At 33.0% G+C, this 72,089-nt stretch overlaps 2 protein-coding genes across 2 annotated transcripts; both read left to right on the plus strand.

Annotated features, from left to right (window-relative positions):
• The first annotated feature begins 16,922 nt into the window (after nt 1-16,922).
• Nucleotides 16,923-32,018, plus strand: LOC139854297 (hypothetical protein At1g04090-like). The gene is made up of 4 exons (XM_071843609.1): nt 16,923-16,950; nt 17,103-17,422; nt 30,804-31,155; nt 31,228-32,018. The coding sequence occupies exons 1-4, from the start codon at nt 16,923-16,925 to the stop codon at nt 32,016-32,018; spliced, it is 1,491 nt and encodes a 496-aa protein (XP_071699710.1).
• Nucleotides 32,019-41,815: 9,797 nt separating this feature from the next.
• LOC139851952 (UTP--glucose-1-phosphate uridylyltransferase) lies at nt 41,816-48,052 on the plus strand. The gene is made up of 17 exons (XM_071841148.1): nt 41,816-42,416; nt 43,127-43,309; nt 43,412-43,506; nt 43,599-43,689; nt 43,785-43,845; nt 43,944-44,021; nt 44,100-44,144; nt 44,228-44,326; nt 44,413-44,470; nt 44,559-44,640; nt 44,722-44,764; nt 44,852-44,935; nt 45,325-45,423; nt 45,505-45,609; nt 46,857-46,928; nt 47,046-47,152; nt 47,638-48,052. Exons 1-16 carry the CDS (start codon nt 41,962-41,964, stop codon nt 47,148-47,150), a joined length of 1,755 nt encoding a protein of 584 aa, XP_071697249.1. The 5' UTR covers nt 41,816-41,961; the 3' UTR covers nt 47,151-47,152; nt 47,638-48,052.
• The last annotated feature ends 24,037 nt before the right edge of the window (nt 48,053-72,089 follow it).

The raw sequence follows: 72,089 nt of genomic DNA on the forward strand, positions 1-72,089 counted from the left end.
GGCCTTGGAGGTAGTTTTTCTATACCAAAATTTATTATTTTTATTATTATCATTATTATTATTAAACATAAATTTTATAATTATTAACATTGTATGTATTATTTATAGTATGCATATTACTAATAAGTATTATTATTGCTACTAGTATTGTTATTATTATTATTATTTCTAATACTATGAGTATTATTAGAAATATTACTACTATTATCACAATCACAAGTATTTTAATCGTTATTATTAGTGCGAAATATAATACAAGTTATCATTTTTCTCATTAATATTAGTACTTGTATCACTTTTGTAACTATTAGTATTATTATTATTATTATTATTATTATTATTATTATTATTATTATTATTATTATTATTATTAAACAAAGGTATTTTTATTAACAATATCTTTATTAATATAATCATTTTTAACAAAGTTATTATTATTATTATTATTATTATTATTATTATTTTCATTAGTAAATCATTAATATCATAACTACCAAAAATAGTAAAATTAATATTTCTACAAGTACTATTATTAATATAATTGTTATTATCACGAACAAGGTTATTAGTGATATATGTATATTATTAATATTATTATCATTATTTATTTTTACTAATATTAACTTAGCATAATAGAACTACTGTTTTGATAAACAAATTAAATACATACATAAATACATAAATACATATATATATATATATATATATATATATATATATATATATATATATATATATATATATATATATATATATATATATATAACACACATAACATAACAAAATTTAATATTTTTATATACAAAATGAACATATAAAATATATATATATTATTAACATAAAAATGATATAACTAATACATTTATATATATATGTACGTGTTCAATTAAAATTATGAATATTAATAAAAATACAAATGATATAGGTTCGTGAATCCGAGGCCAACCTTGCATTGTTCAATATAGTCCTATGTATTTTTACTACAAAATACATTTGGTGAGTTCATTTGCTCCCTTTTACTCTTTACATTTTTTGGGACTGAGAATACATGCGTTGTTTTTTACAACTGCTTTATTAATTGCTTTTGAAATATATTTTGAACTGCGAATACATGAAATACTTTTATAAATGTTTGACGAGATAGACACAAACAAAACATTCCTCGAATGAATTATTATGCAAACAGAAGTTCTGCAGATTATTATTGAATTATGTGGACATGATAATTGCCACCATTGAATTATGTGGACATAATAATTGCCACCATTGAATTATGTGGACATGATAATTGCCACCAATTGAAAAGTGAATGTTATGTATCGAGAGAATGATTTTATACACAGGTTATGTGTATGTTATTTTTGTGCACAAGATATGTGTACGGTTACTAAGATTTATGAAAAAGGATTTCGTACACGAGAAAGGTGTACTGTATTTAAAAGATATCGCATGTAAATTACAGGTGGGTATAGGATTCGGGCCCATTTGTACCATGCAATATTTAAATCTTGTGGTCTATCAAAATGATGAATTTTATTGTTTTATGATAAACCTATGAACTCACCAACCTTTTAGTTGACACTTGAAAGCATGTTTATTCTCAGGTATGAAAGAAACCTTCCGCTGTGCATTTGCTCATATTACATGGAGTCATTCATAGCATATAGAGGTCAGAACCTCGCAATGGGACCAGCTGTTGAAGACTTCGTCCAGATGGATTAGGACGGGTCACTATAGTTGGTATCAGAGCGGTGGTCTTAGCGAACCAGGTCTTGCATTATTGTGTCTAACTGATAGTTAATTAGATACATTAGTGAGTCTGGACTTCGACCTTGTCTGCATGTCAAAAGTTTTGCTTATCATTTTGTGTCAAAAATTACCTGCTTATCATTCCTAGTCTAGACACGTCTTGCTGCATTGATTGCATGAATAGTGTATAGACAAAATTCATATCTTAGCGTATCTGCTAAGTCATATCTTATCGTATTTATTACTGTAAACTTTACCTGACGTATCCTATAAATTCCTCCGTAATCTACGAAACTTTTATTCTATATATATGGATATTCTATGTAATTAGAATACCATCCGATAGCCGAAAATCTTTTCATATCAAAAATCCTTTATCCAATCGTACGAAATGGAATTCGTCACCAGTTCAAGTCACTCTGATTCCGAAATGGAATCCCACTCAAGCTCCGAAAGTAGTGTCACCGGAATGGATCAACCAATCAGTCATCATCTATTCTGGATGAATTGGGGATGGGTTCGTAGCCTCCTCAATCACTGGAGACAAGAAGAAGGCAATCCTTTCCAACCACCACATTGCCCTCTTGGCAAAGAACCTGAAGCACTTACCGGCGAACCTGTCCGAAACACAATTTTCTCTCTCATTTCCAGAGTATCTCGTCACGATTATATACTATACCAAATTCTAGATTATATTTATCCGCTCGTCTAAACCGACAATCACCCCGGTGTAATAGGAGAAGTCAACGAACTTCGTGCTTGGGTAACGGCTTTAGAGAATATGGTGCGAAGGTTACAAACACCAGCAGCCGCACCAGCAGCATAAATGGTACCACCATCAGCAACACCAACAGTACCATCACCACCACCATCAACATCCGCATCCCACACCTCAACATCACAATCTTTATCTCGAACATCAATATCATACGCACCATAGATACCAAGGAGTACCAACAACAATTAACAATGAAGTATTGATCCATAACTTCATTAATATTCTGCGAAGAATATGTGGTTCCTGACAACTTTAGAGATTACTTATTCTAGCTCAAACCGAAAAGCAAATGAGATTAATATCATATTAACTCATTAAATCCATAATTACATCTGAAGAAAATATATATGAATATATGCTTTCATAAAGATTGTAATTAAAAATTCTTTTTGTACAAACTGTTAATGGTGAAAATATTTTAACGGGTAGGTAATACCCGAGGAATATTCAGATTTCACATTAATAAATTACACCGTACATTCTCCAAATCTGATTTAATAGTCATCTACTATCCTACTTACGTCCACAGAAATACGAATCAGTTCACCACAGAATAACCATTTTATTTCAATTTCATATTTGGATTTTGACTTCTCAGAATCCGACAAGTGGCATAATGAAGAAAACATTGGACAAAATAAAATTTGTTAGAAAAAAACAAATTAATTATGAGATATTTTGTTAAGAATCCACGCTAACTATTCCTAGCTAACTGTTCCTAGCTAACTGTTAATTCCTTATTACATTTTAATTATCGCAATTTATTTTATCGCAATTTAATTCTCGCAATTTTATTCATTGTCATTTAATTTCTGTTATTTACTTTATGCACTTTATTTATCATCATTTAATTCCTGCTATTTATTTTAAGCACTTTAAATATCGGGACATGTATACAAGGTTTTGACATATCATATCGACGCATTTATATATATTATTTGGAATAACCATAGACACTCTATACGCTGTAATGTTCGAGTTCGCATATACAGGGTTGAGGTTGATTCTACAATAATATATATAGTTTGAGTTGTGATCGAGTCTGAGACATTTACACGGGTCACGATACGTATTAATTAATTTGAATATTATATATTAAACTATATATGAATTATTGGACTGTTAATTGTGGACTAATAACATTGGACGATTAAAATAAATTAAAATATTAATTATAACATATGAAACTAAACAATTCTTCAAGTCTGCCACTTGAGTTCATCTTAAACCTCATTTGTATCCTGACGATTACAATCTGCGTTCAAACCTTTCATGATTCTTGAAAATACCTCAATCGAGAGGATGAACCAACCGCATTTCATCTACGGAAGAAAAGATTGATGCATATAGTTATACACACTCAGAACCTGAGTAAACGTTTAACATGTATCTATACTAGCTCCTTTGGCATTGTTATTACCATAAATAACAATGCAATTCTTTTCCAAATTAGCCAATTTTGTCACAGCTCCAGCAAGTCAACTTCGACTTTTCAATCGTACTAGTCTTATTATAACCTTAATATATATGCGTGCTCATTTATTGTTACCAGAGAACCTTTTATATCCCACCATATTACTATCAGCGTTTAATCATCTAAAAACACAATTCTCTTGAAACCACCTCGAAATGATAATCGACGATTCAGATATGGCTGCATTAAATGCAGAGGAAACAGTAAAATTGTAGATGGTCTAAATGGTCAAAAGTTTGATAATAAAGAATGGAAGGTTGGGAACGCTCGATAGAGAATTTGGCACTGAAAAATGGATTGAGCTAACCGTAAAGGAGACCAAGGACAAATACAAGGACCAAACCCTATATTCAAAGAATTCAGGTAATTCTGGATCCGATGAAATCTTTAGAGAATATATTGCTCCGAAGTCATGTTAAAATCTTGCAGGAAATATTTCTTCATTAACCTTCGAACTTAGAAATTCCAAAATATCATCATAAATATCTTCGATATTTCTGAGGATATTTTCATAAATATTCTTGTCCGAAATTATCTACTTCTTCTTGTCTTTTTTCTGTATTCCATTATATTGGAAACTTCTGTAAAATCTAAGTATAAATTATGAATGAATTGTGGAAAAGTGTTGGGAATTGAAGCATGGGTTAGTATAATATAATGACGCTTGGCCAACGTGATTATATTACAGTAAGTCATGCTGAGTTTCTAATGAAACGTGATGATGGTTCACAGTAGATCATACCATCATCATGTGCCATGTTGCATAACTCTTTCATTATAATTAACCTATGAACATATCAAGAAAATATATTCTTGATAGTTCCATCCTCAGGGATTTTGATAAATTTGAAAAATCAAATCGTGCTATCACGTTCCTTCCTGCTTAGAACATTATAATCATTCGAAACACTATATCTACGAATTCTGGACCATTATTCGCTTGACTTAAAGTCGGAAAGAGAAAACAAAAGTATGAAACTTCAAAATATAAGGGGGAATATAAAGCCCGATAACAACACATAAATTACAAACCGTGTATATCAATGTGTATCGCAACATAAAGACACGGGAGTATTAAAAAAACTATAACCCCAAGGGCGAAGTAGAAGAAAACAGATTCCTCTGGTGGAAGTTGGAAAAGGAGAATGATTATTGCGATAGTAAGGATGAGGACAAGGATCAGAACTGGATTAAGCATTTTCACAATCGTTTGGATGAATGAACTAAGAAAGAAAGTATAAGAATGATGAGAATAATGGAACGAAATAATGGAAATATCAGACAGAGCAATCGAGGTAGATCATCACATTTAATTAAAGAGATCCTAATTTCCTCATTTACCGATGAATCAGATCTTATAGATTTCATAGATTTTCTCTAAATCCCTTGAATTCCGAAATTCAAACCAGACTACGTCAAAAGTTAAGACGCACCTTATTTTCTAAATTCAATCATGACTACGTCAAAAGTTAAATCTCTATCTCAATCTTTTGTGATAGTTTCATTCGTACTCTTCGCGTAATCGAATTGTTTTATCCATATTACTTAATGATGATAAAACTCTATTTATCAACTCATATTCGTCATGAAAACATTTTTATTGTTAGCCATGACCACCTCACTTAAATTTCAGGACAAAATTTCTTTAACGGGTAGGTACTGTGACGACCCGGAAATTTTTGACCAAATTTAAACTTAATCTTTATATGTTTCCGACACGATAAGCAGAGTCTGTAATGTTGAAATCTTAAAAACTTTGAATTATGTTTAATATATTCATTTGACCTTCGACTGCTCCCGACGATTCACGAGCAATTACGTATACATAATAATGTAAATAAATATATTTATACAATTATAAATATAAGTATATATATAATATTTTTTTAATAAATAAAAATACACATTAATTGTAAAATAATAAATAAAATAATTAAGTAATATTAACATGAATATGGATAAATATATATATATATATATATATATATATATATATATATATATATATATATATATATATATGTGTGTGTGTGTGTGTGTGATATTAATCTATATATGTATATATGATTCACAATGATTATTATTATATGGTAATATATAAAGGATATAAAAATTTCCTGATATAATAAATAGTCATATTACTTAATCTATAATAATGTAATACAAGTATATAAATGTTATTATATTGTTATTACTTTTAATATCAATACTTGTGTTATTATTAATAATATATTAAGAATATAATATATATATATATATATATATATATATATATATATATATATATATATATATATATATATATGAAACCTGGTATGAATAAATTAACATATATAAATGGATATATTATACTTATTAATATCATTGTTATTCTTGATAATATTAGTATTGTTGTTATTAGCAATATTATTGATAGGCATTTATGGGAACTGTTATCATTATCGCTAGTAATATTATTAATGCTATACTATTATTATAAATTTGTATTATTATTATTATTATTATTATTATTATTATAAGTATTATTATTATAGTTATATTCATTAATAATAGTAATCATAATCTATAAAAAGAAAATATATATATATATAAATGTAAGAGATATACAAATATAGGGATATATTTACAGATGTATGTAATATGTATATATATATATATATATATATATATATATATATATATATATATATATATATATATATATATATAGTTATAAAAAGTTAATTACATTAGGAAATCAGTATTATTTTAGTTAGAATATTATAATTAATATAATTATTTTTATTTTTATTAAAAATTTATAAAATCCTTTTTATTAATATCTATTTGTGATTAATCCACTAAATCAGGAAACTGAATCTGTTTAAATCACTATCTATACTATTAAATCTGTCTGTTAATCGAATCCTATATCAATAATCAATCCAAAGTTTGTTACAAGTCGACATCTTCTTTAGTTATTTTATTTATATTCGTACGTTCCTTCTTCTGCTTTATTCTATATGACAACTAAGATATCACAAGAAAACAATGCTCAATCTAATCATGTTGCTGTCCAATTAATCGACTAACATCCCTAAATACCACCATCCCTTACTGCATTGGAAGAAATAAAATTAAAAACACAGAAAATTAGCTCGAACCTCTGTACCTGCAACTTTTTGTTAAAAACTCGAATTTAAATCGTTCAACAAAATGTATTAATGCAAGTAGGAAGGAAATCAGGCTTTAAAACTATCTGCAACATTTGAAGTTTCAATTTCCTACATTGAATTTCAATTTTCAAAGTCAAACTAAATTTTTCAAAGTCAACCGAAGGTGTTCATGTCAAAATTTGGATTCGTTTTTATGTTTCATGTTAAATTGAAGGTTCATAGAGTTTCTAAAAAAGAATTCCAATCTATTTCGTGTTGGAAGATTTAATTAAAACGAGCTAGAATTCGAAAATTGAATTGGAGTTCATCATTGTTATCAGCATGCTGTTACAGTATTTTTATTTTTTTTAAATCAATTTCAAACACAATCAAATGATTTCTGTTTCGATTTAGTAATTTAAAAACGTCACTTAAATTGCTTGTATGATTAATTCGATCACTGGTCTACTGGATAACCAAGGAAGAAGGAGAAATAGGGATAAAAATTAATACGGGATATATATTAAGGATTCAGTAACATTTCGGAAATAAGGCTATAGCCTAACTGGTTTAATGAGATGATGGGTATATGGGAGGTCGTGGGTTCAAGTCTCGGGGACGGCATAATTTTTTTTAAAGGCCTTGGAGGTAGTTTTTCTATACCAAAATTTATTATTTTTATTATTATCATTATTATTATTAAACATAAATTTTATAATTATTAACATTGTATGTATTATTTATAGTATGCATATTACTAATAAGTATTATTATTGCTACTAGTATTGTTATTATTATTATTATTTTCTAATACTATGAGTGTTATTAGAAATATTACTACTATTATCACAATCACAAGTATTTTAATCGTTATTATTAGTGCGAAATATAATACAAGTTATCATTTTTCTCATTAATATTAGTACTTGTATCACTTTTGTAACTATTAGTATTATTATTATTATTATTATTATTATTATTATTATTATTATTATTATTATTATTATTATTATTATTATTATTATTATTATTATTATTATTATTAAACAACGGTATTTTTATTAACAATATCTTTATTAATATAATCATTTTTAACAAAGTTATTATTATTATTATTTTCATTAGTAAATCATTAATATCATAACTACCAAAAACAGTAAAATTAATATTTCTACAAGTACTATTATTAATATAATTTTTATTATCACGAACAAGGTTATTAGTGATATATGTATATTATTGATATTATTATCATTATTTATTTTTACTAATATTAACTTAGCATAATAGAACTACTATTTTGATAAACAAATTAAATACATACATAAATATATATATATAACACACATAACATAACAAAATTTAATATTTTTATATACAAAATGAACATATAAAACATATATATATTATTAACATAAAAATGATATAACTAATACATTTATATATATATATATATATATATATATATATGTACGTGTTCAATTAAAATTATGAATATTAATAAAAATACAAATGATATAGGTTCGTGAATCCGAGGCCAACCTTGCATTGTTTAATATAGTCCTATGTATTTTTACTACAAAATACATTTGGTGAGTTCATTTGCTCCCTTTTACTCTTTACATTTTTGGGACTGAGAATACATGCGCTGTTTTTTACAACTGCTTTATTAATTGCTTTTGAAATATATTTTGAACTGCGAATACATGAAATACTTTTATAAATGTTTGACGAGATAGACACAAGCAAAACATTCCTCGAATGAATTATTATGCAGACAGAAGTTCTGCGGATTATTATTGAATTATGTGGACATGATAATTGCCACCATTGAATTATGTGGACATGATAATTGCCACCATTGAATTATGTGGACATGATAATTGCCACCAATTGAAAAGTGAATGTTATGTATCGAGAGAATGATTTTATAAACAGGTTATGTGTATGTTATTTTTGTGCACAAGATATATGTACGGTTACTAAGATTTATGAAAAAGGATTTCGTACACGAGAAAGGTGTATTGTATTTAAAAGATATCGCATGTACATTACAGGTGGGTATAGGATTCGGGCCCATTTGTACCATGCAGCATTTAAATCTTATGGTCTATCAAAATGATGAATTTTATTGTTTTATGATAAACCTATGAACTCACTAACCTTTTGGTTGACACTTGAAAGCATGTTTATTCTCAGGTATGAAAGAAACCTTCCGCTGTGCATTTGCTCATATTACATGGAGTCATTCATAGCATATAGAGGTCAGAACCTCGCAATGGGACCAGCTGTTGAAGACTTCGTCCAGATGGATTAGGACGGGTCACTGCATTACCTGTTTCGACTTGTTACACAAACCGACTCTACCTGAACCGTTTGTGCCCGTTTAAAAATTTTACCCGTTTGACCCATGACCCATTTCAACCCAAATCTTTTTGACCCATTACCCAAACCGACCCAACCTGACCCGTTTGTCAGGTATATTCATTTGTAATGAATCTACAAAGTACATCAGCTCAAAAATACTATGACAGAAACAACTATACTAACCTTAAAAAAGTTGTAACAAATGAATCTAAAAACTACTGCAAGGTAAATGTACTATCCAATTTAAGACCTTAAAAAGTGTATGAATGTTATCATTCCCCATGTCATATTATTCTAATAAACACAGAGTTATTGCAATGACTAAAATAGAACTAAATTTCCAATTAAGAGGCATATAGTGAGATAGCTTACAAAGTACCATGAACCTTGCATATGGGGCGATGTGGATCACGGAGATTGACAAATTATAACTTTTCAGATCAAAGTGTACAATGTTTTTTCCATGAAGGTATTCCATACCAAAGGCAATACATAGCAATCAACAAACATTTCCTCTAAGATTCTTGATTATAATCGTCCAAATAACAACGTTCAACACAATGATTACCTTTTACAGCATCGTTTCTTCATAGTCAATATTTTTACACAATAATTAAATTGAATAAAAGTAGCTCAATATATGTTACCTCTAATTTTTTTTTTCTTTTCAAAACAGTTCTTAATGAGCCATTTACCATGTACTCTGTTACATTAGCAACTAAGCCACCAGGACCATCAAGTACAACCCCATAAAAAGCCACAACATTTGGATGATGAAGATCTGCAAGCTTGAATGCTTCATTACAAAAGTCCTCCCCTCTTTAAGAACAACAAAGTTAGTGTGGTATGCGTTGAACCAAACAAACACAATGCATAAGACATAAGAAAATGTGGACATGAACACGAATCATGTGTTCTTGTTCTGAAGCTTTCCCTGCAAAACATCTATCCTTTATCTGTTTGATTTCAACATCAGATCCTCTCCACTTCCCATGGTAAACAGTTCTAAATGTATCAGAACCTCATTCTGATTCCTTAATCCTGCTTTTGCTAGCTCTTCAACAGTCTCGGTATGAGTAGCCGAAAAGGGACCGGTTCTACGTAACTTCGGTAAACGTGAGATTATAGAGTTAATATGCCTTTTAAATCCCATATCCAGTAGTCTATCAGCTTCATCCAAAAACAAAATCTGCAAAAGCCATAAAATCTTAACATTATTTAAACCCCCTTTTCTTATGAGTAGCTTTGGTCAAAGCAAAAAAGACAACTTAAGATGATAACCTCAAAGTTACGATTATCTAAGATATCCATTCGAAATCAATATAAGGTTAAGATTATTAAAAGACGTCTACAAGAGCATACGGTTGATGTCATTCCTAAAGCAAGTATCAAACGTTAGTTTCAAACCTTTAGACGAAAATTCTGTTATGGTGAGGACTCGAGGTATCCTATTGGGCGGGTCATAGGTAGCCCACCCGCCAAGCATGTCAACTTGAACCATAAATCATGTAAATACACGAGCTACTAATGGTGCAAACGTCATTAACTCACCAATCAACTCCCCATCAGTTAACTCACCCTCGTTGAAATCAAAGCATATCAGTAGCAGTAGCACAATTCTTTCTGTGATGATGATTTTTTTAATAACATAACAGACACATCAACGAAAGCCAAGCATGGCAATAGCAGCAGCATGATTCTAATAAAGAAAAGTGCATTTTTGTAATGTGGGCTTAAATTCTCCATTATCCACATCTCTTAGAACCTCCAGCAACAAAAATTGGAAAGTCACAGACATTTTCAGGGGTTGAACTGTATATATGAAATTTAGCATTTAAAATATTATAGAATAAACAACTTTTTTCTACCTTGTATAAAGTAAGCACACCAGCTAAAGCATCTTAATATGAGGATTGATCGAAATGCCGAGGAGATCGTATCAGTCTCCACTCGAACTGAATCAAGACAGAGTTCCAACCTCTATATAGTTCTTCACTCACGTATAGTAACACATTAATTCAATGTACCCTCCCATTTGATCACCTCCAATATTAAAGAAAAAAACAACTAAACTCACCATCGTTTATTGGGTTGTTTCTTTGTTCGCAATAACGTTAAATACAACTGAGGCTATGGGTTGTACAGGAACAAAACACGTAATAAGATTCAAAATAGCAAAAGAATAATCATACAGTTGCATCAAAGTCTTTTCTTTTAACCATACCTAAATAAAAATAGTGTAGTAACACATAGGCTTACATGTGCATCTATTAGTAACACAATAGGTAATACAATCAACTTTATATAATCTAAAATGAATATATATCATATAACAATAAAATTGAAATATAGTAAAATAAACATGTATCTAAAATACTTTAACATGTTAACAAATAATAAAGAAATAAAAATAACACATAGGCTCACATGTGCATCTAGTAGTATCATCTCCATTGACATTGCTAAATTTGGGTTTGAAATAGGTTTTCTTCCATGTTACAAAGATCTTAACCCTAACAACAGCATCGTTCAGATCCCTTGTTAATTGGTTCAAGGGAGTATGTTCAACAACGTCTGCCATCAGGGATATTCTTGTTTAGTAATCAGATGCTACAAGAGAAAAGAGTTTTGGATGCCCATTTTGTTTACCATGGTATTTATACTAAACGATAGAGCTCATTGGAGAGAAATGTCATCATTAATTTGTATTTAAGAAAGATATTATCAATTAAAGAGATTGAATCAAAATAATTCAAACTTAGCTGAATTATGGGAGTAGTTTACAAATGATCAATATTTCAACTGTATATTTTAGTGGATGTTTATGTAAAGTATTTTGTTGAAATTTTTTTAGATAATTACCTAAAAAACTCCAAAATAACAGGGCAAACAGCTGTTATGATCAAATCTGTTCAATATAGGATCATTTTGAAATTTTTTTGACCAAACCTGCTATTGAAATCAAAATTAACAATAATTAGACGATTTTGATATAAAAAACAATTTTTAAAAAAAATCAATAAACAGAGCTTATCAATAAACACATATTGATCTAACACTTTAGCTTTTTATGTTTTAATTTTCATAAATTAAACGCAATGAATTTCGTATAGCAGCAGAACATGAAAATGTTTTTTATAATTATATCTGTAATACCGCAAAGTGTATTAATTGAATCAAAAAAAATGAATATCACATATTGATACCCGAATAACTTAATTGCGGGATGACAAATCTTCAATCATGACATTTTTTTCCCGCCATTTAATAGAGACTTAGGAAGACCTTCTACAATAGACTGAATCTGTGAAAATTCCTTCCTTATCTGCAAGCGTGTAATCGTATTAGGATCATGATCGATTTGAATATGATTGAATTTTGAGATTAGGGTTAACATGTTTGAATTTAGGCCTTTTGGAGTAGGCGATTAAACATGTTAAATTGAGCTAGTATTTGTAGTTTATGAATTTCATTAACAAATGATCATTTGATTGTTAATTCAATCTACATACCGATCGTTTAATTACTGTAGTTTGAACGATCGAAAGAGAATAATGAAGGTTTAGGTATTAGCTAGCGTGTGTCTAGAGTTTGATAAACACGTTATTTTAATTCAATTGTAGCTGTTGTAGATTTTAATTTAATAAGAGGGTATTTTAGTCTTTTTAATGAATGATTAGCTAATCTAGTTTTTTTTGTTAGCTAACAGGTAAAATGGACGATTGTGATTAAAAGTTAGTAATAATCCTATGGTCATTAAGGGGTTAGATACTTTAATTAAGAGAGGTAATGCTCCTCTTATAATGTTTAAAAGAGATTTAGACAAAAGCAATCCATCGCTGTAACAAAAGATAAACACAAAAGGGTATAGAACATCATACAATACTAAATTTTACATATTAAACATAAATAGTAAATTTGTAAGGGCATTTGCTATACTTTGAAATGAACTTAAACATGAAATGAACCTTAACTAAAATTTTAATTATAAATTTTAATGAAATAACTAAAATACGTGTTATTTAAATAATTATCCTTAAAACATACAATACTTTATTAGGCTACTAGTAAGTAATTAGAAGCAAACAATAGCAAAACATACATCAATTACATTGGCTTTACAAGCCAGTCATTCCAAGAAATACTATCTTTGCATCTACTAGATAACCAAGAAAATGAAAACATTCTAATATAATCATAAATATTCTTTTTAACCCGCTTCATCGAAAACTGCAAATTGTTTTGAAATTTCCATAAATTCCAAAGAACATCAACCCCAATTACTTGGATCCAATTTTTTCCTGGGCCTGAACATTCCACTGATTAACACAAAATCAGCTCAACCATTCAACCCAGTTATTACAAATAGGAAAATTGACAGCAGTAAAAATAGCATTCAGTTTAAACAGTAAAAATAGCATCCTGAGCCAATCAGAATGAAGATACCATTACGTAAATTAGAGAGATGGATTCGAGTCGGGTTAAATCGTTTGCTTAATCATTCGGTTTAAACAGTAAAAATAGCATCCTGAGCGAATCAGAATGAAAATGCCATTACGTAAATTAGAGAGATGGAAAATTTCATATGTTATACATGAACAATAAAATTGTAAAGACATTTTCTATACTTTAAAGTGAACGAGATAGGAAGATCGCACGTTATGACGGGATAATATATTTTTTGTATGTACCAAATTAGTTATCATAAATTATATACAAATTATTGTTCAATGAAATAGTAAAATAATAGTAGTTAATATATAACATGCATCTAAAATCGATTTGAAAAGCCACCTTATTTTTTTATTTTTTTTATATTATTAACTAAACGTCTTGCTAAATTCGATTAGCTGACGTTATGTTGACGTTATGCTAACATTATCATCCATTAATTTTTTTTTAAATATTTTTTTTGCTTTCTGCTTTTTATTAATTATTTTTTTTACCACCGCCATAACGCGTCGAGTTTCTTTAGTCATTACAACTAAAAACCTTATTTGAGGTCGAAACATAATAAAGGTTTTACAACTAAAAATAAGTTGTGAATAAGCCAAATACAATAAGTTAATTTTTTTTATGAAGAAACAAATAACTTGTTGACATTCTTTTTTTTTTTTTTTTTTTTTTTTGAAATACAAGCTATAAAATGCATTTGCATAATTTCATGTAAAAGATTCATGTAACGTACTAATAAACATACATAAATCTATAATCATATTTATACCGTAAATATATATATTTTATTTGAAAGATCAACAAACTTTTATTGAATGTAAAAAAGAGTACACGAGAAGGCCTGAGGCCCGAGATATACCTACATAAATGATTACAGACTCGAATAACATTTACATGTATAATCAACCCTATGCTAATTGGAAGGAATAACTCGGGAAAAAAAATTTGTCACAGCGAAAAACCCTTATCACCCAACTTTACTCCCAATATTGCCTCACTTGAATCAAGCTGAGGGGATTATGATTGCAGTGCTAAATATATTTCCATATTCATACTCTTTTATTTCTAACATTAAAATAACAGATAGATTAATTCTTAAAAATATTCATGTTACATATCATGATCTATGTATCAATGTATCATGTCTATGGTAGAAAAGGGTCAACAAAAGTCAATAACTATTTTTTTTTAATCTTTTAATTCCAAAATGTTATATCAATGAAAGATTATATAACAGTCAAACGATAACAAACAATTACTCTCCTTGATATCGTTGTTATAAGCAAATCACAAAAGATAAGATTGAAATTAAATACACAAATATAAGAATCTAAGATACGATATGCACACCAAGTACTATATGTCATTTTTACATTACTTAATGTTTATTTACATTTGTTTATATAATATTGTTTTTCTTTTTAACAAACAAAATGACGTTACATAATTGTGCTAAAACGTTGGATTTTATTAGAAAATGTTGAAAAAAACATTAAGTATAACTTAATATTTTTTTTATCAATTACATATACTTAAAAAGATGCAAATTTCTAATCTAACATATTAAATGATACTGTAAATAATAATAATAAAAATAATAATAATAAATAAATAATAATAATAGTAATAATAATAATAATAATGATGATGATGATGATGATGATGATGATGATGATAATAATAATAATAATAATAATAATAATAATAATAATAATAATAATAATAATAATAATAATAATAATAATAATATTAATAATAATAATAATAATAATAATAATAATAATATATGTTTATTAACTGAGTTGGTCTGAAAAAATTACATATATTTATAACAGTATTACCTCCTAACTTGTAGTAACATTATTTGGGAGCGAATAAAAACGGTAGAGTAAATAAATAAAATTTGTATACAATACAAAAGACCAAAATAGAAAATCATTTCCATAAAAAATGATTTTTCTATGTATAAATCAATGGAATTTTTATCACTCACTCATTCAGAGTATTGGTAAATCACTCAATATCTGTTTGTTAATTGTAAGAGTAATTAAAAATGCATTCTTCACTAATCATCACTTTGATCTTGTTTCTTTTGATGAGCTACTTCAGTTATGGATCAACAATTGTTAATTCACATAATAACATTCATACCATGATTCAACTTCCCTCTTCTTTTCTGACTTCGGCTCAAGGTATCTCTCTTTCACTAAGTTTAATTTTCGCGTCAAATCTATTTGTTGCTCAAAGCTTTTTAACACAATGTCATGTTTAAAGGTGATTTCATTTGTACATAACCTTCTAAGATGTACCCATAAAATATAAAGTTGTCATAGCTATTGAGTTTTTATTAGTATTATTATTACATTTAGCTATACCACACATTTTTATAAGTAAATCAGTGCTGACGTGTTGAAATCTAGGATTGTTAGGTGGTAGTTTACGAATCGATTGTGTCCTTATATGTATATTACATCTAATTATGTATTATGTAATGTAATACTCTGTATGTAATTATGTATATTGATAATGATAATTGATAAATTGATAATGAAAATGAGAATGAGGAATAGTTAATCAGAAAAAATAAAATTTAAGACAACGAGTATAGACACGTGAAAAGTAGGAAATATGGAGATTGCTAAAAAATTGTATACAAATGGATGATTATAAGAAGATTATCATTTGAAAGCTCTATATAATTATTGTAGTTATAGTTATAATTATTTATTATTTATTATTTTATTATTAGTATTATTTAATTATTTATTATATATTATATTATATTTATTTATGTTGGCTATGTATGGGATTTAATTCATTTCTTTTTTTTTAATGAGTGACTAAGTATTAGACGTTTAAATAACTTAATTGATTTATACGCACTATGGAGTACAGTATAATTTTATTTGTCAAATGATCGAGTTTTAAGTATTAGAAATTTTTTTTCATTATTTTTTAAGAACACATGTCAAGCTTAAAGAAGCTTATACGGAGTATATGTATTGTCAAGTCTAGCATATGATTTTCTAATTAAGCAAATGATATTAAGATTAATTAGTACGGAGTATAATGTTTTGAGTATTCTGTTTCCTGTTTCATATAAAAATTGATCATATCATAATCATATTTATTTGTATATTTGTAGGTGGACAATTTGCAAGCGGAACAACAGATTTGGAAGGTTTACTAGTGACTCATGCCACATCATTCAAGAAAATATGGTCAACACATGAAGGTGGACCCGATAATCTCGGGACAACATTTTATGATCCTGTTGCAATCCCACATGGTTATTCAAGTTTAGGATCTTATGCACAACCAAACAACATCCCACTTTTTGGTCATATTCTTGTTGCAAAAGATGTTTCAAACAACCCTTTAAAACCCATTCTCAAATTGCCCATTGATTATGTTCTTAAATGGACTAGTCACTTTTTAAATCTGACGAAAGACGGCGAAGGTCATGTCTGGCTCCCAGTCGCGCCACATGGCTACAAGTGTAGTGACCCGAACTTTTCCATGTTTATATATATTAATTGAGATTGATATTTACATGATTAAATGTTTCCAACATGTTAAGCAATCAAACTTGTTAAGACTAGATTAATTGAAATATGTTTCATATAGACAATTGACCACCCAAGTTGACCGGCGATTCACGAACATTAAAACTTGTAAAAACGACATGACGATATATATATGGATATACATATGGTTAACATGAGATTATGATAAGTAAGTATCTCCATAAGTATATTAACAATGAGTTATATACATATAAACAAGACTACTAACTTAAGGATTTCGAAACGAGACATATATGTAACGATTATCGTTGTAACGACATTTAAATGTATATATATCATATTAAGATATATTAATATATCATAATATCATGATAATATAATAATTTAACATCTCATTAGATATAATAAACAATGGGTTAATAACATTAATTGAGATCGTTAACTTAAAGGTTTCAAAACAACACTTACATGTAACGACTAACGATGACTTAACGACTCAGTTAAAATGTATATACATGTAGTGTATTTAGATGTATTAAAATACTTTTGGAAGACTTCAAGACATATATCAAAACACTCATACTTAACGAAAATGGTTACAGTTACTTTCCCATTCTTTTCTTTCATCAAGAATTCTAGTCGTATTCTTACCCGTATTATACACAGCTTCAAAACGTACTTACTATGGGTATATACCAATAGGAACTAGCATGGGATTCTACTATTGATTATGTCATGTATGACTAATCAATTTTAACTTCTACCATGAGCTAGTCAACTAACTAGAACTCCTTTTAACCCCACTCACCACTCACCAATTACCACTCATCATTCACTCCATTTCACTTCCAATTCTCTTTCTAATTCTCTCTCAACACACACACACACTATTATGAACGTATTTTTCCAGTAGTTAATCATCATCTTCATCAAAAATCACTTCAAGAATCAAGCTATAATCATCATAGGAAGAACACTTCAAGAACACTTCAAAAATCCCTTCAAGTTTACTAATTTACTTCCAAGCCTTCTAATCCATTCCAAGTAATCATCTAAGATCAAGAAACCTTTGTTATATACAGTAGGTTATCTTTCTTATTCAAGGTAATATTCATATTCAAACTTTGATTCAATTTCTATAACTATAAACTATCTTAATTCGAGTAAAAATCTTACTTGAACTTGTTTTTGTGTCATGATCCTACTTCAAGAACTTTCAAGCCATCCAAGATCCTTTGAAGCTAGATCATTTCTTGTCACTTCCAGTAGGTTTACCTACTAAACTTGAGGTAGTAATGATGTTCATAACATCATTCGATTCATATATATAAAACTATCTTATTCGAAGGTTTAAACTCGTAATCACTAGAACATAGTTTAGTTAATTCTAAACTTGTTCGCAAACAAAAGTTAATCCTTCTAACTTGACTTTTAAAAATAACTAAACACATGTTCTATATCTATATGATATGCTAACTTAATGATTTAAAACATGGAAACACGAAAAACACCGTAAAACCGGATTTACGCCGTCGTAGTAACACCGCGGGCTGTTTTGGGTTAGTTAATTAAAAACTATGATAAACTTTGATTTAAAAGTTGTTATTCTGAGAAAATGATTTTTATTATGAACATGAAACTATATCCAAAAATTATGGTTAAACTCAAAGTGGAAGTATGTTTTCTAAAATGGTCATCTAGACGTCGTTCTTTCGACTGAAATGACTACCTTTACAAAAACGACTTGTAACTTATTTTTCCGACTATAAACCTATACTTTTTCTATTTAGATTCATAAAATAGAGTTCAATATGAAACCATAGCAATTTGATTCACTCAAAACGGATTTAAAATGAAGAAGTTATGGGTAAAACAAGATTGGATAATTTTTCTCATTTTAGCTACGTGAAAATTGGTAACAAATCTATTCCAACCATAACTTAATCAACTTGTATTGTATATTATGTAATCTTGAGATACCATAGACACGTATACAATGTTTCGACCTATCATGTCGACACATCTATATATATTTCGGAACAACCATAGACACTCTATATGTGAATGTTGGAGTTAGCTATACAGGGTTGAGGTTGATTCCAAAATATATATAGTTTGAGTTGTGATCAATACTGAGATACGTATACACTGGGTCGTGGATTGATTCAAGATAATATTTATCGATTTATTTCTGTACATCTAACTGTGGACAACTAGTTGTAGGTTACTAACGAGGACAGCTGACTTAATAAACTTAAAACATCAAAATATATTAAAAGTGTTGTAAATATATTTTGAACATACTTTAATATATATGTATATATTGTTATAGGTTCGTGAATCAACAGTGGCCAAGTCTTACTTAAGTAAAAATCTGTGAAAGTGAGTTATAGTCCCACTTTTAAAATCTAATATTTTTGGGATGAGAATACATGCAGGTTTTATAAATGATTTACAAAATAGACACAAGTACGTGAAACTACATTCTATGGTTGAATTATCGAAATCGAATATGCCCCTTTTTATTAAGTCTGGTAATCTAAGAATTAGGGAACAGACACCCTAATTGACACGAATCCTAAAGATAGATCTATTGGGCCTAACAAACCCTATCCAAAGTACTGGATGCTTTAGTACTTCGAAATTTATATCATATCTGAAGGGTGTCCCGGAATGATGGGGATATTCTTATATATGCATCTTATTAATGTCGGTTACCAGGTGTTCACCATATGAATGATTTTTATCTCTATGTATGGGATGTATATTGAAATATGAAATCTTGTGGTCTATTGTTACAATTTGATATATATAGGTTAAACCTATAACTCACCAACATTTTTGTTGATGTTTAAAGCATGTTTATTCTCAGGTGAATACTAAGAGCTTCCGCTGTTGCATACTAAAATAAGGACAAGATTTGGAGTCCATGTTTGTATGATACTGTGTAAAAACTGCATTCAAGAAACTGATTTCGATGTAACATATTTGTATTGTAAACCATTATGTAATGGTCGTGTGTAAACAGGATATTTTAGATTATCATTATTTGATAATCTACGTAAAGCTTTTTAAACCTTTATTTATGAAATAAAGGTTATGGTTTGTTTTAAAAATGAATGCAGTCTTTGAAAAACGTCTCATATAGAGGTCAAAACCTCGCAACGAAATCAATTAATATGGAATGTTTTTAATCAATAAGAACGGGACATTTCAGTTTGTATCAGAGCTGGTATAACGCCGTCCATGTGTGGCGGGTTAGTCGTAAAGGAGGTTCTCACAGTGTTACCTGTGACGAAGCATTGACTCTTACTCCTTGCGATCCCTTACGAGGGTTGGCAGTAGCCGAGAGGCAGGCCCTAAAATCAGTATCTGAGGTACACTCAGTGGTCACCAGGCGGTTAGCTGGGAAGGCACTGGGTGGGACAGTGGTTGTCCCCACTGTATATTTCAGTTGGTATCCGAGCGTTGGTCTTAGAGAACCAGAATTTTGCATTAGTGTGTCTTATCGAGTTTGTTAGGATGCATTAGTGAGTCTGGACTTCGACCGTGTTTACTTGAAAAATGATTGCTTAACAAATTTTGTTGGAAACTATATATTTTTAACATGTGAATATTATGTGATATATTAATCTCTTAACGCGTTTGATATTATGTGATAGATGTCTACCTCTAGAACAAGTCCCATTGACTCACCTAATAATAATGAAGAGTCAAATATAAATTGGAATGATTCGTGGACTGATTCACAAGTTCCCGAAGAGGAACCGGAAGAAGAGTCGGAACCGAAAGAAGAATCGGAACCGGAAGAAGAATCGGAACCGGATGAAGAAATAGAACCGGTGGGGGAAATAATAAAACGGTTAAGTAAAAGAAAATTCTCAACCAACCGACCAAGGTTAATTATGGTCAATGGTGTTTCCGCCAAGGAAGCAAAATATTGGGAGGATTACCAATTCTCCGATGAATCGGATTCCGACGAGAATTCCGATGATGTTATAGAAATTACCCCAACTGAATTTAAAAAGGCAAAAGAAAATAATAAGAGAAAGGGCATAAAAATAGAGAAATCTAATTCCAACCCCGATGAACTTTATATGTATCGTCAACCCCCGAAGTCCTCAAGTTGTAATAATGACCCGGGAACCTCTAAACCACCAGGTTTTTCTAAACCAATGTGGATAACGACGGCTCGTATTAGGGGAACATCATATATCCCTAGAAACTTGGCAAAACGAACCAAAACCGAAGAAGAAGAAACAAGCGAGTCGGAATAAGATAGTTGTATTCGTGTGGTGTAATATATGTAATATAGTGTGCTTATGCTTTATGATATATGTAAAAATTGCTTGTATTAATAAGTATTTTTTTTGTGAATCTAACTCTTGTCTATTTTACAGTATAAAAACACAAAATGGATAGACAACCCAATATTTTAAGAGACCTACCCGGAGACATGATTGATGAAATCTTGTCTAGAGTCGGTCAGAATTCTTCGGCACAACTATTTAAGGCGAGATCAGTTTGTAAGACATTCGAAGAACGTTCCAAGAATGCCTTGGTTTATAAAAGGCTTTCGTCCGAAAGATGGGGGATATCACATTGGGAAATCCATAAGTTACGATGTGTTTACTTTGACGCATATATTGCGGGGAACCCAAATGCTATTTTACGCAATGGGTTAAGAAATTATTTTGACTCAATATATCCGAATATTGGACTTCGTGATTTAGAAAAAGCGGCTAACATGCAACATAAAGAAGCATGTTATGCTTATGGATTAGTAATGTTCGCTTCACCAAAGTGAGAACAAGAACATCGGCCTACAACTATTAAACAAAACGTTCCCACAAGTGACGGAGTCGGTAATTGGGGTAAGAAATGAGGTTTTTAGATTGTTACGAGACTGTTGGACATTACGTAACCCTCGTCCCTTTGACGACGTTACAACACGCTGTCTTATCAACGACCATAACGGTTATGTTCCACAAGACCAAGGATGGGAAGTAGTCCTAGTAAAACCAGAATGCATGACTTGTTTCTGGACGTATGAATTACGTGTCTTTATTGCCTTTGCTGAACGACTTGTGTACTAGCTAGAATTATCTTCACAACTATCTTGTATCAAAGTTATTATGTGCTATATTTCATGCTTTATGTAAAACAAGCGGTATTGTAAGTTTGTAAAATATTGTATAAAAGTTTGAACGCGAAATATTATTATAATCAGTTTTTCATATAGAATTGTAGTAGTTGAATTGTATATTAGCTACTAAGTATGAACTTAACGGGTAGGTACTACCCGAATTTAAACTTATAAAACGCTAATATGAAGAAAAAGCTTTTATAAATGAGTTCATATTATGCTACGAAATACTATTAACTACTCTTAATATTCTGTATGATTAACTTGTTCCATTTGACTATTTTGAAGGAAATGGCACCGACTACTCGACACACCGTGAATATGAATGAAGAGGAATTCCGTACTTTTCTAGCTTCAAACATAGCCGCAGTACAGGCTGCGCTACATACCAACAATAACCTTGGATCTAGCAGTACAGGAAATCGTGTAGGATGCACCTACAAAGAATTCACTGCCTGCAAACCTTTGGAATTCGATGGAACCGAAGGACCGATCTGATTGAAACGGTGGACCGAGAAGGTCGAATCGGTGTTTGCCATAAGTAAGTGTACTGAAGAGGACAAAGTGAAGTACGCTACGCATACCTTCACAGGTTCTGCGTTAACATGGTGGAATACCTATCTAGAGCAAGTGGGACAAGACGATGCGTACGCACTACCGTGGTCAGTATTCAAGCACTTGATGAACGAGAAGTACCGTCCCAGAACCGAGGTCAATAAGCTCAAGACAGAACTTAGAGGGTTACGAACCCAAGGATTTGATATTACCACGTACGAAACACGATTCACAGAATTGTGCCTATTGTGTCCGGGAGCATTCGAAGATGAGGAAGAGAAGATCGACGCGTTTGTGAAAGGATTACCGAAAAGAATCCAAGAAGATATAAGTTCACACGAGCCCGCCTCCATACAACAGGCATGTAGAATGGCTCACAAACTAGTGAACCAGATTGAAGAAAGAATTAAAGAACAGACTGCTGAAGAGGCCAATGTGAAGCAAGTCAAAAGAAAGTGGGAGGAAAACGGTGATAAGAATCACCAATACAACAACAACAGCAATTACAACAATAATCGCAACAATTATCCCAACAATCGCAACATCAATCGCAACTATAACAAACGGCCCAACAACAACAACAACAACAACAACAACAACAGCAACTACAACAATTATCCCAACAACAATAATAACCGCAACAACACCAACAATCAGAAGCAGATATGCCAAAGGTGTGAAAAGTATCACTCGGGGTTCTGCACCAAATTTTGCAACAAGTGTAAAAGAAATGGTCATAGCGCGGTGAAGTGTGAGGTCTACGGACCAGGGGTTAATAGAACGAAAGGAACAAATGGTGTCGGAACGAGTAATGGCGGAGCAAGTAGTGTCGGAGCAAGTTATGCCAATGTAGTTTGTTATAAATGTGGAAAACCGGGCCACATTATTAGAAATTGCCCAAACCAGGAGAACACGAATGGACAAGGCCGCGGAAGAGTTTTCAATATTAATGCGGCAGAGGCACAGGAAGACCCGGAGCTTGTTACGGGTACGTTTCTTATTGACAATAAATCTGCTTACGTTTTATTTGATTTGGGTGCGGATAGAAGCTATATGAGTAGAGATTTTTGTGCTAAATTAAGTTGTCCATTGACGCCTTTGGATAGTAAATTTTTACTCGAATTAGCAAATGGTAAATTAATTTCAGCAGATAATATATGTCGGAATCGAGAAATTAAACTGGTTAGCGAAACATTTAAGATTGATTTGATACCAGTAGAGTTAGGGAGTTTTGATGTGATAATCGGTATGGACTGGTTGAAAGAAGTGAAAGCAGAGATCGTTTGTTACAAAAATGCAATTCGCATTATACGAGAAAAAGGAAAACCCTTAATGGTGTACGGAGAAAAGGGCAACACGAAGCTACATCTTATTAGTAATTTGAAGGCACAAAAACTAATAAGAAAAGGTTGCTATGCTGTTCTAGCACACGTCGAAAAGTACAAACTGAAGAAAAGAGCATCAATGATGTTCCCATTGCAAAAGAATTTCCCGATGTATTTCCGAAAGAATTACCGGGATTACCCCCACATCGATCCGTTGAATTTCAAATAGATCTTGTACCAGAAGCTGCACCAATAGCTCGTGCTCCTTACAGACTCGCACCCAGCGAGATGAAAGAACTGCAAAGCTAATTACAAGAACTTTTAGAGCGTGATTTCATTCGACCAAGCACATCACCGTGGGGAGCTCCTGTTTTGTTTGTCAAGAAGAAAGATGGTACATTCAGGTTGTGTATCGACTACCGAGAGTTGAACAAACTTACCATCAAGAACCGCTACCCACTACCGAGAATCGACGACTTATTTGATCAACTACAAGGCTCGTCTGTTTATTCAAAGATTGACTTACGTTCCGGGTATCAACAAATGCGGGTGAAAGAAGATGATATTCCAAAGACTGCTTTCAGAACACGTTACGGTCATTACGAGTTTATGGTCATGCCATTTGGTTTAACTTATGCACCAGCTGTGTTCATGGACCTTATGAACCGAGTGTGTGGACCATACCTTGACAAGTTTGTCATTGTTTTCATTGATGACATACTTATTTACTCAAATAATGACCAAGAACACGGTGAACATTTGAGAAAGGTGTTAGAAGTATTGAGGAAGGAAGAATTGTACGCTAAATTTTCAAAGTGTGCATTTTGGTTGGAAGAAGTTCAATTCCTCGGTCACATAGTGAACAAAAAAGGTATTAAGGTGGATCCGGCAAAGATAGAAACTGTTGAAAAGTGGGAAACCCCGAAAACTCCGAAACACATACGCCAGTTTTTAGGAATAGCTGGTTACTACAGAAGGTTCATCCAAGACTTTTCCAGAATAGCAAAACCCTTGACTGCATTAACGCATAAAGGGAAGAAATTTGAATGGAATGATGAACAAGAGAAAGCGTTTCAGTTATTGAAGAAAAAGCTAACTACGGCACCTATATTGTCATTGCCTGAAGGGAATGATGATTTTGTGATTTATTGTGACGCATCAAAGCAAGGTCTCGGTTGTGTATTAATGCAACGAACGAAGGTGATTGCTTATGCATCTAGACAATTGAAGATTCACGAACAAAATTATACGATGCATGATTTGGAATTAGGCGCGGTTGTTTTAACATTAAAGACTTGGAGGCACTACTTATATGGGGTCAAAAGTATTATATATACCGACCACAAAAGTCTTCAACACATATTTAATCAGAAACAACTGAATATGAGGCAGCGTAGGTGGATTGAATTGTTGAATGATTATGACTTTGAGATTCGTTACCACCCGGGGAAGGCAAATGTGGTAGCCGATGCCTTGAGCAGGAAGGACAGAGAACCCATTCGAGTAAAATCTATGAATATAATGATTCATAATAACCTTACTACTCAAATAAAGGAGGCGCAACAAGGAGTTTTAAAAGAAGGAAATTTAAAGGATGAAATACCCAAAGGATCGGAGCAGCATCTTAATATTCGGGAAGACGGAACCCGGTATAGGGCTGAAAGGATTTGGGTACCAAAATTTGGAGATATGAGAGAAATGGTACTTAGAGAAGCTCATAAAACCAGATACTCAATACATCCTGGAACGGGGAAGATGTACAAGAATCTCAAGAAACATTTTTGGTGGCCGGGTATGAAAGCCGATGTTGCTAAATACGTAGGAGAATGTTTGACGTGTTCTAAGGTCAAAGCTGAGCATCAGAAACCATCAGGTCTACTTCAACAACCCGAAATCCCGAAATGGAAATGGGAAAACATTACCATGGATTTCATCACTAAATTGCCAAGGACTGCAAGTGGTTTTGATACTATTTGGGTAATAGTTGATCGTCTCACCAAATCAACACACTTCCTGCCAATAAGAGAAGATGACAAGATGGAGAAGTTAGCACGACTGTATTTGAAGGAAGTCGTCTCCAGACATGGAATACCAATCTCTATTATCTCTGATAGGGATGGCAGATTTATTTCAAGATTCTGGCAAACATTACAGCAAGCATTAGGAACTCATCTAGACATGAGTACTGCCTATCATCCACAAACTGATGGGCAGAGCGAAAGGACGATACAAACGCTTGAAGACATGCTACGAGCATGTGTTATTGATTTCGGAAACAGTTGGGATCGACATCTACCGTTAGCAGAATTTTCCTACAACAACAGCTACCATTCAAGCATTGAGATGGCGCCGTTTGAAGCACTTTATGGTAGAAAGTGCAGGTCTCCGATTTGTTGGAGTGAAGCGGAGGATAGACAGATTACGGGTCAAGAGATTATACAAGAAACTACCGAGAAGATCATCCAAATTCAACAACGGTTGAAAACCGCCCAACGTCGACAAAAGAGCTACGCTGACATTAAAAGAAAAGATATAGAATTTGAAATTGGAGAGATGGTCATGCTTAAAGTTGCACCTTGGAAAGGCGTTGTTCGATTTGGTAAACGAGGGAAATTAAATCCAAGGTATATTGGACCATTCAAGATTATTGATCGTGTCGGACCAGTAGCTTACCGACTTGAGTTACCTCAACAACTCGCGGCTGTACATAACACTTTCCACGTCTCGAATTTGAAGAAATGTTTTGCTAAAGAAGATCTCACTATTCCGTTAGATGAAATCCAAATCAACGAAAAACTCCAATTCATCGAAGAACCCGTCGAAATAATGGATCGTGAGGTTAAAAGACTTAAGCAAAACAAGATACCAATTGTTAAGGTTCGATGGAATACTCGTAGAGGACCCGAGTTCACCTGGGAGCGTGAAGATCAGATGAAGAAGAAATACCCGCATCTATTTCCAGAAGATTCGTCAACACCTTCAACAGCTTAAAATTTCGGGACGAAATTTATTTAACGGGTAGGTACTGTAGTGACCCGAACTTTTCCATGTTTATATATATTAATTGAGATTGATATTTACATGATTAAATGTTTCCAACATGTTAAGTAATCAAACTTGTTAAGACTTGATTAATTGAAATATGTTTCATATAGACAATTGACCACCCAAGTTGACCGGCGATTCACGAACGTTAAAACTTGTAAAAATGACATGACGATATATATATGGATATACATATGGTTAACATGAGATTATGATAAGTAAGTATCTCCATAAGTATATTAACAATGAGTTATATACATATAAACAAGACTACTAACTTAAGGATTTCGAAACGAGACATATATGCAACGATTATCGTTGTAACGACATTTAAATGTATATATATCATATTAAGATATATTAATATATCATAATATCATGATAATATAATAATTTAACATCTCATTAGATATAATAAACAATGGGTTAACAACATTAATTGAGATCGTTAACTTAAAGGTTTCAAAACAACACTTACATGTAACGACTAACGATGACTTAACGACTCAGTTAAAATGTATATACATGTAGTGTATTTAGATGTATTAAAATACTTTTGGAAGACTTCAAGACATATATCAAAACACTCATACTTAACGAAAATGGTTACAGTTACTTTCCCATTCTTTTCTTTCATCAAGAATTCTAGTCGTATTCTTACCCGTATTATACACAGCTTCAAAACGTACTTACTATGGGTATATACCAATAGGAACTAGCATGGGATTCCACTCTTGATTATGTCATGTATGACTAATCAATTTTAACTTCTACCATGAGCTAGTCAACTAACTAGACTCCTTTTAACCCCACTCACCACTCACCAATTACCACTCATCATTCACTCCATTTCACTTCCAATTCTCTTTCTAATTCTCTCTCAACACACACACACACACACACACACACTATTATGAACGTATTTTTCCAGTAGTTAATCATCATCTTCATCAAAAATCACTTCAAGAATCAAGCTATAATCATCATAGGAAGAACACTTCAAGAACACTTGAAAAATCCCTTCAAGTTTACTAATTTACTTCCAAGCCTTCTAATCCATTCCAAGTAATCATCTAAGATCAAGAAACCTTTGTTATATACAGTAGGTTATCTTTCTTATTCAAGGTAATATTCATATTCAAACTTTGATTCAATTTCTATAACTATAAACTATCTTAATTCGAGTAAAAATCTTACTTAAACTTGTTTTTGTGTCATGATCCTACTTCAAGAACTTTCAAGCCATCCAAGATCCTTTGAAGCTAGATCATTTCTTGTCACTTCCAGTAGGTTTACCTACTAAACTTGAGGTAGTAATGATGTTCATAACATCATTCGATTCATATATATAAAACTATCTTATTCGAAGGTTTAAACTCGTAATAACTAGAACATAGTTTAGATAATTCTAAACTTGTTCGCAAACAAAAGTTAATCCTTCTAACTTGACTTTTAAAAATAACTAAACACATATTCTATATCTATATGATATGCTAACTTAATGATTTAAAACCTGGAAACACGAAAAACACCGTAAAACCAGATTTACGCCGTCGTAGTAACATCGCGGGCTGTTTTGGGTTAGTTAATTAAAAACTATGATAAAATTTGATTTAAAAGTTGTTATTCTGAGAAAATGATTTTTTTATGAACATGAAACTATATCCAAAAATTATGGTTAAACTCAAAGTAGAAGTATGTTTTCTAAAATGGTCATCTAGACGTCGTTCTTTCGACTGAAATGACTACCTTTACAAAAATGACTTGTAACTTATTTTTCCGACTATAAACCTATACATTTTCTGTTTAGATTCATAAAATAGAGTTCAATATGAAACCATAGCAATTTGATTCACTCAAAACGGATTTAAAATGAAGAAGTTATGGGTAAAACAAGATTGGATAATTTTTCTCATTTTAGCTACGTAAAAATTGGTAACAAATCTATTCCAACCATAACTTAATCAACTTGTATTGTATATTATGTAATCTTGAGATACCATAGACACGTATACAATGTTTCGACCTATCATGTCGACACATCTATATATATTTCGGAACAACCATAGACACTCTATATGTGAATGTTGGAGTTAGCTATACAGGGTTGAGGTTGATTCCAAAATATGTATAGTTTGAGTTGTGATCAATACTGAGATACGTATACACTGGGTCGTGGATTGATTCAAGATAATATTTATCGATTTATTTCTGTATATCTAACTGTGGACAACTAGTTGTAGGTTACTAACGAGGACAGCTGACTTAATAAACTTAAAACATCAAAATATATTAAAAGTGTTGTAAATATATTTTGAACATACTTTAATATATATGTATATATTGTTATAGGTTCGTGAATCAACAGTGGCCAAGTCTTACTTCTCGACGAAGTAAAAATCTGTGAAAGTGAGTTATAGTCCCACTTTTAAAATCTAATATTTTTGGGATGAGAATACATGCAGGTTTTATAAATGATTTACAAAATAGACACAAGTACGTGAAACTTCATTCTATGGTTGAATTATCGAAATCGAATATGCCCCTTTTTATTAAGTCTGGTAATCTAAGAATTAGGGAACAGACACCCTAATTGACGCGAATCCTAAAGATAGATCTATTGGGCCTAACAAACCCCATCCAAAGTACCGGATGCTTTAGTACTTCGAAATTTATATCATATCCGAAGGGTGTCCCGGAATGATGAGGATATTCTTATATATGCATCTTGTTAATGTCGGTTACCAGGTGTTCACCATATGAATGATTTTTATCTCTATGTATGGGATGTATATTGAAATATGAAATCTTGTGGTCTATTGTTACAATTTGATATATATAGGTTAAACCTATAACTCACCAACATTTTTGTTGACGTTTAAAGCATGTTTATTCTCAGGTGAATACTAAGAGCTTCCGCTGTTGCATACTAAAATAAGGACAAGATTTGGAGTCCATGTTTGTATGATACTGTGTAAAAACTGCATTCAAGAAACTGATTTCGATGTAACATATTTGTATTGTAAACCATTATGTAATGGTCGTGTGTAAACAGAATATTTTAGATTATCATTATTTGATAATCTACGTAAAGCTTTTTAAACCTTTATTTATGAAATAAAGGTTATGGTTTGTTTTAAAAATGAATGCAGTCTTTGAAAAACGTCTCATATAGAGGTCAAAACCTCGCAATGAAATCAATTAATATGGAACGTTTTTAATCAATAAGAACGGGACATTTCAACAAGGCGGTTGGGTACGAGATCACTAATGAATTTAAGAAGCCACCACTTGATAAAGTCAGTTGTGTCCATGTCAACTTTGTTGATGACACAACAAAAAAATCGAGCCTGAATGTTGCAACGAAAGTCGCTTTTGAGAGCCAAAATTTTGTTGATCTTAATGGGTTGAATGTTCATGGTTCCATGGGTGGTTTTAAACTCGAAAACGAATGTTTAGGAAATCTTCAAGGTAATGCAATGAATTCGATGCCAAATATGACCCAAATTAACGTACTGATTAAGGCATACTCACCTGTGATTTACTTCCATCCTGATGAAGAGTACCTGCCTTCATCGGTTGATTGGTTTTTCGAAAACGGTGCGTTGCTACACCATACAGGGGAGTTAAACGCCTTTTGAATTGAGAAAAATGGTTTGAACCTTCCACAAGGTGGTTCGGATGATGAACAGTATTGGATACACCTTCCTGATGATGATGCGAGTCGAGAAAGAGTCAAGAAAGGCGATTTACAAACCGCTCGTGCTTATTATCACATTAAACCGGTTTTTGGAGGACTATTTACTGATATTAGTGTTTGGATATTCTACCCTTTTAACGGTCCATCGACAGTAAAAGTCTTGTCTTTTACTAAACATTTCGAAACTGTGGGCGAGCATATAGGTGATTGGGAACATGTGACATTAAGGATTAGTAACATTAATGGAGAGTTAAATAGTGTTTACTTTGCGCAACATGGTTGGGGCGAATGGGTGACTGCTTCGGCTCTTGAATGGGACACGAATAGTAAAATAGTGGTTTATTCGTCGTTACATCACCATTCGTCGTACTCTAAACCAGGAACTGTTTTGTACGGATGGAAAGGGAAACATGTTGTGGGTATGCTAGACATGGCGGCTTTGAGTGACAAAATTATGGATACAGGTGTCGAGGCTGTGGTGGTGGCCGCGGAGTATTTGGGTGGTGCGGTGGTTGAACCACCATGGTTGAATTACATGAGGAAATGGGGTCCAAAAATAGATTATAAACAAGTTAAAGATGCCTTGCATGCAATAGAAAATTCATTGAACTTTATTTTAAGGGAACTATTTGAGAAATTGATTCAATATTTACCGAAGGAACTTTTAGGTGAAAATGGACCAACAGGCCCAAAAGCTAAAAATAGTTGGAATGGAGATGAGGAGCTTCGGTTTGCTCAATTAATTAAGGGCTACGCTATTTGAGTTTATTTTTATTTTTTTTAGTTTTCTAGTTTGAATGTTGCTGTCTGACTAAACAACTTGTTTGGGTTTTTAGAATTTTAATTCAGTAGTAATGTAATGCAAGTTAAATTTGTTAGTTTTGTGGGTACTTTAATTTTATTATCATGAATTTTTACTCATTTCATTATATGTAATATTATGTATATGTATGTTTAGTCCCTCAAGATCCGATAACATAACTATACGTGCAGTTTACTACACATAAAAATTTCTGCATAGTTTCCTACTTTTCGTTGAAACGTAACTATTATTGTTTGGAGTATCATTTTTCATAAAACTATTTTTTCTAATAAAATCGTTAGAGCAGAACTATGAAATTTACATGACGCAGCAGTATAAAGGGGCCACTTTTGGGCAGTTAAGCCCACATCTTTTGTCATTGCAGATGAGTGCTACAGGCCTACAGCTTACAGGTACTATGCACTACTATAAGGGGTGTATGACCCATTTACTTATACACATGTCAATTTGGGTAAAGCTTAATCTGTGATTGGTCAAGTAAGTAACAAATCAACCGATGTGAATTTCAAAACATACAATCAGTTTATGCAAAGATGAGATCAATATAGCAGTAGTATAGTTTAAACAAAGTATAAGATATGGATAACTTATCTGATCCTTTTTTAGAAGTCTAGTAAAATTACGTATTTAACCAGTCACTCAACCGGCCTAACCCACCCAATTTTCCACCTCTAGCTTTATGCACCAACTTTAGCTTAAATGATAACTTATGAATGTATGATTGAAGCTAGTATGATCTGTCTGCATTGACCCAAATCATTTTGTGTTCAAAAATTTAGATGGTAATAGATAGCATCTCCAACATGATTACAAAGACTATATTAGTTTGATTAAGTTGTTTTAAATAAATGATTTGAGGTTTTTATGCTTTAAAGTACACTTTTTGAAACTCATGATCGATATGATCAATTTCTTCTAAAGCTGACCTTTTCTAATTTATCTGTTAGAGAAAAAGATAACCCTAATCGACCCATTCATAAGCAAATAGCTCGAGATTGACAACTATAGATGTAAAGATCCATTTAAAAATTTTCACAATATTGTTATTGTAGCGCTAATCAATTTACTTTTTGTTAATAAATTGCGGGTTTGGTGTACCTGTTTTAGAGTTGTGTATCGAAATAGATGGATCGGTTGTTTTACAGAATAGCATGAATGGTATATGGGTTTATGATAGAAACTAGATAATATATGAGCAACTAATTAAGAACGTCAGCTAATCAAGAAACGATTATGAGCAGATTTTGAAGAACTGGATATAAAGAAGATAATGGAATACTTCTATTGATAAGATAAAATATAGAAATAAAGATAAATCAATGATCCTTCCTGCCCTAATAAGAGAAGTCACAATAAGCTAACTTCCTGCCCAAGTTCTCTCAAGAACTTATACTAAAGCACACAAAATTCATGACCACCTTCCACACACACCCTATCACTCGATTTATTCTAACATAATTAGTGGTCCTGGGGTGAGTGAGATGTTGGGCTGAAATCCCATGGGTTGATCTCTATCAGTACCGACGTCATTAAGATGAGGCTTGTCCTGAAATATGTTGATCAATCCTTAATTAGCGATGTTACTTAATTACGGATTGAGTGCAATAAGATTACAATGGAGGATGGAATGTTTGATGACTATTTTGGGCCCCGATGATCGTCTTTTACTTTAACTATCAAGTGATCAACCACCCCGACCCGGTCTTGATTGTTAATTAGCATAATTCACATTTTCGCAATGTAAAGATCCCTTGGGCAAGATCACAAGTGGAAATTACAAAGGCTTAGGCAAAATGGCAGAGAATCAACGACCTGTAAATGAGAGGCCATGCTCCCTATTTATAGTATTCGAGATATCCACGGTCTGTGAATTACCTAACCATCCGCGAAAACTCAGCGGATTAAACCGCAGTCTCTTATTAACACGGAAACATAACTGCTGCACTTTATTTTCAGCGAATATTGCATATCTTGGCTTTAGGGTCCGCGTAATTCTGCTCTTGGCCTGTAGCAAATAAAATATACATATACAATGCTATGTATATGATCAAGTCCCCCCAGTTTATTATGATACATTTTCGCGAAGCAAATGTATCATGATAAACTCTAAAAATAAAGAAGTGCTTATTAAAATATTTCACAAGCAATATTTTATAATTTTTACCGTCCATTTATTACCGTTGTTTTTATTAGGCCCAACGCGTAATTACAACGGTAACTTTCGCCATTATGTCAAATCAATACGCTGTAACGGTTAGAAATTTACCGTTTACACATTGCGGTAATTTCAGCCGTTTAAATGTAATGATTACCCTTTCCACTTGCTCGCCCTAATTCCAATTATAAATAGCTGAATAATCCGCATAAAAACTTTACGCTTTCTCGCTCGATTTCATTTTCAATCAAATTCATCTAATCACAATCGTACCAAGCAATTAACGAATCCAACCTTTAATTTCTTCAATTCCAACTTCCGATTTATTTTCCTTATTACAAATGGCGTCGTCTTCATCTATGCATACTCCTGGGGGTTATGTTTCCTATATGACGGAATCAAAACTCCGAACCCTACAAGAGTGGTATCCGCCACTTGCCCAATTTGTTCCTACCGCACCCGCAGCTGAACAACGAGCTGACACTCCCCCTAAGGGGATGATTTGTGTTTATGAGGCTGCCATCTCACAGGGCAACCTACGATTTCCACTGACTCAATTCTTCCGCAGTGTATGTGAGTATTATAAGATTGCTGTGACACAATTACATCCGAATGCGGTTAATAAAATTGTGCTGTTCGAGATGTACTGCAATGCCACCAACGTACAACCGCTGCTAAACGTGTTTCGCACGTGTAACAGTCTGATTTTATACGATGTGGGATGGTTTTCATTCCGCAGCAAACTGGGTACAATGATTTCGCCAAAAGACTCAATCGGCAACTGGCGCGGTTCTTTCTTTTATATTAACGACACCGCTAATGTGAACAGCAACATACCAAAAATATGGTGTACAGAACTTGATCCCAATATCAATGAGAAACATGTACTTGATGATCTTGAGCATGATATTCTCAAGACACTAAAAAACACAGGCCTAATTCTGCGAGCTTATTCGAATGTACCGCTGTACATTGGCAGAGTTTCAATTCAATGGCCATGGAGCGACTATGACGCGCTTTTGGTTGACCAGGCAAAAAATGGTATTTCGCTTAAACTTATCGCATAATACTTTTCATACTTTTCGCAGTATATTTTTGCTTCACATAACACTATATGTTTATATTTTCGCAGTGATTGCTCTTGACCTTATCATGAGGTCTGCCGATATCAGCAGGATCAGCCCTGCTCGTCGCCTAAAAAATGGCGACGGCGAGATTATACTTATTGATGAGCCAATCATCAATACATGTTATATTACTGGTGGCGAGGACCGCGGCAAGCGAAAAGTTGTGGAAGGTGCCCCCACTCCACGCAAAAGACGACTACGGTCTCTTTCTGAACAAGAAACAAGTAAGCGATTGCTAAGTTCGCAGTATTCATTCATTATGCGCTTTGTTGTTTTCGCATAGATTCGCTACATTTGTTTATCTGGTTATAGTTGTTCTTTCATAGTCATCCGCTGAAACCACCCCGCTCTACAACATCAGAGGGAGCATCCCTACAGATGTTCTTGAAGAGCCTGATCGCGAAAATTTATCACTTTCTTCGGATGCAGAAGCATCTAATCGAGAAGAGGAAGGAGAAGATGATGCGGAAGAAACCGCAGCAGCAGAACTGACCAATCAACTATACCGCAAACTTTACAAATTTATCCCAAAGGATACAAAAGAGCAATACCGAAATTTATCATATCATGAAGCTGCAAGGCAATGATTGCATAATTGCTATAACGCAATTTGTCTCACTGTAGACAGTATGGAGCGTTACACCGAGATGTCAGATGAATATGATAATGTTGTGAAGATTGCCAATGCTAGCGAGAGAAAAGCGCAAAGGGCTGAGGCGCGGTTAAAAAAGGCTGCGGAAGAGAACGCCATTCTCAAAAAGAGGGCGGAAACTGCGGAACAAAATTTCGCACAGCTGGTCAAGTATCTCCCAACTTTCGCAGATAAAGTGATGGACTCCAATCCAGTCACTGAAAAATTTCAAACGTATGCCCAAGCAGCAAAACTTGCCACCCGCTGTGAGTGGTACGATTTATTATGCAAGCTTGGCGATCTTTCTCAACCTCTACCTTCTGACATGGCGAAAGAAATATGCGCCACAGATGATGCTCGCGAAGCACTCGAGAGAGCGAAGAAGGAGGTCGAGAAAGTTAGCATACCTGCCCTGGAGAAACTTAGTCAGCGCGAGGGTGTTTCATTCGCAGATATTGAAGCATTAGAGCTTTAAATTTGGCTTAGCTAGCTTTTGAATGTATTCTCGCAATCTTGAATTGCGTTTTTTGTAATGACCCGCGTTGTTTCCACGCTTAATATTAATGACTTATTTATAATTCGCAGTTGCGACTTCTTTTATTTATATAGCGCTTTACATTATCATATATTCATAATTCAGACTTGCCCTTTGCAATTTCCGCATTCGCTATTGTGCACATAACAAAGCGTACTCTATACGAAACAATCTTTTAATCATTATGAATCTTCTAAGTCCGACAAATCGATCCTTAGGCAAATTTAGCATTGCGAAGCATCTAAGTATTGGCAAGATCAAATACTTAGGAAATTTTATCCTTTCGCAATTAGTAACACAAGTGGGCAATTTCATCACTTTGTTTTTAACAAATTATTTCGCAATGCATTTTTGCATTATTATAACATTTAAGTAGGCCATGTTTAGCGAAAACCATGCCACCTTACTTAAAGTATCCGCAGAACAAACATTAACTCAGTGTTATAAAAGATAATTAATTGTATTCTGCAAAATTATCACTACGTGTGGCCACACGCAATGCATTCGCTTTGTTAAAGAAACAACTACTAACACTGAAATTAACTTTGCCTCATTCATTATTGTTTCGCATTACAAGGTTCAAAAAATAAACGCAACAATCATATTCGCATTATTATATCATACATTGATGAAGTTTGCCTTAGCATCTCATTATAACTTTTAAGATTTCGCACTATTCAGGATTAACTGAATGTTCTTCAATACCCATATCTGCATTTGCCATAATCATAGCGCAGAATGGCTCCATCTCCGCAGAAATTAGCGTGCCAATTTCCTTATTGGCAGAAAATTTAACCATGCCATGTATAGTGGAAGGAATAGCGCCAAATATGCGCAGAGCAGTGTGCCCAAGTATCATATTGAATCGCGATTGATTTCGCATTATGTATAGATTCAATAAAGCTTGGTGCCTTAGCGACTCATCGCTGTCATCAACTAGCTCCATTTGCAATTCTAACTGGCCAACAGGCCAGGATGACTCTCCTGAGAACCCAGCAAGTGAAACCGCAGTAGGTTTCATCAAAGCTTGAATGTTTGCGGGCAGCTTGCTAAAACATTATTCGTACATGACATCAACACTACTACCAGTATCCACATGTACCTTCATTATCATTATACCAGTATTCGCAATACGGCATGAAACCACCACAGGTTATCATCATCCGCGGTCAAGCTTGCAAGAGGAAAAGTAATGGAGGGGCACCTCCAACTTACCATCTGCTCAGAAATTTGAAGTACTGACAGTTCGCCCTGCACTTCTACCACATTAATTACTTGAATTCCGCGCTGATTTTCTTTCTTATTTACCATCTTCACCCCCAGTTTTTTCACTGCGGGAGCCTTTCGCTCAACCGCATTTGATGCATTTGAGGTGTTAGCTTCTGTAGGCATTATAATCGCATTTGCAGTGTTTTGTGCGATTAAATGGTCCATCTTGCCTTGCTCGTATGCTTCTGCAATGAATTTCGCCAAATCTCTGCAGCGATTGGTGTCATGACCATAATCGTCATGGAAAACACAAAACTTTGATCGATCGTGCCTGCTATTTTCTCCCAAAGGCTGCGGATCAGGAAAAGATTTAGCGACTCTTTCCTGTAACAAAATCTCCTTTGGTGTTTTTGTTAGCATCTGAATGATATTGAAAGATTCATTGTTCCACTTTCGCGTAGAATAGCGATCACGACGGCCATATCCATGATTATCATTTTGCCCTTGAAACCTGTCATTTCGCGGGTATCCACCGCCGCTATTTCTCCGCGGAAAACTTGGTCCGCGATAATTGTCACTGTTACCATCACGAAAAGAATCATTGTCTTCTCGCCAACTTTTGTCTCTACCCCAACCACATGCAGGGGTTATAGTGCTATCCTCTCCACCGCGGAGATAATCATATGTTTCCTGTTGAACTTTAGCAAAAGTGTGCGGGACATCTCTTCGCAGCCTTCGTACCAGAGTTGGATGTCGCTGCGGATTAATAGCATGCAAAAATCCAGAGATTTTTTGATCTTCATGCAGGCTTGGAATCTTTTGACATTCGTAGATGTACCGCGTAAGTAACGCATTCAAGGTTTCCTTGTTGCCTTGTTTAATATCGTGACATTCGATATGCGTATTTTTCTGCGGTAGTAGATTCTGTAATTGTAACAAGAATTTTTCTCGAAGATCAACAAAGCCAATAATACTGCGAGATTGCAGACTATGAAACCACTCCCTTGCTGACCCTTGCAAAGCCATGGGGAACACTCTACACGCAACTGGTTCATCCCAGTTATAGGTGCTTACCATCCCTTCAAAGCGTTGCAGAAAATCTAAGGGATCGGTTAAACCCGAATAGACTCCCAGAGTTGCCGGCACGATCGGCGGAGAAACAATTGGATAGTCAGAAATATGCTGGGCAAACTTGTCCGCAGCAGTAGTGATTTCTGTTGCCTTCTTTGTGCGAGTATCTGCATTCTCCGCACAAAACTTGGTAATCATGTCTTGCAAAAAATTTGGCTGATCAAACTTATGTTGCATTGATTTTAGCGCAATGCTTTTGAAAGCATCCGCCAAAAAATTTTGAGCATTTTCTCTGCGGGCAGCATCATATGCTTCACCTTCTTCCCCATAACGAGGGAAAGGTGTTGGTGGGCGTTTTCGCTTAATATGTGGAACTTTAACAAATTCTTCCACACTATTCGAATCATCAGAAAATTCGCTTTCCTCTCTTGGCGCCTTAGCCATTTTTGAGTTATATGCAGAATTCAAATTAACGCGATCTTCTGCATTATCACTATCACTATCGTTTCGCTCAATAACTAGGCGATCGACCTGTGATCCTGAATCATTTAACGGCCATAGGTAAGTTCGCGGTATGCGGGACTCGCGACTACATTTAGCATCTTTCTTAGCCTGTTCAATGGCAGTGCCACCAATTTTTTCAGTTCGCAGACTAGATTTTTCAGCCAAAGCCCTCATTCGCTTTCCTTCAGTAATTGTTTCATCGCGATTTTGCAGCAAAGTTCTGCGCGCAATCATTTTCTCAGCAGCGATTTCTGGCTGCGAATCACTAGCGTTGTTTACAGTGGATGTTTTAGCAATCGGTTCCTGAACCGATTTTCCCGCGGTTATACTAGCATTTGTTTGCAACGAAAATATCACGACGTTCTGCGAATCGCCGGGCAGTTCATCAGCATTCGTAGAAATGCCAGTTTGCTTTGCATTTGTCATCGTGACTGTCAAGCAGATCAACTGATTGCGTATTCAAAAATTACCTGTAAATCATCACAACAAAAACACGATTGAAATTAAACCGACGAATTAGTTGTTTGATGGCTCGAAACAAAAAATTTTCAGTTTAATTTGTAAAACGTGTCCCACGGATGGCGCCAATTGATCAATCCTTAATTAGCGATGTTACTTAATTACGGATTGAGTGCAATAAGATTACAATGGAGGATGGAATGTTTGATGACTATTTTGGGCCCCGATGATCGTCTTTCACTTTAACTATCAAGTGATCAACCACCCCGACCCGGTCTTGATTGTTAATTAGCATAATTCACCTTTTCGCAATGTAAAGATCCCTTGGGCAAGATCACAAGTGGAAATTACAAAGGCTTAGGCAAAATGGCAGAGAATCAACAACCTATAAATGAGAGGCCATGCTCCCTATTTATAGTATTCGAGATATCCGCGGTCTGCGAATTACCTAACCATCCGCGAAAACTCAGCGGATTAAACCGCAGTCTCTTATTAACGCGGAAACATAACTACTGCACTTTATTTTCAGCGAATATTGCATATCTTGGCTTTAGGGTCCGCGTAATTCTGCTCTTGGCCTGTAACAAATAAAATATACATATACAACGCTATGTATATGATCATATGTATTGTTGGATCTGGAACTTGGAGGAGGTTTTTTTTTTTTTTTTTTTTTTTTTTAGGAAAGCATGATCCAAGAGCAATGTAATAGATCCGTGTAGTTTCATTAGATGTCCATGATTCCAGAAACGGAATTGTTGAGTTTGCCTGTTAATAGCGGTGTCGCCTACTGAAACCAACCAAGGAATTTCAATAAGGAAATCCAATGTGCCTAAATCGTACACCAAGGCATCCAATGTGCCCTCCCTAAAATCATATTACCATGGGATAAGCCATTGTCGCGTTTGTTTTTTATCTTTCAAGAATGTATAACAAAGCTGGCCTGCTGGACATTTGTGTTTGGGAGAGTACAACGAACAGCAAATGAAACAACATACGTGAAAATATCTATTACAATATTTGCTACCTTGAAAAAAGAAAGTCTCTTTCGAAAATGTACTGACATGTAGTAAATGTACTGATATGGATTTTGGCCTGAAAGTAGGAAAATTAATCCATGTAATTTAATCTCCTTACTTTTATCCCAGGATCCGTGTTCGCCATTTCAAAATAATGACACCCAAAAACGGATTTAATCTCCTCACTTCTATACCAGGCTCCCATAAACAAATTTCTTGAAAATTGATAAAGAGAAATAAAATAAGCAAAATTTCATACCACATAAAGTTTCCTGGTACGTGAATTTCATTAGGCTCCATCAAACGTATTTCTCCATCATCGGTTCGTCAACATCTTAGTTAATATGTAAAACATGTGTCGGGTAGCCCTTTTTTTAAAAAAAAAGAAAGAAAAAGAAAACATGTGATCCGTAGGTATACGTGTTGTGACGGGCTTCAAAAAATTATACCTCGTGTTTACATGTTCGCTAAAATTATGTACTCATTGATGGATCATACTCATATCGTGGATATATCATACCCACTATGGGTAATACCTAATATACAACCCGTAAATTCGCGATACCCGTTTTAGTAAGACACAATTATATCCATTAATCTGCATACATATATTTAACTACACATGAATATAATTATATATTTAGTTCGTATCCATAATGATTTGCGGTTTTACATGCAAGTCGTAAATACTCGTCGGCACAGATTAGTTAATATGTATTTTTTTAAACTCACAATTTGTCTGCAGGTCGTAGATATCCACGAGTCATGAACTTGAGAAAAAATTTTACCCATTGATGAGTTAACGGATCTTGACAAGTAAAAAATATATGATGATCAGGTCAGGGATGCGAGTCTTGTCCGTTACCCGCCTATGCCCTCCGTAAAATAAATACTACTTTGTATTGTACAATGAGGACCAAAATGGATAATTATTGAATTTTGAGGTATGATATGAAACATAATGAAGTTAAAGGACCAAATCAAAAACGTTCCCATTACCAATCAAAAAAAGATGTACATCCACAATCTACGGCCCCGGCTCCGCCGTATCCCACACACAAACGCACTGGGACCTCCGTTACTAAAACCCTAAAACTAAAATCACATTCATCAGCTCATTCACTTCAGAAAACTCTAAATTATATAAACAAGTTTCTATATTTGTGAGTCAAAATGACGATTCATTCAGCTGTGATTCAAAAACTCCTAAGAACAAACGCACATTTAGGTCGCCGAGTAGCCGAAAACCATTACAAAATCTACACTTATGGTTCACGAAACGGAGCCACGATTATCGATGCCGATAAAACCCTAGTTTGTATGCGTAGCGCCTGTAATTTCATCGGAAACCTTGTTCGTGAAAATGGACGGTTTTTATTCGTGAACACGAATCCATTAGTTGATGAAATCATTGAACAAATGATTAAAAATACCGGTTGTCGTAACGACAATTCGTGGCGGTTAGGAGGCTTTTTGACTAATAGTTTGAGCCCTAAGAAGTTTAGGTCTAGAAATAAGAAATTGAATATAACTTCTGTCCACAGGCCCGATTGTGTTGTGATTTTCGATACTGAAAGGAAGTCTTCTGTGATTCTTGAAGCTTCTAAGTTGCAGATTCCAATTGTTGGGTATGTAATTCTGCTTAATTTCATCTGCTTTATGTGAATATACTAATAGTCTTATAGGTTAGTGATTGGCTCTAGTTATTGAGTCGACAGCAAGCGTCGATTTACCATTTTCACGGCGTCTCAAATTATTTTATTTTTTAAAATATTTTTTTTCTACTTATTGGCTAGAGGTCTACTCGGAAGCAATCTCACTATCCGTCGAAAAGGGAGAGGGATGGAGAGGATGACTTTCTCTACTTTCGAGAGTGTTTTCACTCTGGGTGGAGAAATGACTTGTCTTTATTCTCGGATAGGGGAAGGATTGTCTACATCTTACCTCCCCATACACCACTTATCTGGTATTGGGTTTTGTTGTTGTTGTTGTTGTCGTCGTCTTATAGGTTAGTGTTTTTAGATGCATTTAATGTCACTAGAATGTTAATATATGTGTGTTTTGGATGTATATACATTTTACATTAAAATTCTAATTGCTGTTATTGTACGTATTCGGTCTTTCATGAACTGTAAATTGGTGACTTGGCTTCGAGTTTGATGACGTGGCAATGTGTATTGCTGCAACCTCAGCAATGAGGGATTCACCAGAGGCATACAGTATTAATGAATGAAAGCTTCATACTAAATGCAATGGATTATATACTAAAAGTTGGGCACACTGAAAACATGTAATCTGTATGAATGTTTGTTAATGTAAGTGGTAATGTTAATATTAGGTTGGTGGATCCAAGTATGCCATTGGAAACATATAACAAGATTACGTATCCTGTTCCAGCTAATGATTCAGTGGAGTTTGTGTATTTGTTTTGTAATCTAATTACGAAAACGATTCAATATGAGCAAAAGAAGCTTGCTGCAAGTAAAGGAAAGGCGGTTAAAGGAGAAGAGACTAATGTTAGGTATGATGATATGTATGTTGATTTTAAATCTAAACGTTTCTGATCTTATTATTTTAAATTTTGTTTGAGATGATTTTGTTTTGGGTGTGTTATGTTTTGAAGTGAGGCTCCTCGATTGGTTGATAAGATTAAGTTAGAGGGTATAAACGATGAATTGCGTGTCGTATCATATGAAAGCCTAGTGCCTGCTTCTGATGGTAATAGTTTGATTTTATTAGATGTTAGTGTTTTTTTTTTTTTTTTTTTTTTTTTGGACCAAGTTTTTATAATTATGTTTTTGGTGACGCAGATCCACTAAAATTAAAGGAGCTTCTGGATAAACTTGTTGTTGTTAAGATCAACTATTGTGAAGGAGCGAAGATGGGTTTTGAGGGGCCAAAGTACAGATTTTACTATGACTGATTGCATTTTTAATTATCAAATACTGTACATGTTTATTGTTAATAAAGTATTTATTTTTTATAACTATATGCAGGTCTGCCGTTGAGATTTCTAATGGACTGACAACACTTGACTTACTTGCTAATTATATTGAGGTTGTTACGCGGTTATCAATAATTCTGAAATTATATTGATTTTGTATTTGGTTTGTATCACAGTTTAAATTTAAATGATTATTTGTTATTGTTTGTAGTCTTTGAATTCAAAATACGGATGCAATGTTCCTCTGCTTCTAATAAATAATGTTGTCACACATAATGAGACCTTGAAGGTAACTGATCTTCGTTGAATTAATACATGTACTTTTCTGCATTTACATGTGTAATTAATTGCGAGATTTGTTATATAGATTTTGGAAAAACAATCCAACAAAAACGTAACCTGCTTAGTCACGGTATGTCTTATCCGATATATATAACAGCAGCCATTTTATGCCATTATTTTGTGATATCTTTCGAAAAAACCTATGCATTACAGGATCAACCTCAAGAAAATGATACCGAAAAAGCCTTTGACCGAAAGGAGGCTTTACGTTTCTTAAAGAACAGTGGCACACCCGATGAGTTATTATTGCAGGTAAGGCCTTCTAGAATCTTCTTTTAAGTTAGTTATTCGATATTCGATTTGTTACGATCGAGAGAATAACCTCGATTTGTTTTCAGGGTAAAGAGTTTATACTGATGCTGAACTCCGATAATATGTCTGAAGTTGTGGACCTAGGTATCTTATCAGTAATAATTGCTTATTTAATCACGAGTCACTAATCAGTAACTAACTTTGGCCCTGGATTCCTTATGTGGCGTGCCAGATATTCTAAATCATCTGATCAAGAATAAGGTCCAGTATTGTATGGAGTTAGAAGAAACGTCTAAAACAACTACAATGAATTCGTGAGTGTTTCATTTATCGAATTTCTGTCTTTGAGTTCATATTAATAGTTTGTATATTCATGATTAAATCTAATATTACAGGTGGGTAAACATTAACTTTATTGCGGATCATCCGAAAACAAAGGTTCTTGTAACGTGCATCTTTATGTTTAATAATATTATATGAGTAGTATTTAAATTTCATACGAACTTGATTTTCTATATTCTCCAGTTACTTGGCCGTCCTATTGCTTTAACTGTTCCTGTATCTCGCAATCGTCCATTGGAGGAAACATCAGATTTACTTATCCTTAAGGTTATCCTTATTACATTATTCATTAGATATGTCAATTTTGACTTATTTATGAATCCGTGATTGTGGTTATGTTACATTTCCAACGGGTTGAATGGGTAAAATGAAAAATAGCTTCAAAATGGGAACGAGTTTGATTCTTTGAATGGTCAAACTGGTCACAAGTCGCACAAAGTCCATTTTATTCAAGTTTAAAACATCTCAAGTCCGCTGAAAAAATAGATGCTTTTGTGCAATCAATACAACTCTTTTAACTTGTATTTGATAATATATGTAACTAATCTTAATGATTTGGAGATTTTAGACAAAGTGTTTCAGGTTAACTCATACACACACATCTTCAACCGTACTGCGACACCATTTCGACATCTTATCCGATCTTTTTTATGCAGTCTGATCTATACACCTGTGCTGAAGGCATTCTTAAACGCAATGAGGCTAGAATAAATCCTGCCAATCCTACTATTAACTTAGGCCCTGAGTTCGATAAGGTTAGAGTAACAATGGAGTTAAGCCACCTTTCATTTTGTTTATAATTTTATAATATGATAACGTTTTTCTTTTTCTTCCAGTTAACTGACTTCGAAAGTCGTTTTAAGTCAATTCCAAGCATCATTGATCTTGTTAACTTGAACGTCACTGGCGATGTTTGGTTTTTGAACAACGTTATTCTCAAGGTACCAAACATGATCTTTTATTATATTATTCTACATTACACCGATGTGATATTGTCCGTTATGTGGAGTTAATATATTTGGTCAATCTGTCTGCTTTGCAAAGTACCTGCACTGAAGTAATGCAAAATAAGAAATAATTTCACATGATCATTTTGGAGTAAAGAAATTTTGCATAGAAACCTACACCGTAAAGTCCCACCACTATATGATAAGTGATTTATGGATCCAGTTGATCCATGGCTATGTGGAACAAATCCAAAGAAACAGTTATTGGCAATGGTTCGTAAATTAATATAGAGTGTTAAGCTGTCTACTCATTCGCAAATCGCAACCTTTATGTCACTTTTTAATATTACATATTATAAATTATAAATAAACAAGATTAGTACATAAAGCTCCTTGTATTTTTTTGGATTCTGGATCCTCTTGGACTCTTCAAAGTGGGATAAGACTCGCGTGCTTGAGTAATATAAGCCCATAAGTATCGCACTACCAAAAAAACTTTGAAAGCTTAGAAATTGTTGCGTAAAACATACATATCATTCACGATCACAACTTTATTCATCCTGAAACTGTAAGTTATTATTTTCAAAGGGGTGGGTTTGTGGAAGCTATTTCAACTCATTTACATATGAATGGGTCAACTTGAAATGGTATTATATTTCTCAAATGTCTCAAGTGGATATAATTAAAAATTTTCATTGAGAAAAGAATGACTAATTATGGGTCAGAGGGGTTCAAAGTTGTCCATTGGGTATTTTGATTATAAGTGTTATAATAGTCTTATCATGCTTATAGTTAACACATCAGTAGTTATAAAACGATTTAAAAGTACCAAAGAGTGACCTTATTGGATCTAAACTCTTGTTGACTCATTGCCTGTCCTGCTTATCATGCCATTTGAAGTGTAGTTAAACATCACATTTACCAATCAAACACAACTCAACTATTAAATATATCATTAGGTGCCGTGCTTCTATTTGGCGTTAAACCCAAGTAATTTTATGTTCGAGCTTGGTTATCTGAACATTATTATAAGATCTACTTTTAGTGTAGTACCCAATTGGGCCTTGCGTTTGATTCATTTCGAATGTAACGACGTGCATATAATGAATTAACAGTATGGTGTCTCTCCTGTTCCTTTTTTTAAATTATGAATATTGTACTTAATTTTTGATAGTGCAAGTGGATTAGCTTTAGAATATGTTGTTTTACTTATTATTATTGTTATCCTGTCAATCTCATAGGGGTTTGTTAGCATTAATGCGAGACCAGGCGAGAAAATTGTAATCCCTGATGGAGCTGTGCTGGAAAATAAGGTGAAATTTTAATACGTCCTCATATTATTTCGATGCTGATTTATCTTTCTTATAAATCATTTATGGAATATTTTGTAATCTAAATAACTCAATGAGCGAGGTTTGTTGCATCTTCAGGTACTTAATGGCCAACAAGATGTCGTAGATGTGGACTACTTTAGTCAAACCGATTCTCCATCAGGTTTTATCAAACCAACATCAAACACAAGGCAGCACCTGTAAAGGTTATCAACTCTATTTTGATCACTCAAATAATATACATCTTAAGACGATATTAAAATTTGGAGATCCTTTCTATAGTTATATCCATGTTATCTGTGTTACTGGAGGTGGCAATTTTGACCCGTTAACGGGTACGTGGTTTTTGCATTTAGCTGGTTTGATGGGTAAACTTTTGGTAGTTGGCTGACTGGATACCTTACGAATGGGTTAAAAGTCTCTCCCAAGTGTGTAAAACCTCGTAAAGTATTTCAATTCGAACTATTTAACATCAATATAATGTTTTTGATGACATTTATCAAACATTAGTTGTTTAGTAAACAAACTTAAATAAAAGAAGAGATTATAGACTGTCGACCTGCTACCTGACCTGACTTGATCCATTTTGACTAGTACAAAAGAGTTGCCGTTCGTCGTTGTTCTGACTAAGCAAATGCAGTTATATGAAGAATTCTATTCAACGGGGGTTTTTTTTTTTCCTTGTGTTTAGGCAATCGATATGGCTTGATATGTCACTAAGTTACCCGTGTGTTTGCGGGGAAAGGATACTGTTGCAAGAAATAATGTGTGATCGAGATATGGTCAGCATAAGGACATTGTGTTGTATGATGATGGTACCTACATGTATTTCCTAAAAGCTAATAATGGTTGCTTGTCACCATCATAACATTGACTCACTCTGTCACCATACTTTTTATTTGCTTCTCGGAAAATTTGGCCGAGCACAGGTTGACCCATGAGTGAAATAGAGAGCAATGGTAGAAAGGGATGTTTTTTGTTATTATAACCAAGTTAGGACTACATTTTTGCTAAATTTTATTCTTTCAACTTTGTTATTATGTGATTGGAACATATAATTGAATATAATATTTAGGATTTTGAGTAACAACATTCTAGTTTGATAAAATTGCCTGCTTTATATATGAAATTTACGTACTCTGTATTTAGCAAACTTATTCTTTATTAGAGGCACACAACCAAATTACTATAGATACAATGTTTAAAGCTAACGCCTAATTAGTTGTTCAACATAAAAAGTCAAGTCAAAGTCGGTCCGAGTCTGTATGAGTCAAGATTCGTCATAGAACATGTGCCTGCTTCTTGTGACAGTTGTCATGTTTACCTTGCGGTTACGTTGTGTGAGTAACATAAACTCGTTATGTCAAGTCTTACTTTGCGTCTTACTTTTATTGAGCATCACTCTGGTTCATCCTTCGGAATGGATCGGTCATGTAATTTTACAAACTGTCTTACCGTCCAAAGGAGAAGAAAAAAAACTAAAACTAAACTGGAGCAACAATGTACTCGTGGCAAGGAAGACATACATAGCTGAGCCTACATAGCTTCTCTACATAAATCTTTCTTGTATTTTTAAACTAGTTAAACATTATTCATAATTTGGTGCATCAAAAAATGAACATATCGACGATGGAAAAAAGCAAAACGGCAAATTGTGACCGTTGCGATCTGTGGTTTAGCGTATAAGTGGAGTGGAGTGGAGTTTAAAGTTTACGAGAACATTGATTTTTAATTGTAGATCGCAATATACAAGAATCAAATTGCAATTCGTGGTTTGCAGTTTGCAAAGTTATGATACATTTCTTACACCTTCTACCACTATGTACAATACGAATGAATTTAGATCAGAACGTTTGGTTTGACCAGGTATACGTCATTATATATTGACCATTTTAATTAATAATTAATTAGTACGGCTAACAAATTTTGTAAAACCAAACCATCCGACCAAAAGTGTCAGGTTTGGCATTTCAGGACAATTATTTGTATTTATTCTAACAACGCATCTAACTATATTTATGATCATACAAATGCACGTTAACTAATTACTCCTTATGTTTATGCCCCTAGATTTGATTTTAAACCGGTAAACGAGAATACAGATAGATTTTTTTTTTCTTTTTCGGTTAAGGTTTTTTTAGTCAAGGCTTTTAGTTAAGGGTTTTAAATTTAATTTTCAAATACAAATAGTTTTTCCCCTTCTAAGTTTCTCCCACTGTGAGTATTGAATGCCGCCCTGTGCCATATATGTTCAAACAGATTTTTTTAATCTTTCGGATGGCGGCTAGATTGAATTTTATCTTTTTCGTTATGTATCGCTCTTTTTTGTGCTTTGCATTTTTTTTTTCTTTCTTTTTTAAGTTTTGGGTTGGCGAGCTTTGAATAGGTTTTGTCTTGTATTGCTCGGGTTATTTGGTTTTGTAAGTTTATTGGAGGGGTTTCATATTTCCGATGGCCCTTCTAGTTTTATAAAGTTTTCCCCTTTTTTCGCTAATATGTGTGTGTGTGTGTGTTTTCGAATAGAATAACCTATTTATAGAGAATGGTAAAGGGGCCGTCTATGATCATCGATAATAAAAATGTGTTTATGGTGATGTTTTCCTTCAACGTTTGATTGATAAGTTGAGAAGTAAAGGTTCTTTTCTTTAAAATGTTAATATTGATAAATTTAATAAATTTAAGAATACTTAAAATTCAGTGTCCTACACTCTCTTAATCATTAGTTTCAGTGTTCTAGAAAGAAAATTCCGCACTGCTGCCGAGTCGTTGGACTTATCCACCAAGTAATTCAAGATGTCTTAGAGCAAGCAAATTCCGACCTTATCTAGTTATATTAGAACTATAAAACTTTGTGTCATGGTGTTAGAGCACCAAGAATGACTCATTGGCATCGACATTTTCCACGTGGAACACGGAAAAGCCGATGCCCCACTACTCCCTTCCAACATCTTTTTAGCGTTATGCCGACGTTTTGGCTCTAGTGTGCGTTTTGAGACTTCGAATTTGAACGTTATATTGTTTGTTTTTGTCCTCCAACGGATACAAAATTAATTATTGTTTTTAAAATAAATTCTATATTTTCCTATAAATACTAAATACATACTATCTTATATTCTCACAATCTCATACATCTTTATATTCGAACCAAATCTCAATTAACTATAAAAAATGTCTTTCACTTCTTTTGAAGAAGACGAAACTATGTTACAAATAATTGATATAGTATTTAGGAATTTATAGTTGAACGATGAACGTTAAAGTTCCAACAACCAAGTAAATACACGTCCTTACATTGATCGTGATAGATTTGATGCTCACTGAAGGCTTATGAGCGACTACTTTGGGTCAAACGCGGAAATACCCTTTGAGTATTTCAAACGCCGCTTTCCCATGAGGGAAGGATTTTCTTCAGAATTGTCAAAGGTATAACTAATTACTCTGAATAACTCATATCAGATCATTTTTCATATTTTCAACAAAAACTGTTGCAAGTGGCATATCGGGTTCTACTAAATTTTAAAAGTGACATCCACCTTACGTCAATTGACATACAACACATCATCGGATGCTTTTGATGAGTATTTACAAATGTCTAAACAGGCGTCACGTGAAACTTCACAAAATTTTACAAAATAAATTATTGAATTATATTCAAATGTGAATATCAGAGAGCACACTGAAGAATACATGGAAAGATTGTATGTGAAACATGAAGATCTTCATGGATTTTGGGCTTGATCGGTAGTATAGATTGTATGCATTGGTCTTGATCAAATGTCTAAATGCATTGAAAGGGTAATTTTGCGCCTTTACTCCCGTGTAAAGATATGATATGGATTACCAAAGAGGATGCTATCTTGCTAATTGGAATTACCTAACATGGGCATCATTTATTAAGGAAATTTCATGTGCTGTCAATCTAAAGTGTTCTTATTTTACACAAAACAAGTTTCTCCACGCAAAGATGCTGAAAGGACTTTTGGTGTCCCATTAGGTCGTTAGCATATTCAACAACAAACTAGAGCTTGCAAAAGGAGCGCAATTAAAAGGATCATGTATGCATGGATCATATTGCATAACATGATTATTAAAGATCACGGTTATAGCATTTTTGAGAATGTGATGCTTTATGAAGTGGTTAGAAATATGCATGATACTTGAATCAATATGTGCAACACGTACGAGATAATAACAAAGAAATTGCGTGATAGAAACATCCACGAGGGACTTCGATTTGATTTGGTAAAATATCTACGGTAGAACGTTGAAAAATAAAGAATCTACTCAATTTAATGCATTTTAAGAATTCCACTTGTTAATTTTAAAAATTGTAATATTTTTAATCATAAATGAAAGTTTAATTTCCTTCATTTCATTAATGTGATTTTATTTTATGTTTAGCTGATTTATTTTTATCAAACTAAATTCAATAATATTTAAGAATAATATTATCTTATTTCATACTTTAAACGATACGTTAACGAGAACACATGTGATTGATAGATTTATTAACTCTTATGTGATTTTTCAGGCTTATAGAATTTCTGATCACTGTCCTGCAATTCTTAAAATCCCGATTGGAATGGAGAAAAAATAGAAATAATTCATATTCAGTAACTATATTACTGATCATCCAGAACTTTCGAATACTGTAAATGATGGATGGAATGATAACATTGATGGCTACATGATGTTTAAGGTTGTAAAGAAAATGCGTTTTTGAAGAAACTGATTAGAAAGTTAATGTGGAGTAAGGAGAACCTTCGCAAGAATGTGGTTGACTTGCGCAATTCGTTTAAGATGAAGTTCAAAAACAATTAGTTGATTGCCCTCATGATCAGGAAGTGTGCACTAGCGAAGCTGAAACTCTGTGTAAGTTTAATAAAGCTCTATTGGAAGAAGAATGTTTTTTTGAAACAAAAAGCGAAGAGTGAATGGTTGCGGTTCGGGGGTTGTAACTCAAGATATTTTCATAAAGTTGTTCGGGGTAAAATGCATCGAAGAGAACTCAGTCGATTGAGAATCCTCAAGGGGAAATCATTGAAGGGATGTTTGTTTTAGACAGAATTGTTTCTCACTTTGCTTCCTTCCTTACTGACTTTAGCTGCGCTAACATTATTGAGCCTCATAATCTTTTCACAAAACAAATTCATCCTGGCAGAGTTGATGTTATGACTCGTGATGTAATAGATAATGAGATTAAAGATGTATTGTTTGGTATCGTGGAAAATAAGTCTTCGAGGTCGGATGGATATTCTTCGGTATTCTTTAAGAAGGCTTAGGATGTGATAGGTGATGACGTTAGTGTTGCGGTTAAGGGTTTCTTTCATAATGGGAGGTTGCTTTCGGAAACCAATCATACGTTAATCACTTTGTTGCCAAAAGTTCTTGCGCCTACTAAGGTTTCCGATTTTAGACCGATCTCGTGCTGCAATGTTATCTACAAGTGCATCAGCAAAATTATAACGTCTCGGATAAAGTCGTGTCTTGAAGATGTGGTGAGCTTGAATCAGTGTGCGTTTATTCCTGGTAGATGGATATCAGATAATATTCTTCTTACAAAAAATGATGGAGAATTATCATCTTGATAGAGGTATTAAAAGATGTGCTTTTAAGGTAGATATTCAGAAAGCGTATGATACCGTAAACCTGGAATTTTTTACTTGCGACTTTGAAGGGATTTGGGTTCTCCACTACGATGATTAAATGGATTATGCGGTGTGTAACTACGACATCATTTTCTATTAATGTTAACAGAGTAATGCATGGTTATTTTAAAGGTAAGCGTGGTTTGCGGCAAGGCGATCCGATGTTGCCATACTTGAAAGGACACGTTCATATACATTATAAACGATTCACAATAGTTGATTACATCGCGAGGTATTTGACCTCTATATGATACATTTTACAAACATTGCATTCGTTTTTAAAAGACAAACTTTCTTTACAACGAAATTTGACGGCATGCACACCATTTCATAATACAACCAACTATAATTGACATAATAATAATCTTGATGAACTCAATGACTCGAATGCAACGTCTTTCAAAATATGCCATGAATGACTCCAAGTAATATCCTTAAAATGAGCTAATGCACAACAGAAGATTTCTTTAATACCTGAGAATAAACATGAATAAACATGCTTTAAAGTGTCAACCAAAAGGTTGGTGAGTTCATAGGTTTATCATAACAATCATTTCAATATATTAATAGACCACAAGATTTCCGTTTATAAATATACGTACACTCGCAAGTGTATAAAAGTATTCTATAAGTTGTAGGCACCCGTTAACAAGCCTTAACGTTCATGTTTTACCCTCTGAAGTACACCAGATCAGGTGTGTTTAAAATAACCTCGAAGTACTAAAGCATCCCATAGTCAGGATGGGGTTTGTCAGGCCCAATAGATCTATCTTTAGGATTCGCGCCTACCGTACATAGACAAGTAGTTTAATGTTACCAAGCTAAGGGTATATTTCTGGTTTAAACCCACGTAGAATTAGTTTTAGTACTTGTGCCTATTTCGTAAAACATTTATAAAAACAGCGCATGTATTCTCAGTCCCAAAAATATATATAAAAGGGAGCAAATGAAACTCACCATACTGTATTTCGTAGTAAAAATACATATAACGTCATTTAACAAGTGCAAGGTTGGCCTCGGATTCACGAACCTATATTAATTATATATATATTTATATGTTGGTCAATATTTGTCTAACAATTTTTGGTCAAGTCATAGTGTACCACAATCCTAATGCTCGAGACTAATATGCAAAAGTCAACAAAAGTCAACTTGACCCAAAATGACTTCTAAAATTTATACGTGTTTATTATATAACTTAACTATAGTCGTTTTATATATTTAAATATATTTATTAGATTTTATAATAATAAAAGTCATTTATTAATAAAAATTTATATTAACGTTTATATATGATAAAATATACTTTTATATATCTTAAGTAGTAAAATTTATAAAGTTCACTTAATATCGTAAAACTATAGTGGTAAGTATTATTAATGTAATTATATTACGCGTGGTGAAAAATATCTTTGTATCTCCTATTTATTTGATAAAATAATATCGATCATAATAATAATAAGTAAAAGTTGTATTATTTTGTAATAATAATAATAATTATTATTCTATAAAAAAATAACAATATTTATATTTACTAAAAATGGTATTATGATAAAATGATAATACTAACATAATAGTAATAATGATATTTTATAATAACAATGATATTTCTATTAAAATAATAACGACGATAGTAATAATAATCATTTTAACAATAATACTAAAATTCAGTTGACTATAACTTCTAATCCGTTCATCGAAACCATTCGATATCTAAATGAAAAGTTCTTGATTTTTCGCTAGCTTTCCAATGACATATATATCATATACCCTATCTCAGTAGCATATGTATCTAATTCAGGATTCAATAAACCTATCTAAGGACAATATCGAATGTACAAGTATGCATAATCCTATATACTCGAGCACTAGTCAGGGATACACTATTGATATATAAAAGTTAAGTTATGAGTGCTCACGTATCAATATTGAGATTCAATATTGCAGGAAAGTACGTAGATGCATCGGAGATGATAAAAACTAGATTGACCTCACGAGCATACCCATGAACCATACCCATCACCTCCATAGCTATAACCCATAATTTCCTTAGCTTCGACTCATTCAAAAAAACTATTTTGAAATCACTCGGACATCACTCCGTCGTAATATTTTATGTATACTAATAATATCTTGAAATAATACAGAGCAAATATATATATATATATATATATATATATATATATATATATATATATATATATATATGTGTGTGTGTGTGTGTGTGTGTGTGTGTGTGTGTGTGTGTGTGTGTGTGTAAATCGATTGAGAGAGTTTAGAGAAATATATTTTCAAGTTTCTATGAAATAATGAAACCTATTGAATTCTATTTATAATAGATTTTTAAATTATTAAAGTGAATTATTAAAGTATGAATTATTAAAGTGAATTATTAAAGTATGAATTATTAAAGTATGAATTATTAAACTGAATTATTAAAGTATGAATTATTAAAGTGAATTATTAAAGTATGAATTATTAAAGTGAATTATTAAAGTTAAAGTAAAGTAAAAGTAAAGTAAATATAAAGTTAAAGTATAGTAAAAGTATAAAAACTATGTATGTATAATACGCGTATAAATATATAATATTAATTTAAATCATTATATATATTTAATGAAATAAAATATAAATATCGTTATATTTATTATACTGATTAAGTAATGAGTTGTCAAACGTGATTCAAGATATTTATAAAAGTTATATACGTTTTAATAATAAAGTTCTTTTTAAACTGAAAACGTTTTTGTACGTTTGAAAATAGATTAATAGAATATTATGGAAACCAATTCTCCACTAGCTTTTGTTTAACTTTCGTAAATGACATTTTTTATTTTTATTTATAAATAGCTTTACAAATTATTTCGAATATCGTTAAGAGGAATAGATTTTCTCAAATCATAGTGGACCTCTCAACAGAGACTTGTAATCATAATTCAATGTTTCTGATAATTCAATCATTTAATATATTTTTTTTTAATTTCGTCGATAATCATATTGAAACAAATACGTTCATATAAAGCATTATACGTTTAAATACTTTGTTGATATTTTCAATTTATAACATATACACATATACATACATATTCATATATGTTCATTTAATGGTTCGTGAATCACTGGAATTTGGTCGAGGTTTAAATGAATGTATAAACATAGTTTAAAATCCTTGAGATTTAACTTAACAAACATTGCTTATCGTGTCAGAATAATATAAAGATAAAGTTTAAATTTAATCGGAAATTTCTGGGTTGTCACAATACTTATTCACGCTTGTGATGGAAGTTTTATCTTTAATGCTGAAGAGAAGAGTTTCGCAAATTATGGAGTTTAATTTCCACCCTAAATTTGTAAAACTGTAAAGTATTAACTTATGTTTGTTGACGATTTTTTCTTGTTTTCGGAAGCGGATGTTGATTCGCTGAAAGCTATTAGAGATGCGTTGGAAGAATTCAAGGAGTGTTCGGGATTAACTCCTAGTCTTCCAAAGACCACATCTTTTTTTCGCTAATGTTCATCATGTCTTAAAAGCGCAAATTTGACCTTTTGTTGAAGGAACTCTCCCACCTCTGTATTTTGGGGTGCCGTTGGTTTCCTCCCGTTTACTCTATCGTGATTGAAAAATCTTGGTAAGAGAGTGAAGAAGAAAGTTGAAGACTGGAAGAATAAGTTCCTCTCTTTGCCGAGAGAGTTCAACTTATCATTTCAGTTTTAACCTTGATGCATGTTTATTTGTCATCGGTATTCATATTAGCTGATTCAATCATAAAAGATATTGAGAAGATCTTGCGGGGTTTCTTATGGTGCCAGGGAGAGATGAAAAGAGGAAAGACGAAAGTTAAATGGGAAACCTGTGTCTTCTGAAAGATGAAGGTGGGTTAGGTATTAAAAGGTTAAAGTATTGGAATATCACTTTTATGGTAACTCACGTTTGGCGCATTTTAAATATTAAGGAGTCCTTATGGGTGAAGTGGATCCATGCTTATCATTTTTGTTGGAGGGTTTTATTAAATTCTTTCGTGTAGGGTAAAATAATCGATAGCCGGATAAATCACTGAATCGTGGTATCACTTTCCGAAAGTAATTATTCGACCCTTATAGCCTGGGTTACGCGAATATCACTTTGGGATAAGACAGAGATTAAATTCTTGTTTTGGCAGAAACAAGAATTCCTTTTGCAGAAGAATATTTTGGTGTTCGTAACTTGTGTATTTTTCTCATGCATATTGGTTAATATATTTATATACACCCTTAATCATGAAAGAGTCTTTTATTAAAATCAATTGGCCGATTGATTAATAAAAGTATCTTCTATAATATTCAAAAGTGGTTACAGGAAGAATATTTCTATAAACAAATATTATCACTTCCATCATTAAAGTAAAAGTTGTTACTTTTACAATAAACAAATATTATATTTTACAACTATCAAAGCATGAGTGATCACTTTATAATAAACAAGTATTATTCCTTCAACCACTAAAGCAAAAGTGGGTGCAAGAATAATTCTTCCGTAATCACTCAAAATTGTGTTAAGTGTTTTCTTACTGCTGTCTCTTAATAACCAGCACTGCAAAAGGACCAGCAGCGCAAAAATCAGCAAACAGGACCAGCAGCGCAAAAGTCAGCATACAGGACCAGCAGCGCAAAAGTCAGCATACAGGACCAGCAGCGCAGAGGAACCAGCAAACAAGACCAGCTGCGCAGAACAACCAGCACAGGGACCAGCTGCGCAGAACAACCAGCACAGGGACCAGCTGCGCAAAACAACCAGCACAGGGACCAGCCGCGCAGAACAACCAGCACAGGGACCAGCAATGCAGAACAACCAGCACAAGGACCAGCAATGCAGAACAACCAGTACAAGGACCAGTGATAATGCTAAAAACGAACATATATTTCATAGCATTATTCCTCAAGAAAGACAAGCTTTTAGTTGCAATTGTTCTATTTACAAGAGATATTCGTTTAAATAATAAAAGGTGAAGACAAAAGACAGATTCGACGAATTGAAGACGCAAACGACCAAAAAGCTAAATAGTACAAAAGACAATCAAAAAGGTTCCAATTATTGATAAGAAACGTCTCGAAATTACAAAAGTACAAGATTCAAAACGCAAAGTACAAAATATAAAATTGTACGCAAGGACGTTCGAAAATCCGGAACCGGGACCAGAGTCAACTCTTAACGCTCGACGCAACGGACTAAAAATTACAAGTTAACTATGTATATAAATATAATATAATATATAATTAATTATATTAATTATATATATATTATATTTATATATATAAAACCGTCGGCAGAGAAACTCCAAGGGTGTGAGCTGTAATTTCTATCTCCGCGACTCGCGGAGTTTTAAGGGCATTTTGCCGCGAGTCGCGGAGCCCCAAAATTCAACTCTGGCTATAAAGCCAACCGAATTCTGATCAAAATATCATCATCTTTTTCTTCCTCTTCATACGTAAAATTTATATTTATATTTATAATTTATATTTTAATTTTAATTATAATTCTAATAATAAGGGTATGTTAGCGAATGTTGTAAGGGTGTAAGTCGAAATTCTGTCCGTGTAACGCTACGCTATTTTTAATCATTGTAAGTTATGTTCAACCTTTTTATATTAATGTCTCGTAGCTAAGTTATTATTATGCTTATTTAAAACGAAGTAATCATGATGTTGGGCTAATTACTAAAATTGGGTAATTGGGCTTTGTATCATAATTGGGGTTTGGACAAAAGAACGACACTTGTGGAAATTAGACTATGGGCTATTAATGGGCTTTATATTTGTTTAACTAAATGAAAGTTTGTTAATGTTAATATAAAGATTTACAATTGGGCGTCCCTATAAATTACCATATACACTCGATCGGACACGATGGGCGGGGTATTTATATGTACGAATAATCGTTCATTTAACCGGACACGGGAATGGATTAATAGCCACTAGAATAATTAAAACAGGGGTGAAATTACATTCAAGGGTAATTGGTGTAATTGTTAACAAAGTAGTAAAACCTTGGTTTACACGCAGTCGATAACCTGGTGTATTCATTAAACAAAGTATTAAAACCTTGTTACAATTCGAATCCCCAATTAGTTGGAATATTTAACTTCGGGTATAATAATAATTTGACAAGGACACTTGCACTTTATATTTATAACTGATGGACTGTGATGGACAAAAACCAGACGGACATATTAAATAATCCAGGACAAAGGACAATTAACCCATGGGTATAAAACTAAAATCAACACGTCAAACATCATGATTACGGAAGTTTAAATAAGCATAATTCTTTTATTTCATATTTAATTTCCTTTATTTTATATTTAATTGCACTTCTAATTATCGCACTTTTATTTATTTTATTTTATCGCACTTTTAATTATCGTACTTTTTAATTATCGCAAGTTTATTTTATCGCATTTTTATTCGCAATTTCATTATCGTTATTTACTTTACGCTTTAATTTAAGTCTTGTATTTATTTAATATTTTACATTAGGTTTTAACTGCGACTAAAGTTTTAAAATCGACAAACCGGTCATTAAACGGTAAAAACCCCCCTTTATAATAATAATATTACTTATATATATGTTTGTATTTTTATAAAAGTAAACTAATATAGCGTTGAGCTTTGTTTAAAGATTTCCCTGTGGAACGAACCGGACTTACTAAAAACTACACTACTGTACGATTAGGTACACTGCCTATAAGTGTTGTAGCAAGGTTTAAGTATATCCATTCTATAAATAAATAAATATCTTGTGTAAAATTGTATCGTATTTAATAGAATTTTCCTGCTAAAATTTAATAGTATTTTATACCCCTCTGCTTTGACATCAAGTATTTTTGGCGCCGCTGCCGGGGAACTATCTTAAAAGCCGGAAGCGCAACGCTAATATAAAAAAAAAAAAAAAAAAAGATTTTTTAAAAAAAAAAGTCGTTTTTGTAAAAATACGTTTTAAATATTCGAAAATATAAAAAGAAAAACAAAAATATTAGTATTTTTAAGATTTTGTTAAATATTTAAGTTTTATAAGTTTCTTTATTTCTATTTTAGTTTATAAAAATATAAGTTTTATTTTAAAATCTTTTATTTATTTAAAAAACAGAAAACATAAAATAAAAAAAAAAAAATAAAATAAAGAAAAACGCGTAAAAACTCAAAGCTGTCAACTGAATTCCTGAACCCCGCGACTCGCGGGGTTTTCTTCTTTAATTGCCGCGACTCGCGGAGGGTTTCTGACAGGCGACAGGAAGCCCTAAAACTGCATTAATTACGGGTTTTAATTTATTATTATTATTATTTAAACCTTAATTATTATTATTATTATTATTAGTTTTATTTTTATTTTTACTTTTTATTTTATTTATATATTTTAGTTAAATTAGTTTTATTAAATTGTAAAATTAGTAGTTTAAAAAAAAAAAAATAATATAAAAATAATATTTTTATAAAAATTGTACTTTTTACAACTTTTTGTATATTTTTATATTTTGTACCTTTTTAATCGTTGTAGCATAACTTTTGTATTTTTAGCTCATAATTAATTTTAAACTTAGTTTTTGCTATAGTTATTTTTACTCCTAGATTTTTAGGCTTTGCCGTAGAATTCCTTAAGTGCTTTTTCTTTAGACTAAGATTTAGGTGCTTTAGAATTTTGCGACGCCTTTTTAAGTTTTAGTATCTTTTTAAGTTATTTCCATTTGGGATTTAGTTTTTCCTTGTAAGCTTTAATATTTTTAGACCGTTTACTATGTATCAATTATCATTCCAATTAGTAATTTCAATTTGCGATTATAATTTTAAGTTAGTTGTAGTAATAAGGTTAGGTTAGTAAAGTATTTTTAAGTTTTTATAAGTTTCTTTTATTTTTCCGTCACCTTTTATTTTTCAACCATTTTTTCTTTTTCGACCTTTTTCGACGAACTCTTTTTCTCTCTTATTTCTCGCTATTCTAGTTTTTAGGACATAGATTTTTATTCTACTTCTTATCTAAATTTCTTAAAATTACGAAAATTTATTTTAAGTGGTTAAATTGATAGACATCAAAATTTTCTAGTTCGTAGTAATAGTTGGATTTGTACGTGGACCGGGTTATTGGAGCCAAACAGTCCTCAATTATATTGAGACCAAACGAATCCTGCCCCTCTGCTGCATCTTTTGGCTATTCGAAACGTGGGCAAAATCAGAAAAGTCTATTAATTGGATAACTTATTATAATTTTTCTTTCCTTTTTAAAACTAATAGGATATTCAGTGAATGCACCGAGCAAGACGTTCATCACCTTTTGTACGTTCACCACCTGTAACTCGATCAAGACATCGTTTAACAAATATAACCGCCGTTGATTTTTCTTTAGAATCGTCATCCAGTAGACCAAGTACTTCAGTTCAAATTTCCGATAATCCATTTTTTGAACCCAACCTCACAATTGAGAATCCAGAGAATATTCAGGAACGGTTCATAGATCCTGAACCATTAAACTTTCCTCCGGAACCACCAATCATTCAAACAGAGATTGTTGAGGAACGAACCATTAAATCAGAATCATCTAGTGATACCGATTCAACAAATTCAATTATGGAGAATCTGGAACCTTTAAGTATGGAAGACCGAATGAGAGCTAAACGCACTGGCCAAGGTCACGCAATTACTCATCCAGACATTAATGCGCCAGATTATGAAATCAAAGGACAAATTCTACACATGGTGACTAATCAATGCCAATTTAGTGGTGCGCCGAAGGAAGATCCAAATGAACATCTACGTACCTTTAATAGGATCTGCACACTATTTAAAATCCGAGAAGTGGAGGATGAACAGATATATCTCATGTTATTTCCCTGGACTTTAAAAGGAGAAGCCAAAGATTGGTTGGAATCGTTACCTGAAGGGGCGATTGATACATGGGATGTTTTAATTGACAAATTTCTTAAACAATTCTTTCCTGCATCTAAAGCCGTAAGACTTCAAGCAGAAATTGTTACGTTCACACAGAAGCCAAATGAAACTCTATATGAGGCGTGGACAAGATATGGAAAGTTGTTAAGAGGATGTCCGCAACATGGGTTAGACACCTGTCAAATAGTATAAATATTCTACCGAGGATGCGACATCACTACAAGAAAAGACATAGATATAGCAGCTGGTGGTTCGATTATGAAGAAAACCGAAACTGATGCTTACAAAATTATTGATAACACTGCTTCCCACTCACATGAGTGGCACCAAGAAAAAGACATCATTAGATCATCTAAAGCAGCTAGAGCCGATTCTAGCCATGACTTAGATTCCATTTCGGCAAAGATAGATGCTTTCGAGAGACGAATGGAAAAGATGACTAAGGATATTCACTCAATACGAATTAGTTGTGAGCAGTGTGGAGGACCACATTTGACAAAAGATTGTCTCAGTATTGAATTAACAATGGAACAAAGAGAGAATATTTCATACATAAACCAAAGGCCTGGAAATAATTATCAGAATAATTATCAACCGCCAAGACCGATTTACAATCAAAACCAGAATTATAACCGAAATATTCCATACAACAACCAACAAGGTCCTAGCAATCAACAAGTATCCAATAACACTTACAATCAGCAAAGACCTAATTTTCAAAACAAACCACCACAACAAACCGATGATAAAAAGCCGAATTTAGAAGATATGATGACGAAGCTAGTTGAAACTCAAACGCAGTTTTTCACATCTCAAAAACAAACCAATGAACAAAATGCTCAAGCATTTAGAAATCAACAAGCTTCTATTCAAAATCTGGAACAAGAAGTAAGTAACCTAGCAAGGTTAATAGGTGAAAGAAAACCGGGAAGTCTACCTAGTGATACAAATGCTAACCCCCGGAATGAAACAGCTAAAGCTATTACCACAAGAAGTGGTACAACACTTAAACCACCGGAAATACCTGTAACTTCTGATGAAACCATTCCTACTCCACAAGAACCACAACCTGATCAAGAAAAGGAAAAAGAACCGGTAGTTGAAAAGGTTAATGAAGATAACACAGTTAAGGATAAACCTTATGTTAAACCATACCAACCACCACTTCCTTATCCGAGTAAAATGAAGAAAGAAAAACTTGAAGCCGAGCAATCCAAATTCTTGGATATGTTTAAACAGATAAATGTAAATCTTCCTTTCATTGATGTGATTTCAGGAATGCCAAGATATGCTAAATTCTTGAAAGATCTAATCTCAAATAGAAAGAAAATGGAAGAACTCTCGGCTGTTACTATGAATGCAAATTGTTCAGCAGTGCTGTTGAATAAGATACCAGAAAAATTATTTGATCCAGGAAGTTTCACAATTCCATGTTTTCTGGGTAGTCTTAGTTCAATAGAAGCATTGGCAGACTTAGGTGCTAGTATAAATCTAATGCCGTATTCACTATACGCTAAACTAGACCTTGGAGAATTGAAACCAACCAGAATAAGCATACAACTAGCCGATAGATCAATAAAATATCCTAGAGGGATAATGGAGAACATGCTAGTTAAAGTTGGTACTTTAGTATTTCCAGTAGATTTTGTTGTTTTGGACATGGAAGAAGATTCTCAAGTTCCTCTCATATTAGGAAGACCATTCTTAAACACGGCTAAAGCAATGATAGACGTGTTCGGTAAGAAACTGACCCTAAGTATAGAGGATGAGAGTGTTACCTTTTCAGTTGATAGAGCAATGCAACAACCACAATCTGCAGACGATACATGTTATTATATTCAAACTATAGATGCACATGCAGAATTATTAGAAGAATTTCCAGAATTACAAGGAACAGGAGAATGTTCTTTAGGAGAAGGTAATGAACCAATTGATGAAGCTGAAATGTTAGCTACACTTATAGCTAATGGATATGAACCAACAACAGAAGAAATTCAAATGCTAAAAGAAGAAGACAGATATCGATATAAATCATCGATAGAAGAACCTCCGAAATTAGAGTTAAAGCCACTTCCAAACCATTTGGAATACGCTTATTTACATGGTGAATCTGAATTACCTGTAATAATATCGTCTTCTCTTACTGAAAATGAGAAATCACAACTCATTTCTGTGTTGAAAGCTCATAAACCAGCCATTGCATGGAAGATTCATGATATTAAAGGAATAAGTCCTTCGTATTGCACACATAAAATCCTTATGGAAGAAGGTCATAAAACGTATGTGCAACGCCAACGAAGACTAAATCCTAATATGCAAGATGTAGTTAAGAAAGAGATTATTAAACTGCTAGATGCAGGTTTGATTTATCCAATCTCTGATAGTCCATGGGTAAGCCCAGTTCAATGCGTACCTAAGAAGGGTGGCATGACTGTCATTACAAATGAGAAAAATGAGCTTATTCCTACTAGGACTGTAACAGGATGGCGTGTATGTATTGATTATAGAAAATTAAATGACGCCACCAGAAAAGATCACTTTCCCTTACCTTTCATAGATCAAATGTTGGAAAGATTAGCCGGAAATAGTTACTATTGTTTTCTAGATGGATTTTTCGGATATTTTCAAATTCCAATAGCACCCGAAGATCAAGAGAAAACCACATTCACATGCCCTTATGGTACTTTTGCTTACAAACGCATGCCATTTGGACTTTGCAACGCCCCTGCAACCTTTCAAAGGTGTATGATGGCGATTTTTCATGACATGATAGAAGAATGCATGGAAGTTTTCATGGATGACTTTTCAGTCTTCGGTGATACATTTAAATCATGTCTAGTTAATCTGGAACGAATGCTAATTAGGTGCGAAAAATCAAATCTAGTACTTAATTGGGAGAAATGCCATTTCATGGTTAAAGAAGGCATCGTTCTTGGACATAAAATTTCAAAAGAAGGAATTGAAGTGGATAGAGCTAAAGTAGATGTAATTGCTAAACTTCCACATCCCACCAATGTTAGAGGAATTAGGAGTTTTCTAGGGCATGCCGGTTTTTATCGACGTTTTATAAAAGATTTTTCTAAAATTGCCACTCCTATGAATAAACTCCTAGAAAAGGATGCGCCATTCATCTTTTCAGATGAGTGTATCAAATCTTTTAATATTCTTAAAGAGAAACTCACTAATGCACCGATCATGATAACACCAAATTGGAATCTACCATTTGAACTAATGTGCGATGCAAGTGATTTTGCAATGGGAGCCGTTTTAGGACAAAGGATTGAAAAACGATTTCAACCTATATATTATGCTAGTAAGACATTACAAGGAGCACAAACGAACTATACAACTACTGAAAAAGAACTCCTTGCTATTGTCTTTGCTTTTGACAAATTTCGATCATATCTCGTTCTAGCAAAAACGGTGGTCTATACCGACCATTCTGCTCTTAGATACCTATTTTCAAAACAAGATGCTAAACCAAGATTAATCCGTTGGATCTTACTCTTACAAGAGTTTGATATTGAAATCCGAGATAAAAGAGGAGCAGAAAATCTCGCCGCTGATCATCTTTCTCGTCTTGAAAATCCCGAATTAGAAGTTCTAAATGAATCAGCCATACAAGACAACTTTCCTGATGAATATCTATTGAAGATAGATTATAAAGAAATCCCATAGTTTGCAGACTATGCAAACTACTTAGTTTGTGGATTCCTTGAAAAAGGATTATCATACCAAAGACGAAAGAAATTCTTCAGTGATATAAAACACTATTTCTGGGAAGATCCACATCTGTTTAAAAGTTGTCCCGATGGAATAATACGCCGATGTGTATTTGGAGATGAAGCTAGTAAAATTTTAAACCATTGTCACACAGGACCAACAGGAGGGCATTATGGGCCTCAATTAACAGCAAGAAAAGTTTATGAAGTTGGATTCTATTGGCCTACAATTTACAAAGACGCACACCTTCTTTGCAAATCCTGTGATGCATGTCAAAGGGCCGGAAAAATAAGTCAACGTGATGAAATGCCACAAAATGTCATCCAAGTATGTGAAGTATTTGACATTTGGGGTATTGACTTTATGGGTCCATTTCCAAAATCTCATAATAATCTATATATACTCGTAGCCATTGATTATGTATCTAAATGGGCGGAAGCACAAGCTCTCCCAACTAATGATGCACGAGTTGTAGTCAACTTTTTAAAACGTCTTTTTGCAAGGTTTGGAACACCGAAAGCCTTAATAAGTGATCGGGGAACTCATTTCTGTAATAATCAACTTGAGAAAGTTCTTAAAAGATATGGAGTAACTCATAAAATCTCCACCGCATATCATCCACAAACAAGTGGACAAGTTGAAAATACCAACCGAGCTTTAAAACGTATTCTAGAGAAAACTGTAGGATCAAACCCGAAGGAATGGTCCATTAAATTGGAGGATGCACTCTGGGCTTTTAGAACAGCCTACAAAACTCCAATTGGAACCACACCTTTTAGACTTGTTTATGGAAAAGCATGTCATCTTCCAGTAGAAATTGAACACAAAGCATTTTGGGCTTTGAAAACATGTAATCTTGATTTACATGAAGCCGGACGTTTACGATTAAGTCAACTAAACGAATTAGAAGAATTAAGACATGAAGCATACGAAAATTCGTTAATCTATAAAGAAAGAACGAAGAAATGGCATGATAAAAGAATCAGAAGTTCAAAAGAATTTAAAGAAGGAGACAGAGTTCTTCTTTTCAATTCACGATTCAAGCTATTTCCTGGAAAATTAAAATCAAGATGGTCTGGACCATTCATAGTCAAAAGAGTTTTCCCATACGGAACGATAGAATTGATAAATTCAAATGGGATAGAATTTAAAGTTAATGGTCACAGAGTTAAACATTACATACATGGTCCGATGGAAGTCGACAACGAAGTTAATCACAATTTCGACACCACAGCTCACTAAGTGTGGGGAGAATCAAGTCTTTAAAGGATAATATGTATTTCTGTTAGAGTTAGATTGTCTGTTTTCGTGTAGTTCTCGAAAATGGAACACGTATGGTCTTTCCCTAGCAGACCCTAAAGAACTAGTCTTCTCCCCCCATTCTGAATTTTTATTTTTCTTAGGTTTTTACGAAATGAAGACTGCCTGTGAATTAAACCATGGTCTAATGCTACACGCTTTGATCACTAAACGTAATAATGACATACTACCGAGTGAATTAGTATCAGTAATCAGAGAAAGAATGGACGGAGTTAGAAAAGGATCCAGATGCGAAGATAATAAGTTACAATTTGGTAAAGGAAAATCAAAATCCGCAGCGAAAAGAAGAGCACGACACCTAGAACGATGTCACAAATGCGGAAAATGGTCACATGGAGGTAAATGTTCAAATAATCAAACCTATTCAAATACCGAATTTGTTACTTTATGCAGAGACGAACCGTTCATATGTTTAGAAGAAAAGACACTGAATGCTCGAGGTTACGCCTTTGGAGCCATGGAAAACCAATTAAACCGACTATCTTATGAATGGAATAGATCATATAACTAAGAAATCTATTTCACAGGTATGTCTGTACAGTTTTTATTTTTATTTTTATTTTTAACCTTTTGATAATAAACGCTAATTTGTTCGCTAAAAAGTATTAAATTGGTATTAAATAAAATTAGGTTTGGCGACCGAAATTATTGATATCATTCAAAAATTTATTACATCACTGCGAAATTTAACGTTTATTCTTAAGGTATAAATATCTTTAATCAATCAACCCAAAATATTTCAAAAATTCGTCATGAGTTAAATTAGGTCTTGGAACCGAAATTACTTTACCGAAAAGAGGGGCGCATATTTTTGATAATATTTGATTGATTAAAGTGGGATAAAAAGACAAAAAGATTTTTAAATTTATTTTTACCATGTTTTTAAAATTAATATTTAAATCTTAAGTTAATATTGTAAACTTTGTAAAAACAATATATTTAAAATTGTAAATATTTGAAAAATTAATATAAGTTTGGTGTGAATTTATAATATAAATTTTTAAAATAAGTTTGGTGTGAATTTATAATATGAATTTATAAATTAAGTCTGGTGTGAATTTTTAAAATATGAATTTTTAATTTTATGCATTTCAAATTTTAAGTTTGGTGTGATTTTTTTTTATATATTAATTTTGAATTTTATAATTGTGTGAATTTAAAAACAAAAATTTACTCTATCTCATTAAGTTAAAAATATGATTTTTAAAATTCGTCGTAAGTTGAAGACTAGGTCTTTGAACCGAAATTGCTTTACCCGAAGGAGGGACGAGAACTTTTATTATCATTATTTTTAATCTTATTGATTTAAAGTATGCCAAAAACATTAAAAAACCCAAAAATCTTAGCTTTTAAAACAATCGCTACAAAAAGACAAATTTTAAAATTTTGTCGAGGGACGGACTAGGGCATCGTCCCGAAACGACCTCGTCTTAAAAAGAAACAAAATTTTTAAAATTTTATTAAATTTTATGTTTTAAAAGTATAAGGTTTTTATAAAAAAAAAAAAAAAAAAAAAAAAAAAAAAAAAAAAAAAAACCAGAAATTACACCCCATGCGAGTCGCATGGGGATAGGCACAAAGTCATGCGACTCACATGGCTACAAAAAACTGGACAGGATCAATTTATCCAGCGAATCTGCTTCTGTCTCTCACAATACACACACAAACACATACGAAAACCTCCCAAACTCTCTCAATTTTTCACCAATTTTCACCAAATTTCTTGCAAAAATTTCACAATAATCATGCCTAGATTCAGTAGTCTCAACCCCTTCAGGAGAAAGGTAAAGATTTCACCCCTAATCTCTTTAAATTCGAATTTTTGTGTTCTTGAGCTAGAAATTTTATATTTTGATTTTGTTAAATTTAGGTGTAATTAGAGCTAAATTGTTGTTATATTATGCATGTATATCCTAGATAGAAGCTATTTAACATGAATTGAAGCTAAAAACTTCAAATTTTTAAGAATCTAGGGTTTGTGTTCTTGAGCAATTTGGGGCTTTTTGATATAAACAGGTTATGGCCGATTTTTGTCATGAATTGTTGCTAAATTAAGTAGTGTAACATGTTTAGGTAGTTAATTGATCCAAACTTTGAGCCTAAACATGTTTTTGAGAATTAAAGTGGACTTTTTAAGTCTAAAAATTCATGAACTTGGATAATTTGATATAAAGGCCATTTGAAACTTGTTTCATTGCTAGTAGTGATTATTTTGGCATGTTATTTGAGATAAATGCTTATGAACTTGATGTACATTTTTCGTATATGCTTATTTGACAAAGTGTAGACTTGATAAAAATATGAAAATGAGCACTAGTTTGATTTGAATGCAATGTAACAAGTGTTTAATTGTTATAATAATTATTGCTGACATGTTTAAGAGTTTAAATGTGATAAAACATTGTACACATTTTCGTATGTAAAAGTATATAATTGTTATTTTTAGGAAAATATGTATAAAATGTGTTATGAATTGAACATGTCATCATAATTGTTTCAAGTTATTATTTTGCTAACACTAATGCATATTTGGATGCACAAATTTTGTGTTTAATGTGTTTTGCAGAGAAATACAGATACGGACGGTGCATCATCGTCCAGGCAACCAGAGCCCGAACCGGAAATGTTTCATGAACAAGAACAATATATGCAACAAGAAAAAGAAGAACATGAAGAGCAACATATTCCATATCACGATCAAGATCAATTATTCGTGAATCAGTTTCGTCAATTCGCTCCACATCAAATGATTCTGAGCTTAGACATTAATGAAGATCAGTTACACCCAAATCTGAGATTTGATCGATGTTGGATAGAGTATCCAGATTATCAAAAGAACATGTACATTCTCTACTTTAAGGTTGTTGAAATGCCAAGGGCAATTGACTGGGTACCTTTGGAAACAGTTGACCTTGCCGAACCGATTCGGGAATTATTGGTGCAAAGGTATGGTAATTCTCAGTTTAACGATTGGATGCGCCTATTTTCCATTCGTAGAACCATATATAGGGAATGGTGTATAGAATTACTTAGTACTATTAAGTTAAACAGTGATGTTAGGAGGATAGATGATAGAAGCTTTATTAGATTTCTGTTAGGTGGACGCATGTACAGAATGTCCATGATAGATTTAGCCAGGGCCTTACAGATTTACACCCCTGCTGAACTTTTGAACCCCGACTGTAATAGCCTGATTGCCCAAGGAGAAAGGATAGATAGGGAATTTGATATTAACGCCGTCTGGAGGCGTATGTCCCACTTTAATGAATTTCACGCCAGTGGAAATCATACATACTTAGATATAGACAGAGCTGAACTCCGGGTGATTCATAGATTCTTAGCAAACACAATTACACAAAGGGGTAAGAATAAGGAGAAATTGACCGTAAACGATTTGTTCTACCTCAAGTGTATTAGAGACCCGAGGAGTTTCGTTAACATTCCCTATTGTGTTGGTTATTATCTAGCTAATGTAGTTTCGGGGATGAAATCGGGGAGTATTATAGGTGGTGGTATTTTCATTACTCTCATTGGAGAGTATTTAGGTGTGGATAAGCACCAAGGGGGTCCAATGAACGAAATAGAGGACGAAGGTGAAACTATAAGTTCAAACCTTTATCACGGTGCAAGGGTATTATTGATGAGACGTGGTCGGGTATATCGATACGAGGGACCTCAGCGACAGGTAGAGAGAGGTTCGGATGACGAAATGGAAGAGGCGAACAACATTATAGGAGTTGTTTGGGAGACTGCTCTTGATTTAGGCGTTCGTATGGAGGATGAATACATGACGAACTATGATAGGCATATGCAGTACGAGGCATGGAAACGTCGGAATGACTACGAGCATTCCCGGCAACGAGAGCATGGCCGATGGGATTATCATCAGCGCCAAATTATAAGCCAGTTGCAGCCTGGCGAGATGTATTATCCGACCCGACCCGCATACTATCCCGCACATCAGCCAGAAATGAGACCACCCTATGATTCATATGATTATGACGCAGCATACCAGTTCACCTATAATCAGCCATGGAACCCGGACGCGAACATGAATTGGGATCCATATCCTAATTTTCCTCCTAACCCACCTCCTGATCAGTAGAGATAAGTTGGTAATTTATATTTTTATTATTTTAAACACTTAACATTTTTATTACGTTTATGTAATGTTTGATATTCTTATTATTATTGTGTACTAATATTTTTCTTATAGTTTGAAAGTGGGATGCCAAAGTTCCATTTCAAATTGCATGTATGATTATATTTGTATTGTATGTATTCTCTTTTATGCACAAAACAGGGTAAAACAACGCGTTTTGAAAGACTGGCATTAAGTTCAGCAAAAGCAACTAATTTTGACGACAAGATGCAAAATATATGTGAAATAACAACAAGACGGAATGAACAAATGATGTGCACCATTTATCATTCAGCAAACAAACGCCAATATATTTGGAAACTTTGGTAAAAATTTAATCATTTTCACACAAATCACCCTCAATAATTTAAATTGTTACTGATTTCTTGCAAATGAGGGCATTGCAAGATCTTAAGTGTGGGAAGGGGTTAAATTCTTTCGGATTTTAAAATTTTTATATTAAACACTTGGTTACCATTAAAAATACTAGTAAAGCAGTAGTTGTATTAGAATCTAGTGCTCTCTGTTAAAAAAGAACAGCCCTAGTCTTATATACTGACTACCCAATTCTAGTAAAATTTTTCAAAATTTTCAATTAAATGAATTCAAATCATGTTTATACATATTTATGAACGATAAAACTAGGTTTTAACACCGAAATTATTGTTACCTCGGAAAGGACATAAATTGAGAAACAAACTAAAATGTTAAAATTCATTTAAAATGGAATAGAGGACGATAAAAAGGAAAATAAAAGCCAAGTGTGGGAAAATTTACCAAGTTATTTTAAACATATGTCACATATATCTGTAACAAATAACTGAAAATACTTTTGCTTTGGACTAAACTAAACTGTTTTACCCAATGAAAGAAAAGAAAAGATGGATCTACACGATGAATCAATTCCATCATTAAAAGGAAGTAAAGTCTTCCGAAAAAGAAACGCGCTTCTTGATTTAGGTCATGAAGTTGTCGTCCAGACCAGCTGTAGGTTGACGAAAAATCTAGAAAAGTCATCACTAAAATCAGCAGGAAATCCACGGACCTCAGCATTAAACAGGGTCGCCAAGTGGTCAGATTTATCCTAACCATGAGAAGGATTTATCTTGTACAATGGGGGGGCACCATGCAAATTAGCTGGATAAGACTAATGAATCAGATCCCCAGAAAGGATAATCTCCTTAAAGATTAAAAATCAGCTTTTAAGACTGATATTACTCAATCCTTGAGATTGACCTTAAAGATTGAGAATTCAAACTCATGGAATTCAATGATATCTAAACTCGAGCTTAAACGAGAAAATATTTTGATCAAAATTACAAACCGATTTGTTTTCTGAAAACCCTATTTTCAATGCGTTCATTACCATTGAACGTAAAATCCTAGGAATTCACC

Source organism: Rutidosis leptorrhynchoides, chromosome 6, assembly GCF_046630445.1.
Source record: "Rutidosis leptorrhynchoides isolate AG116_Rl617_1_P2 chromosome 6, CSIRO_AGI_Rlap_v1, whole genome shotgun sequence".
NCBI classification, from domain to species: domain Eukaryota; kingdom Viridiplantae; phylum Streptophyta; class Magnoliopsida; order Asterales; family Asteraceae; genus Rutidosis; species Rutidosis leptorrhynchoides.

Coding starts and splice junctions, on each gene's coding strand:
- LOC139854297 (XM_071843609.1), top strand. CDS start 16,923: ATGTCAAGCTTAAAGAAGCTTATACGGA. Junction 16,951..17,102: donor CTTAAAGAAGCTTATACGGA/GTATATGTATTG, acceptor GTATATTTGTAG/GTGGACAATTTGCAAGCGGA. Junction 31,156..31,227: donor TGATTGGTTTTTCGAAAACG/GTGCGTTGCTAC, acceptor ACCTTCCACAAG/GTGGTTCGGATGATGAACAG.
- LOC139851952 (XM_071841148.1), top strand. CDS start 41,962: ATGACGATTCATTCAGCTGTGATTCAAAAACTCCTAAGAACAAACGCA. Junction 43,846..43,943: donor TACTTGCTAATTATATTGAG/GTTGTTACGCGG, acceptor TATTGTTTGTAG/TCTTTGAATTCAAAATACGG. Junction 44,327..44,412: donor CCGATGAGTTATTATTGCAG/GTAAGGCCTTCT, acceptor ATTTGTTTTCAG/GGTAAAGAGTTTATACTGAT.